The sequence below is a fragment of the Lepus europaeus genome, chromosome 1 (genome assembly GCF_033115175.1).
Source record: "Lepus europaeus isolate LE1 chromosome 1, mLepTim1.pri, whole genome shotgun sequence".
NCBI classification, from domain to species: Eukaryota; Metazoa; Chordata; class Mammalia; order Lagomorpha; family Leporidae; genus Lepus; species Lepus europaeus.
In genome coordinates this window covers 134173199-134245287 of record NC_084827.1, presented here as the reverse complement: position 1 = coordinate 134245287, position 72089 = coordinate 134173199, and the positions used below count along the sequence as shown (strand labels likewise).

The following is a 72089-nucleotide window of genomic DNA, read 5'->3' as shown; positions in this document are numbered from 1 at the left end:
GGACCTAGTACCTAAATTAATACAAGGGTGCTTCAAAAAAGTTCATGGAAATGCATGTTGTGAAAAACCATGCATGGATTTTTAAAAAATGTTGGCCCAAATAAAGTTATCTATTGATTCCAGCTTTCTATGAGCTTTCTGAAGCACCATTACATGAAGAAGAGAGAAAGTTCAGTTTCAACGATGACTCGGGCTGGTGAAGAGGGAAACGTTGGCACAAGATAGGAATAGGAGGAGTTGACCTTTGTTCTGTCTCCCCTTTCAAGCTTTCTCAGAGCACGTTTTAGTAGGAAAAAAATATCTCATTTTAGGGAAGTTTGTAATTTTAAAATGCTTGAATCAGACAACACAAGCAGGGAAAGAGAGTGAATGAAACTTTTTCCAAATTAAAAAAGTCTTCCAACCAGATAGGGAAGATAATATAAGTAGAGGTCAATTGGAATATGTAAACTGTTCAAGTCAATATTCTTTAAATATTGTCCTACATGTGTTTAGAGGGGATAAGCTAATTTTTATAAGTTTTATACCTCCCCATAAATATATTATATATCATTATTATTTGTCAACTTAAAAATCTGAGTATCTTTTCAAGTTCAAAAGCATTGATTTATTCCATGGCCTAATGTAGCATAAAAAAACTTTCCCATTTCAGCTTTTCCATCACTCATGCAACTGTGTCAAATTTTGTTTTGCTGAACCGTGTAGTATTTGCTTCCATTGGAAAAGAACACTGTTTACCATCAGCTAACTCTCAGTTACAGAATGTTAAGAGTAATTATTTGACCCGAGGGACATGAGGCTTGATCTATTTGATTTTTCTGTATCATAATCAAGAAATGAAGCATTTTGTTTAGGAAGCCCTCAGAGAAACAGGAAACATTCATCCAGGGTTGTTTATCTGTAGCCCAACTGCAAGACAGAAAATGTGGCAAGAAACACCATATTTTTCCATGGATTTTCTTCCTTTCTCTCTTTCTCTCAGTGTTATCTTCCAGTTTTCTGAAGTAGCAAACCTGGGAGTTCTATTAGGGGCAGCAAGTTTAGACAAATCGTGTGCTTCTGCTCCATGGCAGCACAGGGTAATGGGAGCTGGTTGAGCCTTCGGAAGACGGCCAGGCAGCTCCAGGTTGGGGCTCACCTTGAACTCTGGAGTGTAACGGGCTTGTCATAAGACACTCACCAGAGATTTCTGTTCCCCATTCAGGGTGTCCCCACGAACTCTCACACCCGGGGCACCCAGCAGAGTGAAAGAGTTGCTTACCCGGTAAACCAGTGCTGGGGTTCCGGCGCTGTCTTCCCTGACCTGGCTTGTGTCCAGTTCCTCTGTCATGAAATCATGTGACAATATGTGAAGCTCTGATCGCCAGCTGGGCCAGAGGGGTAGCTCTCTGCTCTGCTCTGCAGGCCCGCGCCAGCTTTATGAGGCTGCTACCAACGCCTGCTTTCTCTCCCTCAGAAGCACCGTTGCCACTCACGCAGCCTTTCACTTGCAGACAGGAGGGTTCCCCCTGAAGTGCAGAAGGCAAGAAAGTGTCTCTGGAAAATGGTGTTTTTGTTTTTTGTTTTTTGTTTTTTTAGACAGGCAGAGTGGACAGTGAGAGAGAGAGACAGAGAGAAAGGTCTTCCTTTTGCCGTTGGTTCACCCTCCAATGGCCGCAGTGCACCGCGCTGATCCAAAGCCAGGAGCCAGGTGCTTCTCCTGGTCTCCCATGGGGTGCAGAGCCCAAGCACTTAGGCCATCCTCCACTGCACTCCCGGGCCACAGCAGAGAGCTGGCCTGGAAGAGGGGCAACCGGGACAGAATCCGGAGCCCCGACAGGGACTAGAACCTGGTGTGCCGACGCCGCAAGGCGGAGGATTAGCCTGTTGAGCCACGGCGCCGGCCAGAAAATGGTGTTTTGGGGCCCTCAGTTGTTGGGCCGCCGTGCTCTGGGTGCTTCAACACCAGACACTCATTTTCTCCCGGTTCCAGAGGCTGTAAGTCCAAGGCGAGGGTTTCCGCTGAGAACCACGAGGGGAGCCTCTATTCCAGGCTCCTCTTCTCGGCCTGGAGGGGCCTCGTCACCCTGTGTGTCTGTCCACGTTGTCTCTGCTGATGAAGACACCAGTCGCATTTGATTGAGACCCACCCTAATGACTTCATCTTGAATTGACTACCTATTTATTTATTTATTTATTTGAGACAGAGAGAGGGAGAGACAGAGAGAGAGGTCTTCCATCTGCCGGCTCACTCTCCCAAATGGCCATGATGGCCAGAGCTGGGTCGATCCAAAGCCAGGAGCAAGGAGATTCCTCTGCCCACCCCACCCCCACCCCCAGGGGCAGGGGCCAAACACTTGGGCCATCTTCCACTGCTTTCCCAGGCTGTCAGCAGGGAGCAACCTGGACTCGAACCAGTGTCCACATGGGATGCTGGTGCCACAGGCGAGGCTTAAACCTACTATGCCACAGCGCTGGCCCCTTGACTACCTCTTTAAAGACCCTATCTCCAAATACAATCACACTTTGAGGAAATGTGGATTAGGACTTCAACATATAGCTGTGGGAGTGGGGGTATGGGGGAGACCCAGCTAAGCCTCAAACATCTGGAGACAAAATTACTTGGATCTTACAGATTTACCAACCATTAGTGCCTATGAGGGTTATTGTAGGGCCTCAACCTCTCAGGAAAAGCAAATCCCTTGTGTGTTCTGGAACCTCACCAGCACTGCCCCCTCCACACCCTGGCCTTCTCTTCTTTCCTCATAACTTCAGCTCTAGCTTTCCTACTCCTGCTCCTCGTGAGGCTGATGGGACAAGGTTGCTGTGGCCACCGCTGAGAGACCGCATCCAGGGGAAAGGTCTGCTCCGCAGCGGCCAGTCCTCGGAGTGTGCCCGCGGCTCCCCAGCCTCACTTTCCACTGGGGCTCCTGCAGCAGCTCTACCTGCCCTGAAAGCCTCACATAGTCCTGTGTTGAACTTGCCTGGCCCCAGCCACCAGCCCACCACTGCACAGGAGACCCCCAACCCGTCAAGCAATTTGGAAGAGAAACTGCGTTCTGTCTTGTCCAGCCTTCTCCACCCTCTATCTCAGCCCTTGTTCCTACAGAATGTCCTCTTTCTCCTCGCAGCTTCGAGACGAGGACTTTAATGATGAAAAATGGAAACAAGCCACCTCCGGTACAGGAATGAGCACTGCTGTGGTGAGGGTGGGTGGGGTGGCCAGGTGGTGCCCTGTGGTGCATGGTGGGAGGTGTGTGGTATGTAGTAGGTATTTACGTATTGGTTATTTTAGGACCAAATTTGACTTTTCAATACCAGCTCTCTGAAGCCAGCTTGTCGTCATGGCAGGGGAGTGAGGCTTCCACGAGGGCTTCTTTTCATCTGGGAGTGGGAATGACATTGACAACAGATCAACATGAAAACAGACAAGTTCATTTAATAGAAGTTGGACATGGCATGGAAATGGTCATCAAAAGATTGAGACCCTACGTGGGACATCCACGTCCTGCATCAAAGTGCTTGGCTTCTAGCCTTGGCTCCACTCCTGCTTCCAGCTTCTTGCTTATGCACACCTTGTGAGGCGTGCAGGTGGTGGCTAAATGGCTGCATCTCTGCCACCTTTGTAGGAGACCCAGATCGGATTCTTTGGTCTGTCCCATTTCTGACTGTTGTGGGCACTTGGAGTGAACCGGCTGATAGAAGATCAATCTCTCTCTCTCTTCAATTCAAATAAACAAATAAATGAAAATTAAAAAATGAAGATCCCAAAGAACCAGTTGGAGTCAGTTACTTACTGAAGTGGACAAAGAATCACTAGCTTTGAAGAAGCAACTATTAAATGGGGATGCTCAAAGATGAATTATTTTAACAAGATCTGTGCAAACTCTCAGTCTCAAGTTCTAGTCCTTGATGACAAGAATGTTGTTTATCTTTCTAGTGTGGCGAGGAGTGTCTTTCACATGAGAATTTCACCTCTTGTTTGTGAGAACAGAAAAGAGGTCAGAATAATCTTCTTGCACCTGCTGTTTTGTGTTTAGTTCAAAATCATTAATGTGCCAGAGTGGTATATTTTTAACTCCTTCACCATCTACAGATATGGTGAGATAAAGAGAATCATAGAACCTCAAAGAGCTATAAGAAACCTCAGAGATACTTGTACCAGCAATTTACTGTCTAAGTGAAGAAATGGGCACTGAGATATTGTGCCCAGGGTTATCATAGTTTATAAGGGATTCAGTTATGTGGATCTGAAAGCTAAGACGTGCGTAATGATCTGGCACTGTGAGCTGAGACTGTGCAGAGAGACCTGCAGGAGCTCCCCTGGGAGAGTCTGCTCAGTGTGTAGTGGCTGAAGTCTTCACCACCTACCTAAGTGGATGAATCTCCACTCCTGTCAATCGGACCAGAGTGGGCACATCATGCCGTCTAAGCCAATCAGAGCCACTTGCTTGGACATTTGGAATTAAACTCGGAGACAGACAGCAGCAATCTGTGCAGCTGGGCCCTGTGACAAGGTGAGATTCCTCACCCCCACCCCAGCAGTACCCAAGTATAGAGCAGTGGCATCTTTCCCCCTCTTCTGAGCTTTGGGGTCAACACCCATCCTCTCCGGTGGAAGACTTAGGAATGTGAGGCTGTGTTGTAGAGGCCAGTGCAAGGCCCACGAGGGGTGGATCCGATGGAGATCTGCCAGGTCCTGAGTCCAGGGAGCCCCCTCTGCTGGATGGGCCAAGGTGAGGGGCTGGCTGCTGGAATGGTTTTGTACAGGTAGCAAAAGCAACAAACCCAGCTCATGGCAGTTAAGTAGTACAAAGGTTTGGGGCCGAGTGGGTGCTCTCCAATGGTGATCCCCTGAATGATCCACAGGCCTGACTGGGCTCCCCTCATGGCTCCTGGAGCTGGGGAGTTAGGGGCTCCCAGCCTCCCTATCCCAACTCTGCTACAGGGCTCTCTTCCTTTATGCCTGTGAATTATTTTATCCCAGGCCGTGCAGCCCTCGCCTCCCCTAGCTGGGGAGAGGGTAGCTAGCACCCAGGTCTCCTTGCAGCTGATTTCCAATGTGTTATTAGAACATCAATCCCATGCCTGTTTCCTTCAAGGCCTTTCAGCTCTCAACATCCCCTATTTCTCTCAACAACTACTACCTAATTCAAATCACAAGCTTTGGCTTTCAGAACTGTCATTTCTTTCATAAGAGCTTATCAGGAAAAAAATCAAGGGAAATGACAAGCACTGTTTGTCCTTTATCTTGGCACATGGGCTAAGCCATCCTGATGCTGCCATGTCAGTGGGCTGGCTCCAGGTGAGCAGAAACACACACAGAGAGAGAAATCAAGCAATCACCCTGCTCGCGTCAGCCTGTGAATTCGGGAGCAGGAAAAAGCCAGCGAACAGAGATAATAACCAAGCAGACTTACACAGACCTGCAGACTCTCCTGGGGAGAGGACTCTCTGGGTTCCTGAGTTCTCGGTTTCGGCAGCAGTAGAGCTGCCCTTTTAGCCTCCTACCCTTAAACATCACTACATTCTTCAAATAAATTTGTTGTTTTTGTGCAGGGAGCTCTAGTGAGCTTGCATTTTGAGCCACCCAGACAGTCCTATCTAATGTAATTTTGTGGTTTCAAAGGTAAGCTATATGTTCCTCAACTGTCTTTAAGAAATTGTGGAGATTAACAATCAAAAGCGGTTACATGGCCCAATACCATAGGTTATGAAGGGCTGCATGTTTTGTTGCAAGTCTAGTTAGCATGGCCTTGATGAGGATTGCAGAATTCCATCTGGGAAGAGAGATTCCCCCAAGCCAACAGCCTGTCTCCGCAGCTCCCCATACTCAGCGGGAGTTGCTGGGTTATGATTATCTTTTCCAGATAAAGACTTCCTTTCTTTGTATGTTGAGAAATCCAAAGTCTGGACTTTGGAAGCAAAGCAGCCAGCCACTGTGACACTCCCAGGGACGTGGGCTCTCTTGCCCTGAACTTGAAGCTGCCACGTGCTAGGGAAGAGAGAGTCCTTTCCTTTCCAATTCTTTTCACTCTGCTGTGAGCCGTCCTTTTTTTGGCCCCCTTCTTGGGACTTTTGTTCCCATGGTTCCTGCTAGGCAGGCAGCGCTGTGACTCAGCTTCTGCCAGCTCACCTGCCTGAACGCGAAGCACTCAGATTCTCCCTGCAGGGAACGTGGAACTGGGGTTGAGAGCCTCCGGTCAGTGTTCGCCAGGGTCTGGCCGGAAAGTCACCGTGGGCCCGAGCAGCCTGAAGGAGACATTGCTGGTCAGAAAGTGGAGACAGAGTGAAGAAGGAACCACTCATTCTCTCAATGAGAGAGGGAGGAGGTCACCTTTGCTTCTCAATTTCCCAGCTATTTGGGCTCCACATAGTTCCTTCGAAGCAGGGCTGCTTCCTGTCCCTGGGTTCCTTAAGCTAGCCTTTGCACAGGTATTTTTTGTGGAAACTTCCCTTTGTGCTGAGCCAAATTTGAGTGACCAGTCAACCACACAGTCTAGCTAGAGTTCCCTACAGGGTCTGCTCGGTTTATAATTGATGGAGTGTGTAGACTGTCCCCCATTCACCCGATTCTTTTTTTTTTTTTTAAGATTTATTTATTTATTTGAAAGTCAGAGTTACACAGAGAGAGGAGAGGCAGAGAGAGAGAGAGAGAGAGAGAGAGAGAGAGAGAGAGGTCTTCCATCCGCTGGTTCACTCTACAATTGGCCGCAACGGCTGGAGCTGCGCCGACCTGAAGCCAGGAGCCAGGAGTGTCTTCCAGGTCTCCCACATGGGTGCAGGGACCCAAGGACTTGGGCCATCTTCTACTGCTTTTCCAGGTCATAGCAGAGAGCTGGATCGGAAGTGGAGCAGCCGGGTCTTGAACCGGTGCTCATATGGGATGCTGGCGCTTCAGGTCAGGGCATAACCCACTACGCCACAGTGTCGGCCCCTACCCTATTCTTAAAACAGGCGGCCGCATCAAAGAGAACACAACATCATCAAAGTTCACTTCTTCCTTTTCCTGTATTTTTTCAGAGCAGAGAAGGGGGTATTTCCATTTCTTGAATTTGCTTTTTAGTATGAACAGAGATTTAAGAATCTGTTTTTATGGAGTAGCACTGTATTTTAATTGTAGGCCTGTGCGTGAGAGCCAAAAAAATTCTCGGAGATTAAGATCCAGGATGACAGATTCCAGTTTCCATTTTAAATAAAACGGGGGCCTCGGATCGTTTTCCTCACAGATTTCGATTCTTTGTGCTTCGGACTGTGCCAGGAAGCTCCTGACGTCCCTGGGATTTGGGTTGAACTTTAATGAATAAAGGCGGGGCCTGCAAATGCACTGCCACGCTTGTCCAGAACAGATCCAGACAGCTCGGTGTCGGCTTTCCCAGATGACTAAAGCTTCATGACCAACGGGGGTGGGGCTTCTACACCTGGAGTCCAGGGAGGCTGTGAGCTCCTGAGAGTCATGCGAAAGCTGATGCTCTGAGCAATGTCATAAGCAGAGGATCCAGCCACGTCACGGGAGCACCAATAGGGCACACGCCACAGTGAGCGGCTCGTGGGAGCCCACGCCTCTTTAACATGTGAGGAAGTGGAAGCAAAAGCATAAAGGCAATTGCAGAGTCAAGGACTGGAAAACAGGGTCCAGAAACTTAACCAATGGTTTTTCCTGCATGATAGCGGGTCCTGTGTGCTCCATCAAAAGCCCCTTTAAAGTGAGAATGGTCAGAGAAAGATTGCAAACTCCAGAAATGTTTTGTGTCACTAAACACTAGCAATATCTTCAGCATGTATAAGAACAGCCTCATGGATTCTCAGGTGTATGCCAGGCAGTGTTTGCTTCTTTCAAAAGGCTGGGCCACTTTCCCCTCTTTTATGTGCCGGGATCCCAGCACAGTCATGGAATTTGGAGGCCATCGCTCATTTTTCACATCTTCCAACGAAGAGCACTGAGTCAAAAGGCTTTCATGACTTCCTCAACAGTCTCATCATCTGAAGATAAAACCAGTTATAAAGTGAAGGCTTGCTGGCCCCCAGTCCTCTGATCTGTAGCACGTAGCTTTGACCCACCGATGTGAACTTCTCTGGATAAGTGAAGTGCAACTACAGACATGGAGAGACAAAGTGATTTGGTAGCAGTCAAGTGGTAGATAAGCCAGGGCTCGAATTGCTGTTTCCTGAATTTTCTATAACAACTATCAGTACAAATATTGATGTTTTTGTCAGAGTTATTATTTTTCTATTTTGTCTTGTCAAATGGTAAAAATCTCACCCAGCAGAAAGGAAAAGTGGTGCAAAAGAACCAGCATGGGACTAAGGAGGAGACCCAGGGTCTCGCCCTGGCTGCATGGTTAGTGTAAGACCTTTTACAAAGCATTTCACGCTGGACCTGGGTTCATTTTGGGAACTGGACAGCTGATTTCAACATTCTATGCTCTTTCAGTAGATTCCTAGATTCTTCCATGTGACGATATCTAAGTCATTAGAATTCTGCTATCAAACAAGCAAAACAGACATGTTGTAAGAGATCTGAGAGTAGAGTGCATTTTATTTATTTTAAAATTATTCACTTATTTGAAAGGCAGAGATTGAGACAGACAGACCCATCCCCCAACACCAAATACACTCACACACACATACACACACTCAGCAAGAGAGAGAGAGAGAGAGAGAGAGAGAGAGTTATCTTCCACCACAGGTTCACTCTTCAAATACCCACAACAGCCAAGACTGGGCCAAATGGAAGCCATGAGCCCAAAACTCAGTTCAGGTCTCCCATGTGTGTGTCAAAAGCCCAAGTATCTGAGCCATCGCCTGTTGTCTCCCAGGATGTGCATTAGCAGGAAGCTGGATTGGAAGCAGAGCTGGGACCCAACCCAGGCACACTAAAATGGGATGTGGACATCCCAAGCAGCAGTTTAACTGCTATGCAAACCACCTGCCCCGCTAATGAATTTCGAAGGCCATTTATAATTAAGAACTACAAAGGATGAGTCCAATTAGTCTAGTTTTTTTTTTTTTTAAACTCAGAAGTCTTTATGAGTTAATGACTCTGTACTATAGCTCAAGAATATTGGATTGCAGGCTACTAAAATTTGTAAATTTTACAGGTTTTTACTCTCAGTTCTGATGTTGAGTCTGGGCAGGTCTTATCTTCCCTGAATGTGTGGTTGGGTACGTATCCTTTATAGGAACATATACATGTATATACTTTCTCTCTTTGGAATCAGGTGCTAAGAGCTGACCATAGCAAGTAGTTTACTTTCATAGAATTGAAATCATCAAAATTCACCATTTCTGTGGGATGAGAAAGAATATGTTTGGGCTGATCTACAGCTTTTAGCATAGTCTGATTATAACTCAAAGCTGCTCCTAGCATGAGAGAAACAAACACATTTTAGAAGTTTAACCATATTTCAAATGTTTCTTAAAATATTCATTGAATTGTTACTGGTGACTTCTCAAATTTCTTTTCATGCTTTACTTTTTTTAAAAGATTTAATTATTTATTTGACAGGCAGAGTTACAGAGAGGCAGAGGCAGAGAGAGAGAGAGAGAGAGAGAGAGGTCTTCCATCCACCAGTTCACTCTCCAAATGGCCACCAATGGAGGGAACCGCACCAATCCAAAGCCAGGAGGCAGGAGCTTCCTCCAGGTCTCCTATGTGGGTGCAGGAGCCCAAGCAGTTGGGCCATCTTCTACTGGGTTTTGAATTGGATCAATTAGGTCACAACTGCAATGATAGGGTTAGTTCTGCAACTTTAAGTGAAGGTGTTACTTCTAGAATTTTCCCATTCTTTGCAGGAAAGGAGAACAGACTAGAGTTCACAGTTGTAAAAATTAACTCTCCCCATTTGTAATTAATAATTTGTGGGTGAAGTTTGGAGATGCAAACGAAGTTAAATGAACCATGGTTTGAAAGTTGGCTAACCGGATTCCTTCCCTGAATCCTTCCTTCCTCCCTGTCCCTTTCATACACAACAAACACAATCACAATCCTTCAGCAGAGACTTCTTTTGTTTCTCTATGGAATATCAGTTTCTCTATAACTAACATTTTTCTTGCTGACAACTGTCTAGGAAAATGATTTCAAGTCTTCAGAAATCCTCATCTCCAGCTTGGAACATGGTCTGATAGTTCTTGCTGCCTGCAGGGCAGCCCTACTGACATACACCAACAGCCTCAAAACTGAGCGGTCTGAAACCAAATAGTATTGAACAGCAAACTCTATTTCCTTCCTCAGCTCTCCTCAGGAAAATGATTTTACTGTGCTCCTCGCCTTTCCCTCGTGTCACAACCATGGATCATTTTCATCCAGTTGCTTGTTGTGTTCCTTCTCATGAGCCTTGCACTTAATCTATCAAATCTTTCCACTTCATCAATAATCGCTGACTTCCTCTACGAGACCGTAATCATCCTTCAAGGGCAGTGGCAATGTCATATGATCTTTGCATCCCCAGTTCCTAACACCGTGCTTGGATATTTCAAAGCAAGTCTGCTGAGTGAATTACTGAACAGTGCCCATCTTTCATGTTCATTGTACTTGGGCTTCATTCTCACCGTTCAACATGCACTCAGCTTGACCATCCAAAGCCCGGACAGTGGCAACATCCTGGTCATTCTCTCCTTCCACACGTTGCAGCCAAACCAAGCCCCTTGGGGGCTTCCTGGATCACCTTATGTTCAGTTACATTTGCATTACTTTTCAGTATGTTCCACACATTCTGGCACTGTCTTACTCCCTTCTTCAAACATTTCCAGTCGCTTCCCAAATAATGCAAACTTTGTACTGCCTGCTTCAGCATGGTTCCATGTCTCCTTCCTGGAGGAGGCCTTCACTGGACTCTCTAGACACTAGCACTAATTAACCAACTTACCAACATGCAACTTATCAGTATGAGGGCTTTCCTTATGGCCCACTTGTTTCTACATGTTGGATATGTTCACGCATGGAGCAGGCTGCTCAGTTTCAAGGACATTTAACAGGATACAGTGCACACAGGCTTTGGCAAGTTCCTGCTTACTGAGTAGTAACTGTTACCTAATCTCTTGAGACATCTGTTTTCTCATCTGGATGACAGGGATGACAGTAAATACCTCCGGGAGTCTCGGAGGATTCAATGCGGCAGTTCACCCAGTGTTAGGAACTGGCGGATTTGATATATGGCACTGCTGCAATTCAGACTAGAGTAAGAAAAAAAGCCCCAGAGGTGGACATTTGGCAGTTTAGACATCACTTGGGATACCCACGTCCCGTATTCAGAGTGCCTGGGTTCAAGTCCCAGCTCTACTCCCAATTCTTGTTTCCTGCTAACTGGGAAGTCACAGTGGTGGCTCAAGTGGTTGGATTGTTGCCATCAACATGGGCAACCCAGACTGAATTTCCAGGCCTGCCCCAAGCCCTGGCTGGTGTGGGTAGTTGAGGAGCAAATCAGCAGATGGGAGACTTCTGTCAAATAAATAAATAAGTGCTATTATACTAGTTTTTTTTTAAGAATACAATTTTTTAAAAAGATTTACTTTATTTATTTGAAAGACAGAGTTTCAGAAAGAGGGTAGAGGCAGAGAAGAGGTCTTCCATCCTCTGGTTCACTCCCCAAATGGCTGCAACAGCCGGAGCTGAGCTGATCTGAAGCAGGAGCCAGGAGCTTCTCTTAGGTCTCGCACGTGAGTGCAGGGGCCCAAGCACTTGGGCCATCCTCCACAGCATTCCCACGCACATTAGCAGGGAGCTGGATAGGAAGTGGAGCAGCCGGGACTACAAATCTGTTTTAAATCATTTGCTTTATAAGGCTGAACTAGTTTCAGTCTTAATAAGAGACTACTGAAAAAAGTGACATTTCTCCTATAAACTGTCAAATCCATGCTTAAATGGGAATTTAGATCCTTCTATCTTCTCCCTATTCAACAGTGTATTACAATACATTAACACTATTTTCTGAACTCGGTAATCTGAAATTTATTTCACCTTCAAAGGTAACTTTTTTAAGGTGGAAATTGGCTTTTAAAAACCTAAGAACCGAAGTTAAGTACCTGGTTTTATCTGTGATATCCCCATCTACCTCAATATACAAGCTGTTATCTTCTCATCAGTAAAAAACAGAAAAATGTGGTCCAACTTGTTAGCTGATGCACCCAAAAGCAATTCGTACAAGCTATACATGAGCATGTTCTGGGGACAGAATAACTGGCTGCATTCCGAAGGGAAACGGGTGACCTGGCCCACCTCAACCGCTGATGGAAAGCATCTTACATTACGCTTTTAGGGACCCATGGGTGGAAAGCATATAATTGTTTTTTTGAGAAACAAAACTAAAATGATGAGACTGGACAGCCTACAGCGTGAGAAGATGCTACCAGAGGTATCGCTTTGTCTTCTGGGAAGGATCGTAACAGGGCATGGTGCTAGACCACAGATGTTCGGTTTAACAGTTCACAGTTGAGGATGGCAGGTAGTCTCAGAAAATTGAAAAATGCCTCTGCTGAGCCAGTTACTAGTAAGATTCCACCTACACATGCACTACTTAAATACCTGCCTACACAGCAGAGCCTCAGCGACCTGTGTGTGACGACCGTAAGAGAATGGCCTTGCTTGCCTAGGACTGCGTGTGGGTGTTGAACGTGGTACTTTACATATATGAGGTGCAAGCTTGTAACGCAAAGATGACTCATGGGTTTCAGAATGTGTAATTCTGGAGGACAATCTAATTTATGCCACCACGGGCACTCACAGCAAAACTAGCCTTACCGTTTACTCGATTGTTTGGCTGAACAGGAAATTCACAAATTTGCCTGGTTTAAATCCCAGCTACTCAGCTGCCCATCCAGCTTCCTGCCAATGCACCTGGGAGGCAGCAGATGATGGCCTAAGTACTTGGGCTCCTGACTTTGGCCTGGCCCAGCCCCAGCCATGAGAAGCCATTTGGGGAGCAATCCATCGGATGGAAGATCTTTCTGTCTCGCCCTTTATCACTATGAGAATTTTTTTTAAAGATTTATTTAAAAGACAGAGTTGGAGAGACAGTGACAGAGAGCTCTTCTATCCATTGGTTTGCTCCTCAAATGGCCACAGAAAACCAGGAGCCTGGAACTTCACCTGGGTCTCTCACGTGGATGGCAGGGGCCCAAGTACTTGGCCCATCTTCCACTGCTTTCCTAGGTGCGTTAGCAGGAAGCCGGATCAGAAGTGGAGCAGCCAGAACTTGAAAAAGTGTGCATACAGGATGCCAGCATTGCAGGTGCCGGCTCAGTCCATTGTACAACACCGGCCCTGAGAACAAATTCTTGATTTCGTGCTTCTTAATACTTATGGCACCACTATCTTGAGCCAGTGTTATATATTTAATCTGTATTTTGCATCACTGTCTTAATGGCAACATTCAACTGATGACATTTTTCTAAGATTAAGAAACAAGTTGATTCTTTGGGAAGGCACAATGAAAAACTTAAATAGAAGGGAACTGTAAAGTAAAAAAAAAAAATCAAATGGAGCATTCTGGAGCTTAAAACTATAAGTCAAAAGCTTTATGCACAATTAAGTTTTTAATTGTAACTTTGATACACTGATTATGAAATTTTAATTTTCGGGCAAAAAAAAAATAAGAACACCTTGAAGGTGATTTTGTTTTTTCATTTTTATAGGTCAGTAGAAACAGAAGCCTAAGATTGTAAAAGATTAACCATTGCTTACTCAGAAGGTAAGAAAACTCCTAACACCAGCACTTGGGCTTTTGATCACATCTATGCAAAACAAAAATCACCAGACAGGGTTACTTTGAAAGTCGTTAACAGCCGTTTTTGAGATGAATTCATATTTCCAATAAAAACAAATGTCAGAACATTGGATCATTCTTTTGTTAACTCTGGAGGTCCACTTGAGCAGCTCATTTATGAGAACACCCACTGATAATAACAAATCAGCTTGGATTCCTTGAACCACCACCCATGCACAGCTGGACCAGGAGGTGACTTTTAGTTAAATATCAACTACCATAATTGGTCACATCTTTCAAGCTGTTATAAACACAAAATGTTTGCTCAATTCTAACTTCAGCTATTTACTGATTGAATTCATTTTCTAAAAAGATGAAAAAAAAAAAAAAAGCCCTAAAGACCTCCTGGTTTCATTAGGTTAACACCAAGGTTAATACCTTGGGTGGTTTTCTTTTGAAGCCTCAATGCAGTGTCAAGTGCAGTCATTAAGTGAAATGGGTACGGTATCAGTAATGCTTAAATATCTGAGTGGCCAAGTGAGTGGAGCACATGTTAGGCAGTTCCCTGCATTTTTTTTAAGATTTATTTATTTGAAAGGCAGAGTTATGGGGCGGGAGTGGGGTGGGGTGGAGAATGTCTTCCTTCTATCCACTGATTCACTCCCTAGATGGCCACAATGGCCGGAACCCTGCTGATCTGAAGCCAGGAGCCTGGAGCCTCCTATGGGTCTCCCACGCAGGTGCAGGGGCCCAAGGATTTGCGCCATCTTCCACTGCTTTCCCAAGCCATAGCAGAGAGCTGGATGGGAAAAGGGGCGTCTGGGACTTGAACCGGGGCCCATATGGGATGCCAACACTGCAGGCGGCGGCCTTACCTGCTATGCCACAGCGCCAGCCCCACACTTTTATTTATTAAACCTTAAATACTAGTGGCCTACTCTTAACTGTGAAGACCCACTAGGTGCTAGTAGCCTGATGATCACCAACCCTAAAGCTTTTACTCAAGCAAGGACACAGGAAAAGGCAAACTGCTTCTCAGGGATGCATTTGTTTAAAATTATTTATTTATTTACTTGAAAGGCAGAAGCAGAACAAAGAGAGTCAGACAGAGAATCTTTTGCCTGCTGGAGGCTGGGCCAGACCAGAAGTCCAGAACTCAATCCAGTCTCCCACATGGGTGACACAGACCCAAGTACTTGTGGCCATCACCTGCTGCCTTCTAGGGTGCACATTACGAGGAAGCTGGAATCAAGAGCAGAGCAATTCCACTCTAGTCTCCCACATGCGTGCAGGGGCCCAAGCACTCAGGCCATCTTCCACTGCCTTCCCAGGAGCATTAGCAGGAAGCTGGAAGGGAAATGGAGTCACCAGGACTCAAACTGGCACTCCAATATGGGATGCTGGTGTTGCAAGCAGGCAAAGCCCTGCACCACAATGCCAGCCCCTCACATGGCATCTTACCAGCATGCTAAATGCCTACCCCAAAGGGGACATATTAAAAAAATAAAAGGACAGCTGCAGAGTGAAAGGCACCACGCTGATAGCCCTGGCTCATTTCGTTTGCATCCTACTTCCCACACATGCTTGCTTCCACCTGTGAAGTGCCCACTACTAACACCTGCATGTTACAAGAATGCACCTACACATCAGCTCCATATTCGTCCCAATTCTGTAACACACGCTTGTAGTCTGTATGAGTGGCTTCAGAAACCATCTAAACTGGGCCTTGGGCTCCTGCAGGGCACGCAGGGATCACATATTCTTCTGTGGCCTTCATCCCTACCCTGGCACCTAGCACAGCGTTTGTAGCTCTTTGCTGAAGATTAATCTACAAAACTTGGACACTAAAACTTTGTCGCAAGGTTTTGCTGGTTGTTCACCACAAGGTTAGCTCAATTTCATATAATTAGCCTTTAGTATTGAAGTCAAGCCATATTTATACATATGTGACCTACTATCAATGTTAAATACTAATGCTCCTCCTTCCATTTATTAATTTAGGTGGTCAGAAATGGTGTTTTTAAAATGTCTTAAAAACTTTCCCTGAGAACATGAATTAACCTGTTTCTCTGGCAGACCAGTGTCACTGAGCACTCGCTAGAAATGAAGGCAGCTGGCAATAACATTAGTCACCATTTAAGACTTAAGCTCCTGGCCCCTAACACCCAAGCCCAGCCAAAACGATAAGATAAGGGAGGCAGAATAGGCGAATGTCACCCACTGTGGAAAGTACTGTGCAGAAAGTGCTATCAACATAAATGTGTGAGGCACAGAAAATCTTTATTGCCACAGGAAGCAAGTGCACTCGTCCCACCTCACCAACAACTTTAAGAGTCACAAAAATGCAGACTTCACACAATAAAGTATAACACAGATCTGGGGAGAAATGGTCCCTTGGACTATATTGGCTGTAATACTGAGGTAACCAATTGACCTTGTTCAGTGAAAATACCTCTAACACAATGAAAAAAATCAACTAGTTATAACATCCAATTCATATATACAATTCAAATAAAAATATATATTATTTGCTTTAATGTATAGCAAGTTTAATACATTAGTGTTTATAAAATAAAAACTGTATTCTACTGAAATTCTTCTTGTGCTTCTTCCTTATCACTTAGCATGAAAGACGAGAAAAGTATGATACTTAAGGAAACCTATTCATGGATTTAAAGATGCAGTTTGTGGGTCCATAAAAGATGGATAAATATTAGTTGGAAGACAACTGCATCTTTAAAAATTGTTACTTATTAAAACCTACAAACTTGAACTGTAAGACACAATTAAAAAAAAACCCACAAAATTTCTCAAAATAGATTAGAATACAGGAAACGTTTCATGAAACTACTGAGATACTAACCAGTGCTATGGCTAATATTAAAAACTGAACATTCTATTTAAATCGTACTCATACTATTTCTACACACAGTGAACAATACAACCACAATAATCAACCTCAAGCTAGCAACAAAGTTGCAAGGTCCGTGAGAAGCTTCTTTAGTGGGCAGAACACTATGGTACAATAAAACATTTAGGAAGGGAAAAAGCCTTTTAATAGTATAAAAGTTGTTCACTGGTGTTTCTACTGTAAAAGCTCTCCTGCAAATCAAAAACGAAAAAGCAATTATGTATGTGACAGTGATCAGAGACTACAGTGCAGACAAGTCATCTAAAATTTGGCTGACGAATTTTAGTATAACAGATTATGACTTAATTTTTTTACACAGTTATGATCTAAAGCAGAACTGGAAACAAAACAACACATACATCATGTAAATACACTCTTCTTGGAAATCTCTGGGTTTAGGTAATCTGTAGGAAGTAAAGTAAAGCTGTCAAATGTCTTCTCTTAAATCAGCAGAAAAAATGTCTATTGGCAGATGTTGTATTTTTTTTCCCACTATGGATTCCAATGTGCAATTCTCATAAGGACACAAGTACATTATTAACATTAAGTACACCCCCACATATGCACACAGTCCATTAATTAAATAGAGGGAATTAAAACATACCTTCAAGTTAAAATGAATTTTAAGGAGAAACTGCATTCACAAATCTGAAAGGTGTATAAAAATGAAATTGTAAAATAAATAATGAGTATGTGTGTCCACTAAACCTCCATAGAAACATGTCAGCAAAGGTGGGTGCCATGACTGCCCACACTTGTGATGGCTGGAGGCGAAGATATTCCCTAGTGAGAAGCATCTAACCTCTCTGCTGAATACGGACAAGAATTCCTGGACACAGTACGGTACTTAATTTAGTACAGCCTTTGTTAACAGTCACCACATTTATCACATATAGGGTTAACCCTAGGTCTTCATCTGTTTAACACATTCTGAAACATCACTGTTTTCCAGGCTTTATAGCTCCACGTGCTTAAGTTCTCTGTCCGAGTGATAACTGCTTCCTATTTTTGTTACACCTTAGGTAGTTATTATATAAAACAATCTGGGTCAACTTAGTTAAGAGATATTTTCTTCTTCATTGCTCATCTTTCTAACTTGTCTCCATGAGTTGTGCAAATATGCACTGATTAAACCAGTGAAAATGACATTATCAAATGAATGCTACACATTTCCTATTAAATCAGATCAGTTTTATCAAATAGTAAATCCACAAAATTTTCCTTGGTTTGAATTGAGTATTTTTGCTTTCCATTTTTTCACAATCATTGCAACCTTACCAGTAACTACATCACCTAAACTTTCCTTTTTATGACTGTAAGATTCTAAACTCTGATGTGTAATAATATTTATGCTAAATACACTAAAAAGTACACAACAAGATTTCAAGTAAAATAAACTGTATCCACATCTATTGGACCAAGAAGGTCTCAACATCTAGATTTTACTTCTATAAATTACACAAATACATTGTACATTCTTAAATAATGAATGGCTACAATATTAATTTGTAAGCCTTTCCACATAAAACAACTTACACAGGAATGTGAATGAATCAATATTTCTGTTACAGATTGCGACACTCAATTCTCTCTTTTGTGGCTGTTGTTTAGTTTTCCACAACTACTGTATCACTCCTTATGCTTTGGCTATGAAATCTGTTTGAGTTGAATGAGGCAACATTGGTTATTAAGGCTTGTTTCTATGATGGAGCATTTTCCTTAAATTGATGCCGTTTCCAGTGGGAGAATCACAGCTATCTTGAATCTTCAGGCTCTGTTTTGATGACTTTCTTTTCTAAGGTAAAAGCTGAGTGAGGATAGTCTTTTAAAATCCCAAGGCTCTCTGCATAAAAATGGAAACAAAGTATATAAATCAGTGGGCTACAAAAATCAACGTTTTTATAAAACAATCTCCCAAACTCCACAGGAAGTAACAGCAACTACTCATGATTCTGCAAATTCTGTATAAAAATTTTTTATACAGTGGTGGTTAAAAACTTGGATTCTGGACTTAAATTCCAACTCTGCCGATTACTAGGATGTATATATCTCTGGGCAAGTTACACACCTTTCTAAACCTTAGAGTCTTCATCTATAAAATAGGGATAGTATGTACATAAAGAGACATAACAGTTCAATCATGGAGTGCACATAAAACACTGTGCATATAGAACACGTAGTTTTATTAAATACTTGGCCCAACATGATAAAGATATAAACTAATCACTCATCTGCAGCTGTTTTATTGGTTAAAATATTTACTATCAACAAAGAAATGAGACAGAAAAACATGTTCAATGATTTTACAAGTTGTAACCATTACATACTAAGGTAGGAGAAACAGATATAAAAGAATGATGATGCTTCTTTAACGCAAAATCATTCAATGGAGTTACATACGTGTAGTTATCTCAACCTCATCCAAACACTACAGAACCATAAAATGTTATCTTTATGTAGAGTGCTGACACTGGGAGCTAGACACACATATGCAAACAAGTATACAGATCCATGTCCACACCTTGAAAGGTAACCAAACTACTAGTTTATTAAAATGAAGTAGCTAAATTTACGAACATACCCTCTCTACACAGAAGGAGATTTTAAGATCTGCCTAAGAGTAATAAAAACAATAGTTATCACTTACTGAATTCCTGCCAGCCATACAATTCATATATATTATCTTATTTAATTTTCATAACTACTTGATGTAGTAGAAATTATTTCCATTGCCCAGATGAAGTAACTGAGGGGCAGGGCAATTATGTAACTCAGAAAGGGTTACTCAAATGTTGGTACTGAGACCTGGACCCAAGTCTGGTCTATACTGAACTGGTATTATTTCTACTACAAAACAGGAGAGAAAGAAAAAAAGGTGTTTTTTTTTTTTTTTTTAAAGATATTCCCTTATTCTGTCCTACTTAAAACCATAGCTGAACTGCAAGAGAGATGCAAAGTGTGTCCCCATGGTAAGACACAAATGACCGATATAACTGGTTTTATACATGTTTATATGCAGTCTTCAAAGGAATATAGATTTGCAGTGTCTTAACTTTGTCTTTTAAGAACTTTAAAGAATAGTTCAATTTTTCATGTTGTAAAAAATACAACACCAGGATGTGACTGTTTTATGATAATTTTAATTCCTCAATGGCTGACATTCTTAAAGTGGCTCAGTATTTCAGGCATGGAAAGCCAAGACACTGTGGCAAAAAAATGGCCTAAATGAAAGATCTCTGTGAGTGAGATCCCGGAGGAAAGAAGGGACCATCAAAGAAGGAGGTACCTTTCTCTGAAGGGAAGAGAGAACTTCCACTTTGATTATGGCCTTGTCTAAATAAGGTCAGAGTTTGTGGACTTAAGAGGCTTCTATAGCCTTAGCAGCTCATGACAAGAGCCTCAGGTGATCACTGATGTCATAAATAAGTGTGTCAATTGTTAAATCAACAACAGGAGTCACTGTGCACTTGCTCCCTATGTAGGACTTCTGTCCTTAATGACTTGTACTATGAGAATTAACAGTAAAACTTGTCTTCAAACAGTACATTATACTTTGTGTGTGTAGATGAAAACTGTTGAAATCTTTACTTAGTATAGAGTTGATCTTCTGTATATAAAAATTAAAAATGAAGCTTAATGAAGAATGGGATGGGAGAGGGAATAGGAGGTAGGACGGGAGTGGGGTGGGAGGGTGGGTATGGAGGAAGAACTGCTATACTCCAAAAGCTGTATATATGAAATTTATATTTATTGAATAAAAGCTTTCTTAAAAAAATAAAGTGGCTCAAATTAAGTATTCAATAGCACAACAGCATCACAGAACAAAGTATTTAGTACTTTGGCCTTCTGGGCATCAACTATTAGGAGTATAACTGAAATTGGAAGACATAAACTCTCTTGATAACCTTTTGCCTATAAATACGTAAGTGACAATATAAAAGTTAAACCTTTAATGCTGTAAAACTACTTTCCCACTTATAATACAAATCTAGAGTCACTAATCTGGCTTTGGTTTCCTCAACTAAAGAAAATCCAGTGATTTTGATTGATTCCTAAAGTTACTTAAATTCAAAGGCTGAATGATACTCAGTTCTTTCAAATGGTGCTCGTGTCTACTACTTTTTCTAAATCACTTGAGTTAAAAAATATGTAAATATCTATAAAGAAATGATTACCCTTCTACAGAGTTCAGTTTATTTCTGAAATAGGAGTATCATCTCCAAAGTGCATCTACATGAAGTTTAGATTTTGATCCACAAGGTTTTCCTAACAGCAGAGTAAGCAGAGTTCATCAGTTCCACACTATGTTATTCCAGGAAAGGGCAAAACAGCCAAACTCAAACCAGTCTCCTACCCAGATTAACCTTTGTATGAAAGCTACATAAAAATGTACACATAGCAGCTAGCCGTAATAGTCACAAGCATGATGAGTGTTTTCTATCATTCTTTAGAGTATCTACACTCTCAAAAAGATTGCCTGATACTATGGCAATCTATAATTTGCAAGGGGAGAAGAACTGACCAGCAGCACTCTTAGTAATGACTCTGTTGTTTTTTTCACCCGTGTGGCAGTCAAGGGGAGAACAGAATTTAAAGATGCCTGTTTTCAGGTGCTATTCTCTGATCATAAACCACATTCTCACCTGATGACTGGGACTTTGCCTCACTGGAGTAAAGTCTGCTCAGCTCCCCATCCACCACAAAAGGATGGGGTTGTCTGTTCTGTAAATTAGGCATTCGGAGATTCAAAGGTCTCTCTCCTAATGAAAAGAAAAACAATGATTAAAAACATACCACAGTGGGGCCAGTGCTGTGGCGCAGCAGGATAAAGCCCTGGCTTGAAACACTGGCATACCATATGGGCGCCAGTTCTAGCCCCGGCTGCTCCATTTCTGATCCAGCTCTCTGTTATGGCCTGGGAAAGCAGCTGAAGATGGCACAAGTCCTTGGGCCCTTGTACCGGCATGGGAGACCTGGAAGAAGCTCCTGGTTCCTGGCTTCAGATCGGCTTAACTCTGGCCGTTGTGGCCATCTGGGGAGTGAACCAGCGGATGGAAGACCTCTCTACCTCTCTCTGTAACTCTTTCAAATAAATAAAATAAATCTAAAAAAAAATTACCAGTTTTCCTTAAACATAAATTCTCAGGATAAGCATTTGGTATAGTGGTTAGGGGACCCCTGGGGGCACCTATATCTTTGGGTCCCAGCTCTGCTTCTGGTTGCAGGTTCCTGCTAACATGCACGGCGGGAGGCAGCAGGTAGTACTCATGTGGGAGACCTGCATGGAGTTTCCAGCTCCTGGCTTTGGCCTGGCTCAGACCTGGCTGTAGTGGGCATTTGTGAACTTTCTTTCTGCCTTTCAAATAAATAATAAAAATAAAGTTTAATATTACAAAAACAAAACAGTAAGTTTTTACAAGTTGCTGGAACGCTCCTTGGGAAAAGAGTGAGGAAAGTCAATGGACACTCAAGAACTAAAATAATAGTTGGAAAAATACTTAAAATAATAATTTGGGAGGAAAATGCCAAGTTATCTCATCCTAGTCCCAAGGATAAAATTTTGCAGGGGCATTTTTTTTTTAAGATTTATTTATTTATTTGAGAGGCAGCATTACAAAGAGAGGGAGAAGCAAAGTGAGGTGTTCCATCCACTCATATTTGGTGGTTCACCCCCCACCAAAAGGCTGCAACAGCTAGAGCTGGGCCCATTTGAAGACAAGAGCCAGGAGCTTCCTCTAGGTCTCCCATGTGGGTACAGGGACCCAAGCATTTGGGTCATCTTCTATTGCTTTCCCAGGCCATTAGCTAAGAGCTGGATCAGAAGTGGAGCAGTTGGGACATGAACCGATGCCCATATGGGATGTCAGCGCCACAGGCAGAGCTTTAATCTGCTACACCACAGTGCTGGCCCCTTGCCAGGACATATTTTAAGAGCTAAACATAAATAAAACTGAGGACCCCAACAAGCATGTCCATTTCAGAAAATGAACTATTTTTTAAGACATTCTTACACTAGTACAACCATTTTACCAGGAAGTCATGCAATTAACCAAAGAACTATAAATATTAAGACAGTGAAATTGGTTCAAACCAATTAGAGATGAAAAAGCATAAAAACTATACCAAAATTCATGAAAAAACAATTAATACAGAAAAAATGCTTTATACATTAAATCATATTCTATCATAACCTAAATCCATCACATTAGCAAACTGCCCCCTGTACTTCATTATCTTGGTGTCACAAATCAGAGTCATCATATCTTTCATATTTGCCTCTGCTCTGTAATCATTAAGTCTTAATAAGAACTACTGGATAAATTAAAGAAGACCTCACCTAAAATGTTTCTTTAGTATTTTTTTCTCCTACGGCACTGATTTGGTGACATTTATAATATTTGGTTCCATGGCTGCACAATGTTTCTTAAGATAGTACTCTTACTTAGAAATAAATTTTATTTTTTGGACAACAGTAATCAGTCTTTTAAAAAGTATTAATAATATTTTAAATGTACTACAAAATTACTATTTTTCTTCAAACGCTAGTATCTGAAACTAAGCAATATTTTTATGTACTTATATACTGTATAACTCCTGCCACTGGAATGTAAGCTCTCAGTGAGCAAAGACTTGTCTATTTTCTGTTGCCACTTCAATGCCTACAAATATTCAATGTTGAATTCAAATAAATTCAATGCCTAGGAAATATTAAAAAAGTTAAAATAGTGAATAATAATGATGGGATTTTTCTTCATGTGAGGACATGAAAACAAATTATATTCAGAATGGCAAACATACTCACATAGCTTTCTAAACCTAAGAGCTGTACTCTGTCATAAGACTTTTTTTTTTTTTTTAAAGATTTATTTATTTGAGAGGCAGAGTTACAGACAGAGAGGAGAGACAGAGAGAGAGGTCTTCTATCCACTGGTTCACCCCCTCAATGGCTGAAACAGCTGGAGTTGAGCCAATCTGAAGCCAGGAGCTAGGAGCTTCCTGTGGGTCCCCCATGCAGGTGCAAGGGCCCAGGCACCTGGACTATCTTCCACTACTTTCCCAGCCATCAGCAGGGAGCTGGATTGGAAGTGGAGCAGCTGGGAATGAACCAGCACCCATATGTGATGCCAGCAACATAGACAGAGGCTTAAACTACTGAGCCACAGCGCTCGTCTTAGTCATAAGACTTTACAAGCAATTACCATATTCTCTTAAGACACAAATGCTGGAAGCGCAGCATTGTGGTACAGCAGGTTAAGCTGCTGCCTGTGACATCAGAATCACATATGAACTCCAGTTCAAGTCACGGCTCCTCCACTTTGGATTCAGCTTCCTGATGATGCACCTGGTAAGGCAGCAGAAGATGGCCCAAGTGTGTGGGCCCATTCCCATGTGGGAGACCCGGATGAAGTTCTGGATTCCTGGTTTCCATCTGACCAAGCCCTGGCTGTCGCAACCACTAGGGGCATGATCGAGCAGAGGAAAGTTTTCTCTGTCTCCCTCCCTCTCAGTAATGCTGCCTCTCCAATCAATCAATCAATCAATCAATCACTTTTAAAGAAACAAATGTTGTAAGTCTTAAAAAATATCAAGTTTCGATCTTTTAAAAAGGGAGAAACATCTCTGATAGAATCTATATCTTTAGGAAGAATGATCTATATAGGAATAATAAAGTAAAAACACTCAGAAATTAAAATTTATAGGATAAATTACTTCATTCTTAGAAAGGGGGACAATTAAAAAATTAATTTTGATAGAAAATCTAGAAAATAGTCTTTACAAAATATCAAGATTTAAAATCAGCAATTTTTTTCAGTGTCTCTTTACAGTACAATGGTGGTGGCTCAAAAGATATAGGTCATTCTATTTTATGTAATGTTTGCTTATTTTCAGCTATTTAAAAGGGAGAGAGAGAGAAGTCTTATCTGCTGCCTCACTCCCCAAATACACACAATAACAGGGGGTAGGCCAGGTCAAAGTCTAGTACCCACTCCATCCAGGTCTTCCATGTGGGTGGTAGGGGACCAAGCACTTCAGGCATCATCCTATGACTTCCAAGAAGCATTAGCAGGAAGCTAGGTTGGAAGTGGAGCGACAAAATTCCATCCTAGGCACTCATATGAGAAGCAGGCATCCCAAGCAGTGGCTTAACCTGTCATGCCACAGCACCTGTCCAACATGGGCCATCCTAAAGACACACCTTGTCCATCTGAGTTATCAGAAGTCAAGCCATTTGGGCTGTGCTCTTCTGAGCTCTGCCTGTAGAGTCCTGCCGACAGTCTTCTCTCGCCATGCGGCAGTCTGTCGTAGCCAGCCTGGGTGCAAAGGAACTCCATCTGCTTTGCCATCACCTTTTCAGGCTGCTAGTAAGTAAAGCAAAAATAAAATCAGTCACTAAAATATTCTAGATTTTCTAATTGCTTAAAGATGCCAATTTCAGACTCCAGCAAATATATTTAGCATTCATTAAAATTAGTTCACACTTCATGTGGTATATACATCCCATAAATATGCATAAATGTCTATATCATCATGTTAAAACATAAAATACTGGAATCCTTTCTCAATCCTATAAAGGGAATTCTATCTCAATTCTAAAGCAAAATAACTTTAGTTTTGTTTTACAAGGTACTGGGTCCTTCAAAGGATTTTTTAAAAACAGAAACCTAAGATAAACAGCAACATCTGCCATAGACTGCTTCTAATAGGGTGAAATCTTGGCATTTTTATTTTAGGATCTGGCACTACACAGACTCTGACATGACAGTGTGTTTTGGGGAAAAAAGGTGTAAAATGGTTGTCTACAAGAACAAGACAAACACTTCTCCCACTAAAATTAAACAATGCAAATTATGCAGGAAAACGTCAATGCCAACAAGGACCTCGCCTCATCACAGGATGAAGCTGCAGGATTTCCCAACCAATCATAGAAAGACATGTTTTAAAATACACAATTAGTTAGCTGACATATAAATTTATCTCTGCATGAGTTTTGTATATTCCTTATTATGCACTGCTCCAAATTACTTGTATGTGACATTCAAAGCAGTGTATTTGAGATATTTTCCCAAGAATTTAATGCACAGATATGTGCACAGGTAAGAAGTTAATGCCACGTCACATGCGAGAGTAGTACAAGAACAGAAACTGCTACATACAATTGCTTACAAAACGTCCTGATTGATAGTGTTAAAAATCAATCAGTAAAATATGTTAATTCACAGATTAAATAGGATAAATATTTTGATGTCATTTTCCTAAATGTACATAAACCAGATCAAAAGAGATCATAACTTCATTTCATCTGAACTTGATACTAATTAAATGACAATATTTCAATATGCATTCTCGAGGAGAAATATATTTTTCATACTCTTAACATGAAAAAACAAAACTTGGTGGTCTTAAATGTGACGAAATACAAATCACTCAGAAGCAGCACTATCAATCTTATAGTGCTTCCTAAAAGATGTCTGCAGAAATGACTTTTCTAAATGTTGGTTTCCGTGCGCACACACAATCTCATCAAAAGCACCTGAAGTGGCATCCTTAACAATTTTTTCCAATATGTCTGAATTTAAATGATTTAATAATTACAATGTTGATTATTAGCATTTTATTGAAAACCAGTACAATTTTTGAAAACAATTATTGAAAACCAGTACAGTCAACACGACTGTAATGAATCAAAGTTTTTTTACCTGAGGTTTCTTGAGAATCTGTCTCATTTTCTATAAAACTAGAAAGAATAAATAAGTAGATCCCTATGAAATTCTGTTCATACACCTAAAAACAACCAAATGGTTATGATTAAGTTGTTGATATGGCTGTGGACCAGATATTTTAAAAACCAGAATAAATTCAGTCCTCAGATACCTAAAACAAGTTAAAGCAGATATTTTTAAATTTAATTTATAAATGATACTATGAAATAAGAATCTGTAGTTTGTTACCTGTGAACTAAGAGCTGCAAGTTCTTCACTCTTAGCTCTAGCCTGCTGGAAGAGTGTCTGCACAGAATCCTGAAAATCTGGAAACCCATCCTGTGGGTCAAAGAACACATTATATAGAGTTTGTAAAAATAAAATACCATATTACCCCAAACTCAGAAGATAAAGCAACAAAATCAACTCAATACCACTATCTAATCAGTTAATAGTTTAATGTACAATATTTCATTCCTGTATTTTACGGTACAAATGCCTTATTTCCCTTTTCTTCTTTTTCAATTGTTTTAGAGGCAGAGAGAGAAAGCAAGCTCCCATTTGCTGGGCAGGCCGAACCAGAGCTGAGAACTCAATCCAATTCTCCCACTTGAGTGGCAGGAACCCAACTACATGAGCCATCACCTGCTGCCTCTCCGTGTCTGCAGTAGCTGGAAGCTGGGATTGGGAGCTGGGGCTGGGACTTGAACCCACAGAGACTCAAACTCAGGTACTCCGATATGGGACTATACTTATGCTCCAATTCTACCACTTACTAGTTATATGACAACAGATGAGAAGCTACATTTTTCTGAACTCAGGATCCTCTAACAAAAGTAAGGATAGGGGCCAGTGCTATGGTATGGTGGGTAAAGCCACTGCCTGAAAAGACAGCATCCCACATGGGTGCCGATTCGTGACCCGGCTGCACCACTTCTGATCCAGTTCTCTGCTGTGGCCTGGGAGGGCAGTGGAGGATGGGCCAAGTCCTTGATCCCCTGCACCCACATGGGAGACCTGGAAGAAGCTCCTGGCTCCTGGCTTCAGATCGGCGCAGCTCCGGCCATTGCGGCCAATTCGGGAGTGAGCCAGCAGATGGAAGACCTCTCTCTTTCTGCCTCTCCTTTTCTCTGCGTAACTGACTTTCAAATAAATAAATAAATTTTTTAAAGAGAAATGATAAGAGAATCTACCTAATTAGGATTGTGGTGAGGACTGAATGAGATAAAGCTAAAGAGACAATGCCTTTTAGGATGCTGTAACTGATAAATAAATATAGCAACACATATATACTAAAATCTTATATTAAATAGGGCCTTTCTGTGGGTACTGTATTCCTGGACAACACTCAAATTATTTTTATTATTATACATTAATATATTATTTATATATTATATATTATTTATTTATATTAATATTTATATATATTTGTGCTAATCCACATAATACCTTTTGCCTATTTATTTCTCCACATGAAACTTATAACTACAAATCATCACAACAGCATGGTTTAAGTAACTCTGGTGAGAGCTATAAAAGACTCCTCAGAAAAACTGTCATTCATAAATTCACTCCAAAACATTCATTTACCCCCTTATTTGATAAGCTATGTAACTGTAGCAAAGGATGAATCATTACAAACCAAAGTTCGTACACTAATAAAGCAGAAAAAGATTCAATAACAAATATTTTACCCTATTTGAGATAGGGTAAATTGTGGCCCCCAAGTTTTTCACTATCAGGGTCTTTTAAAAAAAAAAAGTATTTCTCTACTGTAGATCCCATCCATTCAAATAGTTCATCAGCTATAATGAGCTTGTTATTTTAAAAATTCAGACACGATATAATTAAAGTCAAGTGCAAATAAATTTGACATCTTCAGATAGTCTCATGTAGCTTTCTGGTGGGTATGTAACCAGCACTGTTAAAACACTGAAAAGAGGCACCTTTTTAGATCGCAGTATTGGCTTCTAGAACACACAGAACATAATCAGGTGAGCTAGAATGAACTATCCAAATGCATACAGTCTAAGTGAAAAGTGTACTTTGTCTTTTCCATTCTATTTTTTTTCTAAGAATTTTAAACCTAAACCCAACTTTCTCTTTAGCAAGTTCTCCTTCAAGTTCTAAAGTTCTTGTGAATAAATTAGCAGCAGATTTAGAACAACATCAGTAAAAGCAGCTATCACTTTTCAGGAAACTCTAAAGTACTAGTTCAATTGTTTCTTTCTTTTTTTAAATTATTATTTGAAAAGCAGAGTCAGAGACAGAGAGTGGGATCTTCCATCCACTGGTTCATTCAAGTGGCAACAGCCAGAGCTGGGCTCATCTGGAGCCAGGAGCTTCACCTGGGTCTCTCACATTGGTGCAGGGGCCCCAGCACTTGGGCCATCTTCTTCTGCTTTCCCAGACACATTAGCTGAGAGCTGGATTGGAAGTGGAGCATTGGGGACTTGGAACCAGCACCCATATGGGATGCCAGCACTGGTACTAGCTTCTATGTTCTGCATTTTACATACCTCATCCCATTTAATCTTTCCTACGAACAACCCCAGGTTTCCCTCATTTCACAGCTACAGAAGCTGGCTTAAAAGCCTGTGCTGAATCCCTTAAATCCTAGTTATTTATGAGGCTTGTAACAATAAACAGGAGTTTCTTTCATAGCTGTTTCTCATAAGACGAACCAGCTTTAATGCTACAACATGCACTGAGCTCAAAACCCAGTTCTACTACTTACTTGCTAAGGTACTAGGCAGAGTCTGTTTCCTTATTTATAAAACGGAGATAACAATAGTACCTAGCTAACTTATGGCATCATTTTAAGGAAGCAAAAATTTCATGAGAAATACTTGGCACAGCATTTAACATACAGGAATGACGGAACAAATGGCTGTTACGGATATTCACTGAGTTTATCCACAAAAGCCACCAGATTTAATCAGAGCAAAGCAGGCAGCATGCTCTCACTTGTTCCATGGTAAAGAGGTAAAGGGCATATTGTTAGGGATATTTACACAGCATGGACATTATAGAGAATGCACAGGAACCGGACACATAACACTAAGACCAGCAAGAGAATACTGAGCATGTTAGTGGGAAGTTGTCTTTGTGGGGGAAAAAAAAAAAAAACCCTGGAAATGCAGAAACACATGCTTCTTCATCACAGAGTCACGCTGACCTAACCGGTTCACACAGTGTACCCAAGTGGGGCGAGCCAATGGCAAACATCACAGTAGTGCCTTCTGCCCTGACAACCAGTCCAGAAAGGGAGGCGGACAGGGCTCCAGGCTATAGCAGAGAGCACGATGACAGACAAGGCTTCCCAGAGGCATGATGCTCAGGCTGAGGCTTGAAGGATAAGCGAGATTTTTAGATTTTTTTGTTTATCTTAAATGCAAAGAGAGAGGTCAGTGAAGGTTTTAGGGAGGACACTGATTACATCTGTATCCAAATCTGAATGCAGTGCAGTGGGAAGGTGTGTGTGTCTGTGTGTGTGTGCAGGATGGTGGTAGGGAGACTGGTTACAGAGCTGTGGTGACGGCAGGGAATGGTGGCCTAGCTCTTGGACAATGGCAGATGCAACAGGAAATACACAAATTCTGGAGCTCGGGCAACTGGAGTTTGGTGGTGACATTCACTAATACAAGGAACTTGGAACCTGGAGGCTTAGGGAGGGATCAGAAAGTTGATAAATTCAGCTGGGGACATGTTGAGTTTCACCTGCTGATGAGACTCCAGTAAAAGCCAGGTAAGTTTAGTTCGAGGGCAAAATCCTGGCTGTGGACCCAGACTGGAAAGTCACCAGCTCATCAGTAGGCTGAGTGGAGTGTGCCCAGCCAAAATCCCCAATATCTCAATGCTGTTTTTGAAGGAACTTGCAGAAGGGGAAAGGAGTGATCTAATCTTCTTAGATTAGAAATCAAATGTGTGATCTCAGGTAAGAAAGTTAACCTCACTATTTCTAGTGTTTCCCATTTTTAAATGGGGATCACGCCACCTGTTTAGGAAATTTGTGGGGATTAAACGAAGTAATGCAAATGGTAAATCTTCCATACAAATACATGGTGGTATCACTGTCAGGATTATTTAATCATCAGATGACTGAAACGATGGAAGGGGGAACTCCAAACTCTTACATGTGAAAAGTTTTTAGAAACCGGATGCTGTTTCGTTGTTAATAAAGAGAAATGAGTCTTATAAAGTGGTAAATAACAAAATCCAAGAAATCATCAGTGATGTCTCTGCAACTGAGTATATTAGTCGCTCTGGTTTTCTCCTACAGTTTCTACAGTTCATCAGGACCAAACAGCTATTGCTGTATGAAATATAAAGTAGGTTCAAGGTATCAAAAACTAGGACTTGGCAATGAAAATGAGAACATTCCCATGAAACTGGTCTCTTTCACACTGAGTTGGTGCAGGCCTTTTATGCTAGGTCTCTAAAGCATGTTCCCCAGGCACCAGCTGTACCACGCTATGAGCAATTTATCTCCTTGTCGCACTTCTGCCTGCTGCCATTAATCACAGTGGTCCCTTGCTGATGAAACTGGGTCTGAACACCAAGAAAATAAAAGATGTAGAGCTGTTCCTGACCTAGTTATCCTCATTCCATTGGTCTCCACCCCCGTCCTCCTCACTCTTCCTGTCAAACACCAGCACGAAGCTTAAAGCCACGCTGCTTAGCTGTCTCTAAATGACTGGTCCCAGCAGATGTTCGCAACCCCACATGTGCATTTTTCCTTTTCCTACTCACACTTTCTGTATGAACAGCAGATTGTAATGCTTCTGTTTTTCTGATCCAGAGGGTCAGTCTACAAATTAGAGCAGCTTTTTTTTTTCCCCCAAGATGCTTAATAACTGTAGGTAGCCAGACGGAACCCCCTTCTCACCGCCCTCTCCTACCCCTCCCTGAACTGCTAGCAGACGTTTCCTCTAAGTCCTCCTTCTTCAGGCTCCAGCTCTCCCACTTCCTAGGCTCCATTAACAAGCTTCACTTCTCTCATCCAGCTATCTCTAACCGCTTTGTTCCTCCAGCCCCCACAGGGTCAAGAATGCTCTCACCTCCTTCCCAACCCTGCCTGGTCTCCAGCAATTTCAGTGAATGAAGAAAATGTACAGGTGAGCTACAACCAGCCCTGAGCCCAGCAGTTTTATAGATCCTTCCTCCTTTCTAAGAGGTTCCTTACAATCCTGGAGGTAACAACAGTTTGTTCACAGGACTCAGCAGGTTCTCAATGAAAGACAAAAGGACACCAACTCAACCTGCATTTAACTTAAATTTTAAAAAATGTAGAAGACTTCTTCGTCTCTTCGATTTTCACCTCCTTTAATTAAGTTGTCAAACTATCTTAAAACTGTTCTGTCATAGGTAGGGTATAAATAAATCAAGCTAATTTTTCTTGATTTGTTCCATTTACCTTCTCCCCAGCTCTACATGTACAGATCAGGGAAATATTTAGCAACAAGAGGAGAGCTTATGGAGCTTCAATACAGCATTATTTTCATTAGGGTACCCTAAGGCATGGGTAATGGTAGGTAAGAAGATGTTTTCCTTATGTGTCACGTTATTTTGATCCCATTTCTATATTATCTACTGGATATTACATTTCTTTTCTTTTCATTGTAAAAATTATCTTTTTAAGATTAAAAGAGTCCATAACTTGGCATGTATGCTTATTGGTTGTTGCAAAGGATTCTGGAAAATTAAAAACGAAAAGGGAAGAGAAAAAACTGTCCCCTTACATGAAGGATCTCTGTGAGTGAGAAGCCAGTGGAAAGAAGGGGCTATCAAAGAAGGATGTACTTTTGTCTGAAGGACAGAATTTCCACTTTGCTTATGGCCTTGTCCAAATGCTGACAGAGTTTGTGGACTCAAAAGGCTTCCAAGGCCTAGGCAGCTCATGTCCAGAGCCTCAAGTGGTCACTGATGTCATACATGAAAGTGTTAACTGAATTAACAACAGGAGTCACTGTGCAGTAAGTCCCCATGCAGGACCTGTGTCCTCAGTTAGTTGTATTATGAGAGTTAACTGTAAAACTAGTTCTCTGTGTGTGTTTATGAAAATTGTTGAAATCTTTACTTTGTAGAGTTGGTTTTCTATGTACAAAGTTAACTGAAAATGAATCTTAATGGAGAATGGGACTGGCAAGGGGAGAGGAAGGAAGAGGAGGGGTGGGAGTGTGAATGGGAGGACAGGTATGGTGGGAAGAACAACTATATTCCTATAGTTGTACTCATGACATTTGCATTCCTTAAAAAATAAATTAAAAAAAAATTGTCTCCTTAACTTGGGCCTAGTAATTAAGAATCAGTTGTACTTCACAACATTTTAAGCTTATCTTTATATTCCTTTTTAAGCAGAGAATAATAAGCTGACAATCCCAAAGGCAATACTACGAAATAAATGAAAAAGCATGCTCAAAGAATTCTAAAATCTTTCTACCTTATGAGTTCTTTTATGTGCAAACTGATCTACTTATTGTTCACTAAACATGCCTGGTATTTTCTTACCTCTGTGGTTTTCTCCATTTTTTAAAAAAGATTTATTTATTTTACTTGAAAGAGTTACACAGAGAGAGGAGAGGCAGAGAGAGAGAGAGGTCTTCCATCCAACGGTTCACTCCCCAACTGGCCGCATTGGCTGGAGCTGCGCCAATCTGAAGCCAGGAGCTTCTTCTGGATCTCCCACATGGGTGCAGGGGCCCGAGGGCTTGAGCCATCTTCTACTGCTATCCCAGGCCTTAGCAGAGAGCTGAATCAGAAGTGGAGCAGCTGGGACTCCAACTGGCGCGCGCCCATACTACTTGAGTCACCATCAGCTGCTTCCCAGCTGCACTAGAAGGGAGCTGGATCAGAAGTGGAGTAGTTGGCAGCCGGTGCCGTGGCTTAACAGGCTAATCCTCCGCCTTGTGGCGCCGGCACACCGGGTTCTAGTCCAGGTTGGGGCGCCGGATTCTATCCCAGTTGCCCCTCTTCCAGGCCAGCTCTCTGCTATGGCCCGGGAAGGCAGTGGAGGATGGCCCAAGTGCTTGGGCCCTGCACCCCATGGGAGACCAGGAGAAGCACCTGGCTCCTGGCTTTGGATCAGCGAGATGCACTGGCCGCAGCGGCCATTGGAGGGTGAACCAACGGCAAAAAGGAAGACCTTTCTTTCTGTCTCTCTCTCTCTCACTATCCACTCTGCCTGTCAAAAAAAAAAAAAAAAAAAAAAAAAAGTGGAGTAGTTGGGACTCAAACTGTAAACCGACACGACACTTGCGGTGCAGGTATCCCAAGTAAGCAGCTTAACTCACTGAGCCATCCTGTTTGCTCCCCTACCTTTCTTTTTAAAAGCCAGCTTAAATGTTAACCTTCAAAAGAGGCTCCCCTAATTCCTTCTCATGCCAGAAGGTAGAGGTAAGTAAAATACTAATGCTTGGTGAAAACCCCTAAAGGAGTAGTAACCTTACAAACCAATACTAACTACCTCAAGACCAGCTTACAGAATCAGAAGAACAGCTCTACTATATCAAATCTCACTAAGAGGATATTACAACAAATTCCAATACTGTTTATTTTTTTAAGGATTATACAACACACACACACACACACACCACGAGTCACACACATTGAAGAGATATTGAAGAATGCCATACACAGGGCTTTTAGTTTAAAAACTAAGCAAAGGAGAAGGCATTGTGGCGCCACCTGGGATGCCTGCATTCCATACTGGAGTGCCTGGAATCAAGTCCTAGCTACTTTGCTTTCCAACCAGCTTCCTGCTAATTCACGTGGGAGGCAACAGATGATGGCCCAGTAGTGGGTTCTTGTCACCCACGTGGGAGACCAGGTCGAGCCCCAGCTATTGTGAGTACTTAGGGAACTGGATCAGCAAGTGGAAGATCTCGCTCTCTCTCTCTCTGTCATTCTGCCTTTCAAGTAATAAGTAAACCTTAAACCAACTAACAAAAACCAAGAAAAACAAAATTAAAAACAAACCAGTGACAACACAGAACTGAGCCAGTGTCTGAAATTCAAAGCTAAAGCCTACTTCTGAGAAACAAAATCAACAGGTTAGTGTCTACTAACCTACTAAGTATTTAAAGCTAGAGGCTGACTAGTCACTTCTCTTATTGAGAAAGAGTTAGAACTGTTATTCACAGGAAAAGGAAACACCACTTATCTTAATTCTGAATCCAGAATTGTTCAAGTGGCTTTGGTAAACAATAAACTAACTGAAGCCAACACGGTGGCATAGTGGGTTAAGCTGCAATCCTGGCATCCCATATGGGCACTGCTTTGAGTCCCAGCTGCTCCACTTCTGACCCAGTTTCTTGCTAATGCACCCAGTAAACCAGTGGAAGATAGCACAAGCACTTCAGGTCCTGTGCCCACGTGGGAGACCTGGAAGAAGCTCCTGGCTCCTGGCTTCAGCCTGGCTCAGCCTTGGCCATTGTGGCCATTTGGAGAGTGAACCAGCAGATGGAAGATCTCTGTCTCTCTCTAACTCTTCCTTTCAAGTAAATAAAAATAAATCTTAAAAAAAATAAACAATAGGCCGGCACTGTGGCTCACTTGGCTAATCCTCCGCCTGCAGCGCCAGCACCCTGGGTTCTAGTCCTGGTTGGGGCACTGGGACTAGTCCCGGTTGCTCCTCTTCCAGTCCAGCTCTTTGCTGTGGCCCGGGAGGGCAGTGGAGGACGGCCCAAGTGCTTGGGTCCCTGCACCTGCATGGGAGACCAGGAGGAAGTACCCGGCTCCTGGCTTCGGATTGGCGCAGCGCCGGCCATGGCAGCCAATAGGGGAGTGAACCAACGGAAGGAAGACCTTTCTCTCTCTCTCTCACTGCTATAACTCTGTCTCTCTCTCACTAACTCTGCCTGTCAAAAAATAAATAAACAGACAATAAACTAACCATCTACAATTATAATTTAATGATTTCCTGTTGAATATAGGACTAGAAGGGCCATAACTAATATTATAAACCAGTGCTAGGGAAACTGTTTTCTGTCAAAGGCCATTTGAATATTTGTAACACCATTTACAGGCCATACAAAATTATCAACTTAAAAATTAACATGCTATAGATTTATTGAATTTCAATTCCCGCCTATGGTTGCCTTGGCAGGGCCACACCAAATGATTTTGTGAGCTTTATATGGCCAGTGGGCAGGTCAGTCTTCACCTGTGCACAAACCAACACTCTGGGCTTCTGATAAACTCAAAACACTACAATTGGATACAGGAAATAATCTGCTTACAATTCTGATCAAGGCCACTGAGAGGGTCTAAACAACTTATCAATACAACCTAACAAGAAACAAATGCAATTCAAACCGTCCGTGACATTCATGATCACAAATTCCAATGTTCAACAGTGATCTCTGAAGGCGGACAAGGCAGAGAAGGGCTCATACGTGAGCGTGGCCTAAATCATGGTCACGTCGAAGGCCGCTGGTGAAAATCAGACTACTTCTCCCAGCTACGGGGTAGGTTTTGCACCCACTTTCCTTTAAATCCTCCATATACACATGCTTTCTGGGCCCCTTCTAGGTTCTCCTGCTTTCCCCTTCGGTGACAGGAAGTCCCCAACAGCTCAATTTTCAGGGACCTTCTCTATGCATTACTTTATGGTGCAAGAGGGTAAAACTGTTTCACTAGGTGGACTACCTTTCAACGTAGCCTTTAGGTAACTTCAACTTCTAAGTGGTATCTGAGGATAACTCATCTTTAAACAGTACTCCAGAGTTAAAGAGTGAAGTAGATTACAATTATAAGCAACAATTTTTAAAAAGTGCCTCAGTCCAAGATGGTTACCCACAGCCCATTCATCATTCCATGACCCGTTTTATTTGAGTGCAAAACAATCTTATAAACTCTGAGTACAAAGCACTGGATACATACCAAAGAGCCCTATCTTCTTCTAATGGGACAGACTGGTCATAAATTAAAGACACATACAATTGTTCCAGAGAGTGGTGAGTGCTATCAAAACAAGGAGAAAAGGTCTGAGTGGGATTCAAGGGTGAGGGCGCCGCATTGGGAAGGGAGAAAGGGAAGTCAGTGGGAACCCAGCTGAAACCCGAAGTCAAACCCTCGGGGGGAAACGTCAGTCAGTGCCAAGGCACCAGTCAGTCTGGCACGCTCCAGGAACAGAAAGCCGGTCAGCAGCTTAAACAGTTGAGAACGCCTAAGTGTGGTAGCAAACAAGCTAAGAGATGTCAGTTGACATCAGGTCAAATAAGGTCTTAGATGTCTCAAGTAAAAGTTTGGATTTTATTCTAGGTACAGTAGAAAGCTACTAGAAAGAATTAAGGAAGAAAGGAATTTATGCTTTTACAGGATAGCTCTGGCAATGGTATGAATTAAAGTATTACTTAATTGATAGAATTAAAAAGGAGAGAACAATCCAACATGGGAAGTGGGATACACAGCAGACTCATAGAATGGCAGATGACCTAAACAGCACTCTGGCCTCAGAATCAGCCCTTAAGGCATTTGGATCAGGCTAAAAAGCCCAGGAGAGTATTTCAGGCATGGAAAGTCAAGACACTGTGGCAAAAAAAAAAAAAAACACACCTAAATGAAAGATCTCTGTGAGTGAGATCCCAGCGGAAAGAACGAGCCATCAAAGAAGGAGGTACCTTTCTCTGAAGGGAAGAGAGAACTTCCACTTTGACTATGACCTTGTCTAAATATGATCGGAGCTGGCGAACTCAAGAGGCTTCCATAGCCTTGGCAGCTCATGACAAGAGCCTAGGGTGATTACTGATGCCGTAAATAAGAGTGGCAATTGTTAAATCAGCAACAGGAGTCACTGTGCACTTACTCCCTATGTAGGATCTCTGTCCTTAATGTGTTGTACTATGTGAATTAACAGCATAACTAGTACTCAAACAGTACTTTATACTTTGTGTTTCTGTATGGGTGCAAACTGTTGAAATCTTTACTTAGTATATATATATTAGTATATATATCTTCTGTGTATAAAGATAACTGAAAATGAATCTTGATGTGAATGGGATGGGAGAGGGAGTGGGAGATGGGATGGTTGTGGGTGGAAGGGAGGTTATGGGGGGAAAAAGCCGCTATAATCCAAAAGTTGTACTTTGGAAATTTATATTAAATAAAAGTTTAAAATAATTAAAGTATTACTTCCATACACATACATTAAGTATAATTTAATAATCAAAGTTTAGTGTTGTCCAGCATAATCTGCTTTAAGTTGGAATTAAATAATGGGATGTCCAACAGAGCATTGATCCCCATCCTCTACCTAAGAGAAAAAGGAAGAAAGAAGCCTACAGAATAAAAAAGTACCCTATCTGAATTAAGGAACAGTGGTTCCAAAACTATTTTATCATTCTCAGAGCCTTAAGACAAGCACATGGGGCCAGCATTGTGGCACAGCTATAAAGCTGCTGCCTGCGACTCCAGCATCTCATATGGTGCCAGTTTGAGCCCCAGTTGCTCCACTTCCGATCCAACTCCCTGTTAATGTGCCTGAGAAAGCAACAGAAAATGGTCTAAGTGGTTGGGCCCCTGAACCCATGTGGGACACTAGGAAGAAGCTCCTGGCTCCTGGATTCAGCCTGGCCCAATCCCAGCCCCAGCCATGGCCACTGCAGCCATTTGGGGAGTGAACCAGCAAATGGAAGACCTCTCCTCTCTCTAACTCTACCTTTCAAAAAAATAAAATAAATCTTAAAAAAAAAAAAAAAAAAAAAGACAAGCACATTTTTTCTTGCTCAATCCTCACCTTACCACTTGCAAGCCTAAAATCAGAATAGCCTCAACAATGATCCTATAGTAGGGGCTGAAGTAAAGTCTCCATAATTTGTTGCTATTAAATTTTCATTTCTGGGGCCAGTGGCTTAGGTTAAACCTCTGCCTGTGGTACTGGCATCCCATATGAGCGCCAACTTGAGTCTCGGCTGCTCCACTTCCAATCCAGCTCCTTGCTGATGGCCTGGGAAAGCAGAAGAAGATGGCCCAAGTGCTTAGGCCCCTGCACCCACATGGGAGACCCAGCAGCTCCTGGCTCGTGTTTTCAACCTGGCCAAGCCCTGGGCATGGTGGCCATTTGGGGCATGAACCAGCTGATGGAAGATCACTCTCTCTTGTCTCTCCTTCTGTCTGTAACTCTGCCTCTCAAATAAATAAGTAAACGTTTAAAAACAAAAAAACAAATTGTCATTTCCCTCAGACAACTAATATAAAGAAACTAAAAGTTAGCACTTCTGAATTATTTGATAACTAACTAATAATGTAAATAAAATTCTGAAATGAAGTTTAACCAGTAAGGTTAAATTAAGATAAAGTTAAGGTTAAAGTAAGTATATCTAAATCTGTAAGAAACACCAATTTGCAAATCAATCTTTGATAAACTGACTGGACATCAACCCAGCAAACACAGTTTTAAGAATCTCATTTACGGGTCAGCATGGTGATACAGCATCCAACAACCCATAGTAGCCTGCTTATTTGCATCCCAGCTGCTCTGCTTCTGATATAGCTTCTTGCTGCTAATGAGCCTGGGAAAGCAGCAAAAAAAAAAAAAAAAAAAGGCCCAAATTCCTGAGCCTCTGCCTCCCACATGGGAGACCAGGATGGTGTTCCTTCCTAGCTCCTGGTTTTGACCTGGACCAGTTTTGGCTGTCATAGTCAAATGGAAAGTGAACCAGAGGATGAAGATCTCTGTCACTCTGTCATTCAAATAAAATACAGGAATTAAACAAAAAGGAGTCTTCTTGGTTGGCTAGTTCAAATTACTATAGACCCTTCAAAGTAACAAAATTCTTTTTTGTTTCTAAGATTCTACAGTTCATGTTTTGGGGTCTGAATTAGTAAAGGTTTTTACTTAATTTTTAATTATCTTAAAACAGAAGCAAATTTACTAGCATAAGAAAATATAATATGTAACATACCTCCACTTTAATTCTCTTTGGGGATAATTCATCTCTTTCTCCACATTTTGACCTAAGGGGCAATGGAGAGAAAAAAAAAAAAAAAAAAACTTAAGAAAGTAACAAACATTATTCCAAAGGCTTCTCAACTTATAATGTTCTACCAAAATATGTAACCCTGAAACTTCAACATGAGAAATGACATATGAACATAAAAATAATGAGAAAGATTTTTCATCATTCCCAAATTAACATTAGGGAACATGCAGACACCATGATACATTTTAAATGGCAACCCAAGACCTTCCAACACAGATAGCACTCAATTAATATTTAATGATTATCACATTACAAAAAAGAAAAACAATTAACTAGGAACAATTTAAATAAAATGACAAGAATGACCATTTAAGAAAAATGCTTAAGGTTATACGAGATTTAGTACATTTAGTTTTTCTACCTAAACTACAAATGCATTTACCCTTGACCCAGAAATCTCTGGATGGGAATCTATCCCAGAGGTATCTACATATACAAGAAAGGGCACTCCATCAATTCTGAGACACAATTATTTCATGTACCACTATGAAATATCATTGCCAATTAAACTATGACAAGTCATCAACTCTAAGTCATACTTCCATATAAAACGTGAAAATGTTAAAGTATATCCTCAAATCAACAAAATATAATGTGCATAATATTACTTATTGTGGCATCATTTATAATTACAAAAAACTAGAAACAATTGAAGTATCTATCGACAGAAGATTGGACCTACTAAGTCATGGGACAACCACCCAATTCAATATCATGCAGCTATAAAAATGAGGCAGATGAGTATATACTAGTAAAGAAAGGTCTCCAAAATGTCAAGTCAAACAAAGTAATATACAGCCACACAGATGTATGCTTCCTTTTGCTTCTTGTAAAAAGAAAATGAGAATATGTATTTGTACTCTTTTGCATGTGCATTTACAGGGGTGGGGAACCTTTTTCTGCCAAGGCCATTTGGATATTTATAACATCATCTGCAGGCCACCAAGATTATCAACTTAAAAATTAGCCTGCTCTAGATTTATTAAATTACAAGTCCCGCCTGCAGCTGCCTTGGTAGGACCAGACCACAGGATGTCTTAGGCCTTATACAGCCTGAGGGATGGACATTCCCACTGTTGGATACAGAAACACTGGAAGAATGAGAAAGAAACTATTAAAATCACCTGTATCAGGGAACAAGGTAAGAGAGACAGAGATGGAAGTGAAACTTATTACGTTCCTTTTTTCTAAAACAGAGGTTTGGCTTCTAAATTATGTGAAAACATTCATGTATTTTAAAATATACTTAACTTATAAAGAAATATAAATGTAAGTACAAGAAGAAATAACTAAAAATCATTAAAGGCAGTTGCCTCTAGAGCATGATCTGAGAAGTGAGAAGGGGATCACTGCCCTGTGTGCTATATGTCTTCTTAAATCACATACATGTATTATTTTGATTAAAAAGTTAAGTAAAATAATCAGAAAATGTACTATATAATAAAGTAAACAAAAAATCATGGAATCAACTCCTAAATAACACTAAAAAACCTGCAAATAATTCTATAATGTTGCTGTATGTCCCCACTCAGTTCATCTGGTCTATATAATTTTACTTATTGTCAGTTTGTACATAGGACTAAAGTAGGACAAAAATGAAGCTATGAATTAGGGAAAATAATGCTGTCAAAGCAAATGCCTATAGTAGTGATTTTCAAACTTGTATATGCATGAGAATCAGCACAGATGCTTATGAAAGTCCAGATTTGAAGGTTCCATTCCCGAAGAATGATTTATAAGGGCTGGGAAGGGTGCTCAGGATGCAAATTTCCAACAAATACTCAGTCCAATGGTTCTACTGAGAGAAGCAATGGCATGCACAGCAGATGGTGGGCTGGAAATCATGCTCTACACAGAATCAAGTGAACAACATCAAAATAATCCTATACCTATAGGCAACACTTAGGGTGCAAGTGAGGATAAGATGAACAATAACAATACTGTGTTGACATTAAATTTTGAAACTACTATTGCTTTTCAATATTATATTTTGCATTTCAAATTCACATTCCACAGTCCATCTGCTAGTAATAAAAGTATCTTCCAATTTTCCCTTGAAAATAGTCCTTTTACATATCCAACTAATCTCAGATTGCAAAAGGGCCACTTTGTTTCTACAGAGAGCTCAACAAGTTTGTGTAGTTTGTAGATTTATAAGTATGTAAATGCTGTCTAATCCCATATGACATCAAACTAAAACCACTACTACAGAACAATGCTCTAAGTACTAGGGAACAGAGGTAGAAGAGAATTACGCAAACTAACAAAAATCACTTTAATAATAGCATTTTAAAAAGTCACTGCATTGTTTAATTTATTTCTTAAAGAGAGGGAGTGAGATTGAGATTCCATTTGCTGGTTCACTCCCCAAATGCCCACAACAGCCAGGGTATACAGGCTGAAGCCAGGAGTCAGGAACTCCATGTTGTCTCCTATGTAGGTGGCAGGAACCCAAGTATTTGGGTTATCACCTCCTGCCTCCCAGGCACTCTGGCAGGATGGTGGACTGGATGCTCAGAGTAGCAGGGACCTGAACCAGGCAGTCCAATATGGGATGTGGGTGTCCCAAACAGCAGCTTAACCCACTGTGCCCAGTACCCAACCCTGTTTAATTGTATAGAACTACATCATACCTTTACCTTTTAGAAAATTATTTCTTTGAAAGGCAGAGACAGAGCTCCACTGGTTCATTCCACAAATGCCTACAACAGCTGGCCACAACAGGAAGCCAGAACTCAATCTAGGTCTCCCATGGGTGTGGCAGGGACCAACTACTGAACCATCACCTGCTCACTCTCAAGAGTATGCATTACAGGGAGCTAGAATCGGAGGCAGAGCTGCCACTCAAATATCGGATGTGGGCATCACCAAGAGGCTTAACTGCTACGCCAAATGCCTGCCTCAACTTGTACGTTTTCAAAAACACTCATATTCTATCAATGCATGATGTTTCAAACTTTATTTCTATCAAGCAATGCAAAACTAACACCAATTAGTTAGACACTTACTTGGTAGTTCTGTAAGTATATTTGTAGGTGACTTCTCGAGAAATCTGCCTAGCCAGGGCAAACAGTTCATCTCTTCTGGTCAGCAGAGCATTATCTTTCACACAGAGTTGAGCAGCTGCTTCGTTAACAGTAAGCTGGATATTCAAAATAAAGTTACAGAAGCTATAGACATTTTTATTTCACCAATATATAAAATGTTCCACTTAAGAATACAGAGTCACATCATTAAATATTTAAATTGCAGTTCATAAAAATCAGGATGGTATTTATTCCTAGTTGTTCCGACTGCCAAATTTCAGATGAAAATTAAATCACCACCACCCCACAAAGCCTAAACTAATCAAAGCAGTCACTTTGTTTAGACTTCTTTACTTTTTTTTTGCTTTGGATTGGATGGGAGTAACAAAGAGATGCACGTGGCACAGAGTTGCTGGGTCAGTTCTTGCTTTCCTAAGAAAGCCAAAGTGCACCCCTTCTCCCTACCCAAACCTTATAGTTTTGCCTTGGTTGTCAACCATAGAAATTCCCTTCCAATCCTAATACATATTTTCCTATATTTTAGTCTAGTTTTATCTTTTCAAGTATTTAATTCACTTAGAATGTTACAGTATATGGTGTGATAAAAAAGCTAAAATCTTCCTCAAATTTCCAATTGTAATTTTTTTAATGATCTATTTATTTATTTACTTGAGAGGCAGAGTTACAGACAGGGAGGGAGAAACACTGAGAGAGGTTTTCCATCCACTGGTCCACCCCCTACTTGGCTACAAAGGCTGGAACTGGGCCAATCTGAAGCCAGGAGCTTTTCCCAGGTCTCCCATGGGAGTGCAGAGGCCCAAGTACTTGGGCCATCTTTACTTCTTTCCCAGGTCTTTAGCAGGAAGCTGGATTGGAACTGGAGCAGCTGGGACTCAAACCAGCCTATATGGAATGCCTGCACTACAGGCGGATGCTTAACCTACTATGCCATAGCATCGGCCCCTCCAATTGTAATTTATATTAGTTTATTCTGAGACAATTAATTTGGCTACTGAGAAGCAGACTGCAATGAGCCCAGATTCCTATTTTAAACCTAGAGCTAATTAAGAAAGCATAACTGAAGAAATTTATTTTCAGCCTTCTACTCTCCTCCTAAGTAATCATCAAAGATCAATTTTCCCCACAAATGCTTTTGAAAGATACATTATTGGAGCTTAAAGTAAAATAAGGACTGGTGTTGGGAGAAGGAGGTTAAGCCACTGACTATGATGCTGGCATCCTATTTGGGTGCCAATTTGAGACTTGGTTGCTGCACTTCAGATTCAGCTCTCTGCTGATGACACCTGGGAAAGCACCTGACTTCAGCCTGGCCCAGTCCTGGCCACTGTGGCCATTTGGGAAGCGATCCAGCAAATGGAAGCTCTGTCTCTCTCTCTCTCTCTCTCTGTCTCTCTCTCTCTCTCTCTCTCTCTGTCTCCCCCCTCTCAAAAAAATAAATAATTCTTTTAAAAAAGTGAAATGAGTTTAAAGAATGATTTCTTAAATAAACAATGTGGTAGTAGCTACACCCACACTGAAGACCCTTCTCTAATCACTTTGTCTGTAGCTACTTCTGTTTTGTACTCATCAATCTAAATTACTGTGGAGAATCTCTGATTGTAAGATATTTTAATTGGCAACATTTTAGAGGTACTAGTTTATGCTCAACCACAGACAACAACTTTCCAAGATAAACTGCAAACAACCATCTAGTATTCCTTCTGTCATCTTACCAGTAACCAAGAACAACAGGCGTAACACATTCATTGCTACTGAATTCAGGCTCCAACAGTTCGAAAAAGTAGACTGAGCTTCCCAAGGCCTAAGGAGTCTTTAGGCTGGGAAAGTAACTTTAGTTCACTCACAAGTTGTAACAGGAAGTTGATTCATGAAGCCTCTCCCTCAAAAATCTGTGCTGTCATTGTTATCTAGATTTCACGCCTCCCAGTTGCTACTAATAACAAATCAGTAACTATTCTGATATACTTTAAAAAGATGACAAAAATAATCCAAGACAGTGGTGCCCTGCTGCTGCACAGTTAGCTTTCATTTATATATTTTAACTCTTAAATTTAAAAAAATTTAATTTTCAGACATAAAAATTGGATATATTTATGGTATACTATGTGATTATTTAATGTGTTAGCTCTTAAAAGATAGTAAAATTCTAATTTTGCTAAAATATAAAACTAGATGATATTCTCCCTTACTGTTTGCTTTTCTCCTACCTTCTCTCTTCTTTTTAAAATTTATTTATTTACTTTTTTGAAAGGCAAAGTTACAGAGAGTCAGAGAGAGAGAGAGCGAGCGAGAGCGCAAGAGAGCAAGTGAGCGAGCGAGAAAGTCTTCCATCCGCTGGTTCACTCCCCAAATGGCTACAACAGCTGGGGCTGGGCCAATCCGAAGCCAAGAATCTGGAGCTTCTTCTGGGTCTCCAACACAGGTGCAGGAGCCCAGAGCCTTGGTCCATCTTCTACTGCTTTCCCAGGCCATAGCAGAGAGTTGGACTGAAGTGGAGTAGCTGTGAACTGAACCGGCTGGGATCTCGTACTACAGGAGGTTTTACCCACCACTACACAGTGCCAGCCCCCTCACACCTTCTCTTCATCACCAAGAATACCAAAATTCCATTCACACCTTCATGTAAAAGATTTCTTGAAGTAAGCTTTCTATCATTCAACACTGAACTGAAAATCTGGACTTACTAGTTATCTTTATCCTTAAAAAGAATATTTAACTGAGTCTATGAAACAATTTCTTTTCCAGATGGGTCAAATTATAATACTTAACAATCAAACAATTATGATCTTCAATTAAGTATTTCTGGCATTGTTGTGTGACAGGGAGGTGATCGGAACTTTCATTTCTAGCACTCTGGAGGGCCAGGTGCCATGACTGGTCTCCTCACAAAAAACAATCACAAATAAATAAAATAGGGGAGAGGGGTTAAATTCTCTTAAGTGCTCAATGAGCTGGCAAGACACGTACATACTATCTAGGCTGAAATGAATGAACACAGCATAACACAGAAGTTAAGGTCAGTTGCTAGACTAGATGAACTTGAACTTCAATCTTCATAGCAAAGACCAGGGCACCCTACAAGTGAGTATTCTAAGACTCCTCCTCCATAAAGCTGAAATTTCAAAGCACTGCAAATCCAATGTAGGGCTAAATTAGAAATACTGCAGTCCCCAAGGAGCATGCAAGGAGAATTACTTGTCCTGGACCTTGGCACTGAGTAGGAAAGTACAGAAGATATTCTCTGGGTATTTCATAACCCCAAATCAGCCTTCACATAGATCATCAGCCTTAATCCACACTAAATGGGCTGAGAACTTATTTGCACAGGCTTCCAGAGCTGTAGGTCCCCAAATGCCTCATAGAAGTGAGAACAAATAACCTCTGGGAAAATCCACTTTGTTCCCAGATCTCAAAACATTTCCACAGTTAAAGTTCCAAGAAAAGCACAAATTCATAAAGAAAAAACATAAAACATCTAAAGAAACAAGGCATGAAAAGTGAAACTAGGAAAAAAAAAAAGCAGAATCAGATCCTCAAATACTGTATTTAAATAAGTAGATTTGAAATGACTAATAAATAGCAAAAGAGTAAAAATGACCAAGAAAAAGTTTCCATCTAGAGAGGAGAAAAGACAGAAACAATCAAAAAGTAGAAAACAAGTAAGCAAAATCACCACTATTTTTCTCTTTTTAAGTACAGTAGGCATACTGGTGACCTCAAAGACGATTTAGGGGGCAACACCGGACCCTGTTGTGATAAACATATCCTTTTTTTTTTTTTTTGGAAAATGTATTCATTTATTTATTATTTGACAGGTAGAGTTATAGACAGTGAGAGAGAGAGACAGAGAAAGAAAGGTCTTCGTTCCGTTGGTTCACCCCCCAAATGGCCGCTAAGGCTGGCACTGCGCCGATCCAAAGCCAGGAGCCAGGTGCTTTTTCCTGGTTTCCTATGCGGGTGCAGGGCCCAAGCAGTTGGGCCATCCTCCACTGCCCTCCCAGGCCACAGCAGAGAGCTGGACTAGAAGAGGAGCAACTCTGACTAGAACCTGGCGCCCATATGGGATGCCGGCGCCACAGGAGGAGGATTAACCAAGTGAGCCAACGGCGCCAGCCCCAAACATATCCTTTTTATTATTCATTGGAGAGGCACAGAGAGCGAGCTTGCTCCCATCCACGGGTTCTCTCTTCAAATGTCTGCGCTGGCCAGGACTGGGCAGAGGCTGAAGTCGAAGATGAGTACTAAATCCAGGCTTCCTACACGGTGGCAGGAAACTGATTACTTGAGCCATCATCACTGCCTTTCAGGGTCTGAGTCAGCTTCAAGCTGACCAGAAATCAAACCCAGGTATCCAATCTAGGTACACCAATATGGGACACAAGCACTTCAGCTGGTATCTTAACCACTAGGCAGTCAAGTGCCTGCCCCTAACCATTAACTCAGAAGCATAACAATGAAACAAGGACAAAAGCCAATGTAATGTGATCTTCAATTACTAATGGAAACCAATGACAAAATAAATTTAATATTCTAAATAAATAGTAAGAATCAGAAGGGCAGGTGTTTTTCCCAGCTGTTAAGACACCAGTTAAGATACCCACTTTCTGAGTACCTGAGCTCAACACCTGCTCTGACTCCTGACCCTAGCTTCCTGCTAATGCAGAAACAATTATGGCAAATTTCCCACAGAGAAGGGGAAGGATGGAAAGATTTTTTAAGTAAAACACATCAAGAATTAATAAGAATACTATACAGTTTACAATTAGCAAAGATAAAACACTCAGAGTAACACTCCTGGACAATTCTAGTGCCTTCAGGCTTTCTTCACATTATGTAATAGTTTAGAAGTATTAGTAAATGCAACAGTAATATAAAATAAATTTAAGGCAACAGTTAACAAAGATTACCACTGCTAAAGATGTTGGGACAGGGCTTCTTTTTGAATACTTTTTGAATACTCCTTTTATCAAAGAAGAAATCTGTGAAAATGTAATGTTTTCAGGCAGATCTGTGGCACAGTGGGTTAAGCCGCTGCTTGGGTGATGCCCCCATCCCACACCAGAGTGTCTGGTTGGAGAGCTATTCTGGCTTTTGATCCTACCTCCTGCTAATGCTCCTGGAAGACAGCAGATGCTGGCTCAATTCCTTGTGTCACAGCCACCCATGTGGGAGACTGGGGTGGAGTTCCTGGCTCCCAGCTTTGGATTGGTCTAACCGCAGCTATTGGGGGCATTTGGGTAGTGAACCACTGAACGGACTTTTTCTCCCTCTTCTCTGTCACTTGACCTTTCAAATAAATAAATATTTTTTTAAAAAGGATTTTAACATACAACTTTTATTTATTAATAGAGCAACCTACCAAAAACAAATAAAATGTTAATACTAAAGGCAACTTGAATAGCACACACAAAGAGAATACTATATCAACAATTGCCAAAAAAAACACTGATCATATACTGGACCATATCTAAACTCTCAATCAATTTTATTAATTTTAAAGAGCTGGTACTGTACAAACCATGTTTTCTTGACTACATGTATTTTGTTAAACATCATCAGGAAAAATTAGGGGAAAAAAAATCACTCCTATTTGGAAATGAGGAAACATTTAAAAATAAGTCATGGATCAGAAAAGAAGAAAGAACCAACAGAACTGAAAATATAATAATCTAGTGTTAAAAGTCTGGGAATGGGGTCCGACGCTGTGGCATAGAGGATAAAGCTGCTGCCTGCAATGCCGGCATCCCATGTGGGTGCCGGTTCGAGTCCCGGCTGCTCCACTTCCGATCCAGCTCTCTGCTATAGCCTGGGAAAGCAGTAGAAGACAGCCCAAGTCCTTGGGCCCCTGTACCTGTGTGGGAGACCCGAAAGAAGCTCCTGGCTCTGGACTGGCACAGCTCTGGCCATTGCAGCCAATTGGGGAGTGAACCAGTGGATGGAAGACCTCTCTCTCTGCCTTTCCTCTCTTTGTGTAACTCTGAATTTCAAATAAATATTTTTTAAAAAAAAAGTCTGGGAATAACACTAAATCAATACTGAGAACTTACAGGATTTTTAAAATTTATCAATTAATTATTTGAGGACAGAAGCTTGGAATTCAATCTGGATCACCCATGTAAACGACAGGGAACCAACTGTGAGTCACCACCTGCTGCCTCTCAGGGTGTACACGAGCAGAAAGCTCAAATCGAAGTGGAGCCAGACTCAGACCCAGGCACTCTGGTAAGGGATGCAGGTATCCCCAGCAACATCTTTAACTACTATACCAAATGCCTGCCTCTTTAGCTCTAATTAGTTATATTAGAAAAGAAAGAATAGAACTTTAATGAACAAAATCCCAACTTAAGTTACAAAAGAATAAAATGAAGTATAAGTAAGTGGAAAACACACACACACACACACACACACTCCTATAACCAAAAATATGGGCTAAGCTAAAAGCTGCTTCTTCAGAAAGATTAGGGATCTACAAACTTTTTTTGTAAAATGCCAGAGAATAAGTATTTAAGGTTTTACAGGCCTAACAGCCTATGTCACAATCACTCAACTCTGCCATTGTTGTTCTAAGACAATTGCAGACAACACATAAACATATAGGTTTTTTTTAAGATCTTATTTTTTAAAATATATACATCATACATTCATTTATTATGAGCAATGTGTATTTTTTTATTTTTTATTTTATTTTGATAGGCAGAGTTATAGACAGAAAGAGAGACAGAGAAAGGTCTTCCTTCCATTGGTTCAATCCCCAAACGGCCGCTACGGCTGGCGCTGCGCCAATCCGAAGCCAGGAGCCAGGTGCTTCTTCCTGGTCTCCCATGCAGGTGCAGGAGCCCAAGGACTTGGGCCATCCTCCACTGCCCTTCCAGGCCACAGCAGAGAGCTGGACTGGAAGAGGAGCAACCAGGACTAGAACCCAGCACCCATATGGGATGCTGGCGCCGCAGGCGGAGGATTAACCAAGCGTGCCACGGCGCCAGCCCCCAAGATCTTATTTTTTGAGAGGCAGAGTTACAGAGAGAAAGATCTTCCATCTTCTTGTTCACTCCCCAGATGGCTGCAATGGCTGGAGCTGTGCCCATCAGAAGCCAGAAGCCAGAAGCCAGGAGCTTCTTCCAGGTCTCCCATGCGGGTGCAGGGGCCCAAGTACTGCAGCCGTGTTCCACTGCTTTCCTTGGCTATTAGCACAGAGCTGGATCCAAACTGGAGCAGCTGGGACTCGAACCCACACCAATATGGGATGCTGGTACTGCAGGCAAAGGCTTAGCCTACTACACCCCAGCATATAGAAGTTTAATTATGAAAACAGGAGGCAGGCTAGATTGGGCCCACAGAACTGAGTCTGCAGATGTCAGGGAAAAAAAGAGTAAAATGGACAAACCTCAGATTATCTGGGGGAAAAAGGAGGGATAGATGGCACAAACCACATCATGTCTTAACAACTATAAACTTCAAGCCAGTAGGTTTTAAACTCTGGATGAAATGGACAAATTATTAGACAAATGTAACTTCTCAAGAAATAACTTGATTCGAGAAATAACCATTTAACTGTCCTATAATTCATTTTTAAGACTTATCAGAAGGAAATTCCCAACATTTCTCTTCAAGTATTAGATGAAATGTATGTGAAGCTGAGCGTTCAGAATAAAGTATTTTAAATTATGAATAATGTGTACAGGTCTATGGGGTTCCCAGATTCACAATTCCTCCTCTCTCAGAGCTGACACTATTGCATTTCTGACACATTCACCCTTACTTCAAAACAACCACAAGGGAAACTGACTTGAGCTTGGCATCGTTTATTCTGCAGGTCTGGGTCCTTAACTCAGTAGCCTTCTTAGCTTCCTAGTTCTTGTAGAATTTCCACTCAGCGGACTACACATGTCCCTCTTCCCAATCCATCTTCCAGCTTTAGAATTCTTTTCCTGCCTTACTATTCCCAATTTACGACCCGCCCCTCCTCCCTCACTCATTGATGCCCAGATCTGAGGCAGACTACTTGTCTAGTTTACCACCTAATGTCTTCTAACATGTGTGAGATAGATGGAACAACCTGCCTGCTAGAAGTCCCTTCTCATACCACACCTGCGTTTGTCCCTTAGCACCCACCCCATGCCACCAACACACGTGGTCCTAAGCCTCAGCCCCTACACTATCTCCAAGGTCTCTCTCCTATAATCCAGGTGCTTAGATTGTTACTGATTCTGCACTTAAAATAAGTGTTTAACAACATTCATTCCCTACTCCTTTACTGTATGGAGTACACTTGAAAATATAGAAGTATTCACATGGAAAAGAACCTTGGGTACCTGTGAAAGTTGAAAAGATTTTTCAAGTGTAGAAAATGTCCTCCTTTTCATCCTAGTGACCTATGTACAGTCCTGTAGTATCCGTAGGATTTACAAGAAGAAAACTTTCAGAACAGGGAGATTACACTAACAGTGAAGTAAGAGTAAGTCCTACATCTCCTTATTTGGAAATTCAGGACAAACTAGTAACAGTCTTTAACCTTAGGAATTTAGAAAAGCCAAAGAATTTTCTTCTGATTTTAACATCAAGTGAAAAAATGCAAAAGTCTCTTAATACCTAAAAGGTACATTCAATAATTCTTTCTTTTAGTTCCCTCAGGGTTTTGTAAGGTCTTCAATGGTTACTAGCTTGAAGAAAGCTCCCTGATACATAAACTTCTACCCCGAACTGTGATCATTAATGGACCAGACTCACATATCTGAGTTCTATTAACAATTGGACTAAGTTAAATTTCAAAAACACCATCCCCGGAGCTGGCACTGTGGCGTAGTGGGTTAATGCCCTGGCCTGAAGCACTGGCATCCCATAAGGGTTCCGGTTCAAGACCCAGCTGCTCTACTTCCGAACCAGCTCCCTGCTATGGCCTGGGAAAGCAGTACAAGATGGCCCAAGTCTTTGGGCCCCTGCATCTGTGTGGGAGACCCGGAAGCTCCCTGTTGAGCATTGCATAAAATAGTCCCTAACAACATGGCGCCTGGCGGATGATCAGGGGGCGTGTCTACGGCCGCTGCAGCTTTTGGGGCTATTTAAGGAGTGAACCAAAGGATAGGGATATCTCTTTCTCTGTCTCTCCCTTTCTGTCACAAAGTTTAAAAAAAAAGAAAGTTTCTTTTTTTTTGACAGGCAGAGTGGATAGTGAGAGCGAGAGAGAGAGACAGAGAGAAAGGTCTTCCTTTTTTTTTTTTTTTTTTTTTTTGACAGGCAGAGTGGATAGTGAGAGAGAGAGAGACAAAGGTCTTCCTTTTGCCATTGGTTCACCCTCCAATGGCCGCCGTGGCTGGCGCATCGCGCTGATCCGAAGCCAGGAGCCAGGTGCTTCTCCTGGTCTCCCATGCGGGTGCAGGGCCCAAGTACTTGGGCCATCCTCCACTGCCTTCCCGGGCCAAAGCAGAGAGCTGGCCTGGAAGAGGAGCAACCGGGACAGAATCCGGCGCCCCAACCGGGACTAGAAACCCAGTGTGCCAGCGCCGCAAGGCGGAGGATTAGCCTGTTAAGCCACGGCGCCAGCCCAGAAAGTTTCTTTTAAAAAGCATCAGAGGTCCCTTGTCATGGCAAGAACTGGGCCCCATTTCCAGTTACTCTAGAGGTAACAATGTGCAATCTTCGCCAGGGCGTAGGTGCAGGGCCACATATATGACACAAGAGATCTAACCACAGATCATTTCCAACCGTCAAAAATAAATACTGCGACACCCTGGACACAGGCAAGCCCAGGCAGGCCATGCCTCTGTGCAGATCGGACCACCTGCAGGGATAGGTCCAATTTAGTTCCGGACATGTGGACAGTGCGTGATCCCTATACCTCGCTTAAGGTGCCCCTGTGCATGGTCCACCCATGCCTGCGTGACCTTTTTGCTGATTGGCTCCCCTACTGCGCATGTCCTTCATAAGCTTTATAAGCCTGTAACGCTTCCTCAATAAAGTGGTTCCTGCTAGACAGAACTCACGGGTGCCTGCTGTGGTGTGCTTGACCCATTGACCTTACCTCTCCCGTTCGCCTTGTCGGGGAGTGCTTGTACTGCCCCCTGCTGGTCAGGGGCAGTCTCAGGCTTAAGACCCCAACAGCTCCTGGCTCCTGGCTTCAGATCAGCACAGCTCCAGCCATTGAGGCCAACTGGGGAGTGACATCGAATGGAAGATCTCTTTCTCTTTCTCTCTCTCTCTGCCTTTCCTCTCTGTGTAACTGTGACTTTCAAATAAAAAAAAAAAAAACACCATCCCCACTTTCCAAGACCCTCACTTCACACCTTGGCCTAATAGCATTAATTGTGAGCTCTTATTTTGAGAATTCTACAACTGTTTCAAGTACTTAAATACGATCTGCACCTATTTATCTAAAGAAGCAAAGAGCTTCTTAGCAAAAGCCAAGTGCAAATTCTCTCTGGATTTTTTATAAAGTAGAGTAAGATTTAAAATAGTTAGAAGAGTGAAGTTGATTGGGTTTACTAAGTAATCTTAAAATACTTTTATTTAGATAAAAAATACAAGTCTTTTGATTCAACTGTGTTTCATCTGCTGTATTTATAACTTATGGGGAAACTAAGTTAAAGCATCAAAGGAAAATTGTAAACATGTTTTGTCTTTTGTTTTCTATTAATGACATCCATGTAGCTTTTTAAGTGGACTTCTCCAGTGGTCAAAGGCAATATAAAATCTTCTAAGTGTATGTGGATTTTAATGCTAAGTATGCTTTCTGGATCGACTCATAAGCTCCTGTAAGGCAGTTATTATACGGCAATGATAATTCACAACTGCCAAAGGGTAGATCCAAAATAGATCAAATCACAGATCTCCTGTAAGTTAAGTCTTTCTGCTAACCAATTACCTGATCTGAAGCGCCAGTATTCACATCTAAAATCATTTAAAAAAATCAGATGGTAGGACTGCTGAAAACAAGACTAATATACAAAAACCAGCCAGTGATAGCCACTGAAAAATCAGAGGAAAAAAATCTAATTAACAATTATATATTTTTTGTATCTTATGTACTCGGTATATCCTACTTAAATAAATTCTAGAATACATGTAATATAGACATGTAACATACACAGTATTTGACATAACAAGAAATGTGCAAAACCTATGTGAGTAAAACACAGCGGTTGAGACACCAGTTAAAATGTCCAAGTTCCATTCTGGCGTGGCTACATTTGATTCCCAGCTCCCCCTCTTGATTCCAGCTTCCTGCCAATGGTGACCCTGGGAGGTAGCAGGTGATGGTGTACATGGTTTGGTCTCTGCTGCCCACATGGGAGCCTAGGACCAGGTGTGCAGTTACAGCTTTGGGAGGGAATCAGCAGATGAGAGCTCTATCTCTTTTCTCTGTCTCTCTCAAACAATAATAAAAATTATACAATTACTGACCAATATAAAAGGCCTAAATAAGTAAATACATGCAGGAAGTCTCATATTTTAAATATATCTTTTCAAATTGACATATTTAAGGCATTTCTAGGCAAAAAACAACAAATGTGGGAAGAATCTTATCAATTTTATTTTATTCAAGTGCACAGTATAAATTTACATAATTAAAAGAAAAACTACATCAAAATTCTTTGCAAAGTTAAGATACTCCAAAGTATAGTTATATAATTTCAAAATTATATCTTATTCATTGTTAGAACTGTTTTTTAAGATTCTATTTATTTGAAAGTCAGAGTTACAGGGAGAGAGGGAGAGATGGGGAGAGGGAGTGTGAAAGAGAGGGAAAGACAGAGAGAGATATTCCATCCACTGGTTCATGCCTCAGATGACCGCAACAGCCAGGGCTGGGCCAAGCCGAAGCCAAGAGCTAGGAGCTTCCCCCAGGTCTCCCACGTGGGTAGCTGGGCCTAAGGACTTGGGCCATTTTCCACTGCTTTTTCCCAGGCCATTAGCAGGGGGCTGGATCAGAAATGGAGCAGCCAGGACACAAGCTAGCACCCGGATGGGATGCTGGCGTTGCAGGCAGAGGCTCTATCCGCAACACAACTACCTGCAATGCCACAACGCTGACACCTTGCCTGTTTATTCTTTGTAGAATATATTTCAATAGCTCCCACTTACAAATTTTGTTTTTATTAATTAAACTTTCTAAAAGCTTCAAAAGCTGAAGTTTTATATACTCCATTTGATTATTTGAATAAAGATGCCTAATTGATTTTAAACAGAATATAACCCTAATAATTAGAGATTTATTTCCCAAAAGATCTAATACCATGGTAGAATATTAGGTTGACTTAAAAATTAATTATTTAAAGGAACACTTTAGGGGCCAGCACTGTGGTGCAGAGGGTAAAGCCGCCGCCTGTAGTGCCGGCATCCCATAGGGGCGCTGATTCGAGTCCCAGCTGCTCCACTTCCAATCCAGCTCTCTGCTATGGCCTGGGAAAGCAGAAGATGGCCCAAGTTCTTGGGCCCCTGCACATGGGTGGGAAACCCAGAAGTTCCTGGGTCCTGGCTTCAGATCAGCCCAGCTCTGACCATTCTGACCATTTGGGGCATGAACCTGCAGATGAAAGATCTTTCGTTCTGTTTGTCCCTCTGTCTAAAACTCTATGTCTCAAATAAATAAATTTTTTTAAAAAAAAGAAATACAGTGCAATCTATAAAAGAATAAGGTAACTCTGTGTACTGACTTCAAAAGATACCTATTGGTGTATTACACTATGTGCACTGTTCCATTTAAACAAGGAAAGAAAAATAATTAGAACAGTATGTTTATATATGTAAAGAAAATATCTGACAGCTTATAGATTCAGAGTTACAGAAAGAGGAAGAGACAGAGAGAGAGAGGTCTTTCATCCGCTGGTTCATTCCTCCAAATGGCTGCAAGGCCTGAGCTGAGCTGACCCGGAGCGAGGAGCTAGGAGCTTTTTCGGGATGTCCCATGTAGTTACAGGGGCCCAAGGACTTGGGCCATCTTCTATTGCTTTCCCAGGTGCATTAGCAGGGAGCTGGATCGGAAGTGGAGCAGCTAGGACTTGGATCGGTGCCCATTTGCGATGCTGCCACTGCACCACAGTGCCTTTAGTAAGTATTTTTTCATGTTAAAGTAGAAGTCTGGGGGTTGGGGAGATCTGATGCTAAACATGAAATACTGCACTCGACCTGAACAGTTTTTCAGAGAATTTCCTTTCTTCTAAAGGATTTATGGCTATTTAAAAAGTCAGCTGTATCAGTCTTTTCAACATTTGAAAATACACTTATTTTTCAAGCATTTATTGGATACATTAGACTCCAGCGATATAAAGAAGAATGAGGCATTGTCTCTGCCTTAAAGAAACTCCAAGTTTATTGCAAGAGATAGACCAGTATACATATAAGCACAATCAAGTGTTGAAGTTAAATGTAACACTAGTGTTGCAGAGATCTAAATAAAAAGTACAGGTCATTCTACCCGGAAGACAACATTAGCAGAAAAGACCGTAAGTCATGTTTCAGGTGAAATCCATCCCCCAAGAGAGAAACAGACAGAACTCTCATACATAGTTCACTTCCCAAATGCCTACCATGGCCAGGGCTGAATCAAGACAGAAGCTGGAGCCCAGAACTCAAACTGGGTCTCCCACAGGGGTGGCAGAACCCAACCACTTGAGCCATCACAGCTGCCTCTTGGGGTCTGCACTGTCAGGAAGCTACAACTGGGAGCCAGAGGCGGGAATTGAACCCAGGCATTCTAATGTGGGACAAAGGTATCCTCACTGGAGATTTAACTGATAAACAAAACTCCTACTCTTTGAGCGGCAGAATTTTAAAGATGACATACTGCTCGTCAATAGGAGAAAAGGAGTAAGTACAAAAGTGTATATACACATATATATATGCACACATATATACATACACACATACTTATTTTTATATACATGGACACATACTTGCAGAGTGCCTCTAAATAAGAGTGCTATAAAGATAAAAGAATGAGAATTTTTAAAAAATGTATTGAGTTACAGGAGAGAGGGAGTCAGAGAGAGAGAGAGAGAGAGAGAGATTCAGAGACAGAGAGAAAGAGAGAATCTTCCCTCTGCTGGTTCACTCCCCAAAAGGCTGCAACAGCTAGGGCTGTGCCAGACCAAAACCAGCAGCCTGGAACTCTGTCTGGGTCTCCCATGTGGTGGCGAGTCCAAGGATTTGAGCCATCATATGCTGCTTTCCCAGGTGCATTAGCAGGGAGCTGGATTGGCAGTGGAACAGCTAGGACATGAACTAGCAACCATGTGGGATTCCAGCATTGCAGGTGGTAGCTTAACCTGCTACGCCACAACAATGGCCCATGGGAACTTTTACCACCAATCATCGAACAAAACAATGTTAAAAGCTATTATTCAAAGCTAAACATTGATTTATATTATTTTGTTTTCTATGCCAGCTAAGTTTTGGTTATTTTTACAAAATGTTTTTTCTAAAACAGAAGTTTGCAAAAATGTTTTTGAAATGTATGGTTAATTTATAAATTGAAAAACTGCCTTACAAACACAAAGATTATGTTCTCTCTGATCCAATTCTGACATATTCCTAAAAGTCACCTTGCCTTGTAGTTCCAAAGCACAAATGTTTGAGTTAAACACAAATATAACCCCAACACAATAAATAGGGTCTGTTTTCGTAGAGGTTGCATTTTGCTAATGCTTACATGTTTTTAGTCCTGCTTTCAGACAGTGTAACTCTGTGGCTGCAAATTATTAGCAAACTTACATCTAAGAGCGCACACTGTGTAAAGAAAAAATTCATGGGCTTCCTACCTCATGAAGTGTGAGATGCTTTCCATCCTTTCTCTTTGAGTCGAATCTGCCATATATTGCACTGTATTTTCGAATTTCCTCCTCTTTGTGTGGATCGTCATCACTCATCTCAAAGATGTGACCAATCATTTTGGCCAACTTCTTGTTGGTTTTCAGCAGCTCTTTTACTTCATTCAAGTCACTTTTTGGCAGCGTGGGGGCCATTCGCTCCACACACTCAGCCACAGAGAGTGCGGCAGCAGCATCTAGGGCCTCGCTGCTCTCCTTTGGGGAAGCTGGGGAGCCAAGGTCAGCTGGGGACAGGCTGTGCTCACTTTCGGTAGCATGGTGGCCCTGCCAGAGTCTGGACTCTCCAACGCTCTGCAGTGCCAGGCTCCCCACATCTGACTTCCCCTGCCCCAAGCTCTGCACACAGGTCGTGGCAGCACATTTGGGGATTTTTAAGTGAGGTTCCCGGGTATTGCTGTTCCTTTCGTAACTACTGCAGGATATTCCCAGCCACGTCGGTGATCCCTCTGGTAACTTATAAATGGGTATGCTACTGACAGGAAGGGAAGTCAGTGGCTGATTGAAAAGGCCAGGGTTCGTAACCCAGTCTCTCAGAGCCTTCTGCAGCCTTCTAACATGAAGGGGCTTGCTAGCCATGCCCACGAGTGCCATAATCTCCAAAAACTCCTCTTCTCCAGCTTCACAGAGCTGCTGCACATCATCACCACCTTGTTGGATAAAAGCATCGAAATAAGAAAGAAGATTGGCTTTCTGTAATATTCTATACAGCTGTAACTCCCCCAGGGTCCTGGGTAAAGCCGCGGCCATTACTGTGGATGGGTTAAACCTGCAAAAAGAAGAGAGAAAAAATTCAAACTCCTTAAATCGAATAGGCTGGGCACTATAGGATTTAAGAATGTAATACAGAAGAACAAAAACAACGAGCATTTGCATTGCAACTGTCAAGGGAGCGCCATTCTTTCTATGTAAGTACTTTATCTCATTTTGCACTCCAACAACCCTAAAGGCCAGACCTTCCTGAAGAATAACTAGCAAGCAGAAGTCTGGAGACCCAAAGACTCACGAGGCTCCACAACTCACAGTTTGGGCAGACTTGGCTATTTCCATGGTGTGGACACAGATGTAGAGTGAAAATAATCAAATTTAGCAGGAGGAGAGAAGCACTACAGTATGCCACCATTTGTTGAATACTGACTTTGTGCCAAGAAGTATCATGGACACTTCACATGTCTAATCCTCAGAACAGCCTTGTGAAGTAGGTATAGTTATTTTCATTTCATAAAGAGAAATTAGCAGAATTAGTCTGGCAGGTGAAGGAAGATAAGATTTCAGTAAGACCTGGAGGTGACAATATAGAAGATGGCATATTTAGGAACCAAGAAAGAGGCAGCAAAAATTCAAACAAATAAATGACAAGACTTGGTCATTTCTTAGGCATAAACATGAAAAAGGAGAGGAAACAGTTACTAACAGTTACAGTTAGTTACAGTTCTAGGAAGAGAAGAGTTATAGGTGACAATGGGATTATATAACAGAGAAAAATCGGGACGATGGGATTCCCTCTGACATGCATGGCACTTGAACATGGCACAGGGCAAGATGCTAACCTACAACTACTCTGCACGCAAACATAAAGACTGGTGTCTACACATGTATCAAGGACACAGATGCAGAATGTAATCAGGTGAGGCCATCAGAGCTGCAGCAGAGGTCAAGGTCAAGGAAGAAACATACTTTTAGAGCCCAAGCAACATAGAGAAGCCTGTTGTTAAAAAGACAGAACAAGAGCTAGTAAAGCACTTCTTGACCTCTTAGCAGCCTTGAAAAGTTGTTCAGTTGCCTGGAGACCTCCCACATACAAAGAGGAGTTGGCTGAGTACTTCCATTTAAGAGAAACAAACTTGTTGTAATCAATGTACCCTTAGAATCAAAAGGACCCTGTAGCCCTCTATGGAAAAAATTACAGAAGGCTTAAAAAATGCACACATCAGAGGAAAGTACAAGACCTGCTCTCAACTCAAACAGTTCGGAGCAACACTTGAATGGGAGATATTGCAATCAGAGAAATATATCTCTGAAAGCCAAAAAGTCAAATGTGGACTTTTGTTGTCAAATGCCGTCAGCCAGAAAGTTAGACAAAATGTTAGTTCCAGTCACATCAACCTGGAGAATGGGTCTCCCTCTAAGGGCTGTGACTGGAAGCTCTGCATCCTCCATAATCTGTTTTGATCAACCAGTGACCTCCTTGTATTTTATGGCTCTTTATTTATGAAGGGCTAGAATGGACATAGCCAGGTGACCCGATGACCTACTTCCCAAGAGACAAAACAGATGTAATCCGGACCCAGCAGCTTCTGCTAACCCCCAGGAAATCATATAGGGTGCTTTTGAAAACATAGCTTCCCAGGTCCCTGGCTGCATTCAGGTGACTGCCCATGATTTGCCAAAGAGGGCAAACTGCAGAGAAAATCCCTATTTAGTTTGCCCTCTGGAGCACCACAAACTCCCACAAGTCCCATAGGAGCACCCAGGTTCCTTAGGTCCACCTTCATGTTCAGGCTGCCCCAGCTCTCTGGATAAAAACAAACATTTTGCATCTTCTCACTGCAGGGACAGTCCATCATCTAGGTGGACACTAACCCAGAAAACACAGCTCTTGGGAGTTACAGACTCAAATTTAGGTCTATATTAAATAGTAACATACCAAATGAAGGGCTTCCTGAAAATGTTGAGATTGGAGGAGAAAACAGTCAACTTCCCATCATTCTCCTAATGCAAGTCTTCTGCAGGCAGTTAATTCAAGAGTATTAAAAAAAAATACATATCCACACACATAAATATATGTGTACACACAAGATTTTTCATACGTGGACTTTAACTCTGTAGGGTTTGTGGAGTGGTCAGTTATTCACCCGATGTACTCCCCAGACCATGGAACAGAGGAAAGAGCATATCAGAAAACCCAGAACAAAGCTTTTATAAATCTTTTTATGAAGTCAGGAAAAAAATGGTAGTCAAATATAAAAGATAAATTTAAGAAAAGTAAAACAAAAAGACCTAGACTTTTTTCCTCCTGAATAAAGGCAATGATTTTAGTAAATAAGAATTATCAAGTTTTATCCTTTCTCATCTTTACACAGAAAAAGGAACACTCTAGTTCCTAAGACGCTGGCGAGAAAGCAGTTATGAATATATTATCTGCATAAGGACTGACAGGGCCAGATGCACATTTCCAAAGTCAAGACAACAGATGAAGATAAACAAGTAAACCAGGAGGCCTTCAGAGGCCCACAAGCACCCCACTGGGACAGAAGTTTCTAAGCTTTTGCTTTAAGACAGTGTTTCGGTTTCTCTCCAAAGCCTGCTGTGATCATTTAAACATCCACTACTTCATGCATTCAACTGATTCGATTTCAAAGAAAACTTCTTTTGGAGATTTTCACAAAATCTAATAATCATTTATGCTTAAACTTGAAGGTCAAATAAGTTGAAAGTAAGGTTTCTACCTGTATCACGACACTTATTCAGGTAGCTCCTAGTACGGTGAATCTATGAATCTGTAGACCAGTACCTGGCCTTTCCAAGACATCCCGGAACACCCATGCTGAGCCTAACCTTTCTATAAATTCCACAGTTAAAAGAAACCGGTTGCTCACTTTTACTGTATTCAAAAGCTAAACCTGAGGCCTGGCTGCCCGGGCACAGCAAACTTCCACTTAAACCAGTTTAAAGGTTCCTCACCCCAGTACAATAAAAAGAACCCCAGGACTAGGGAAGACGAATTAAACAACAATAGCCTAAAACCTACTTGTTTTCATTCACTGATTCTTCAAAAAAAATCACCCTTTAACTCCTTAGGGCAGCGCCAGTCATGACAGATTCAAACTGTGCTAGATGAACTCCGAAGCTAGACTGGCCCACAAGGTTTGACTAGTCAATTCCTGCCTCACTACAGAAAACAAAACCTCTCTGATACTCTCCAAGCTGGGATGTGAGATCACAGTGTGGCAGAAGAACCATTCCTTCAAACCTGCCTCCGTCCAGCCTACTTTTTGGCCCTGTCACTCTATCAAACTCCTCAGCGACTACTACTGACTACCTAATTATCACCAGGACCTGTCTCTCATTAACCTCTCCACTGTGTTGTATCGCTCCTTGAAAGGCTCTTCACCTCACTTTGGTAAGTGCTGTCACTATTTCATTTCCCTACCTTCCATTGGTATATCCTAAGTTCAAGAATTCACCAAAGTTTGGGCACACACGAGTGAAGTGGGTTAAACCACTGCTTAGGATATCAGCATCCCATATCAAGGTACCAGTTCAAGTCCTGGCTACTCCACTTCTGATCCAGCTCCCTGCAAATATGCCTGGAGCAGTAGATGGCTCAAGTACTTCATTCCTGCCATCCACGTGGGAGGCCAGGATGGAGGTCCTGCCTCTTGGCTCCAGCCTGGCTCAACCTCAGCTGTTGAAGCCATCTGGGGGAGTGAAACAGCAGATGGAAGATCATCAATCTCTGTCTCTCCCTCTCTCTCTCATACACACTGCATTTCAAATAAGTATATCTTAAAACACAACTCTGGTTTTATATTAGATCTTTTTTCTGTCAGTCCAGATTCTTACTTGATGATCTCACTCACTCCCAGACTTCAATTATCACTATAGACAGATAACCTCCAACTCAGCTTTAGCTTCAATCAATGGTTCCTGGGCCGAGGGCTCCAGAGTTACTGCAGGGTTCTCAAATGGAAATGCACAGGGGTGGGCATGTAGCACAGCAGTTAAGACACCCGCTTGGGATGGCCACATCCCATGTCAGAGTGGCTAAACTCAGGTCCCAGCTCTGATTCTAATTCAGTTTCCTGTGAGTGCACATCCTAGGGGACAGCAGGTGATAGCTCAAGTACTTGGGTCCCTGCCATCCACATAGGAGACCCGCATGGAGTTCTGGGCTCCTGGTCCAACGCCCCATTGCAGGCATTTGGGAAATGAATTAGGGGTTGTGAGATCTCTGTCACTCGGCCTTTCCAATAACACTAAAGAAGACTTTTAAAAAATGCAAGCACTGGGGGCCAGTGCTATGCTGCCTGTAGCACTGGCATCCCATTATGGGCGCAGGTCTGAATCCAGGCTGCTCCGCTTCTGACCAAGCTCTCTGCTATGGCCTGGGAAGGCAGTGGAAGATGGCCCAAGTCCTTGGGCCCCGGCACCTGCGTGGGAGACCCAAAGAGGCTCCTGGCTTCAGATCAGCTCAGTTCTGGCCGCTGCGGTCATATAGGGAGTGAACCAGCAGATGGAAGACCTCTTTCTCTCTCTCTGTAACTCTTTCAAATAGATAAAATAAATTTTAAAAAAAGGAAAAGGAAAAGAAATGCAAGCACTGATGACTGAATGAGAAAGATGCCTTTCACACAAATCTTTTTTGTAAGTTAAGGTAAATAAGTACTTCTATGGCTTAAAAAAATATAAATTTACTTAAAAGTATAACTTAATTTGTCTTTGCCATTGTATATAATCTCAATAAATACTCCAAGTAAAATTATCTTGAGTATTTTTAGTATTTATATATATGTGTGTGTATATATATATATATATATATATTTTTTTTTTTTTAAATTAGGGATTCTCATACATGGACAGTTTGAGAATCATCAGCCCAAACTATTCTTCTGAACCAGAATTTGGCATTCCACCTGGGGACTATCGAAACCTCAAGTCTCCTGTGTCCAAAAGCAAGTACATTATCTCATTTTCCTCTCATCTTCCCAATTTCCAAACACGCTCTTCCCAACTCTCCAGCTCTTTCAGTTGCACCACCACCATTCCAGTTTCCTAAATGAAAAGTGTGGATTTCATCTTTGCTGCTGCTTCCTTCCTCAAATCTACATCTCCTTAGACCACACCACCATCCTTTTCCTTTCTCTGCCTCAAAAATACTTACTTCTAGTTTTCATCACTTCTTGTCTCCACTTTGAAAACAGCATCCTAACCATCAGAATAGCTCACACCGCCCTCCCAACTTGACCTCCCTACAGGACAGGTGTGGGTGTGGCTTTTTCCTCACCTGTGCAAATTTCCCCACTGCTTAGAGAAAGAAATCCAAACTATTCACATAGGCAACCCACGCCTGAACCTACCCTTCCTCTGATCCTTAACATGCCCTTCTATTCATGCCAGACAGACTCTGGGCATCCTCCACCCTCCAACCTCCATTCCTCTTCCATAAAGTCTTTATCCAACTGCAGGTATCCTCTCCCTTCTCCAATGTTACTTAGAGAACGCACTCCAGTTTCACTGCATGTAACTTCCCCCAAAATACATGATCTTTTGCCTTCTGTGTAGTTCTACTGTGCTGCCACTGGTGAAACCAGATGCCAAAGTCAGTGTACTTCACTCCTGTACACAACAAGTCAACTCATGGGAAGTCTCTAGGAACATAATAACTTAAGGAAAGATTCGGGGTTCTAAAAACAGCATCACATTATTAAAGACTAAGGTTTCAGTTTCTTTCTTTCTCTATCATGCCTCATCCTCTCATTTTTTGCACTTATCAAAGCACGCCTGGCACTGGTAGTTCTGAGGATACAGAGGAAAGATGGTCCTTCATGAAAAATCAGTTCAGAGGGAAGAGATGGACAAAAACAGCCCCAAACACGATAAATGTTAAGCAACGTGGGGGATGGCACTGTGGCGCAACAAATAAAGCTGCCACATGCAACACTGGCACCCCAAATGGGCGCTGGTCCAAGTCTCAGCTGCACTATTTTTGATCCAGTTTCCTGCTAATGAGCCTGGGAAAGCAGTGGAAGATGGTCCACATGGGAGACCCAGATGGAGTTCCAGGCTCCTGGCCCTGGCCTTGCCCAACCCCAGCCTCAGCCATTGCGCCCATTTGGGGAGTGAACCGATGAATGAAAAATCAATCAATTTCTCTTTCATTCTGCTTTTTAAATATATAAATTTAACTTTTGAAAAATGCTATACAGCGTGTTTGTGTTTTATACACAAGAGCCGCAGTACAGTTACTGTGAGGTTATAAGCACCCTGAAGTTAAGAATTCGGGTCACATTAATCCTTTACTCCCCTTTATTCCTAGAGAAGTGTTTTATGTAGAATAAGATCTCTATGAAGGTTTCTGGTGAATTAAACCCAATGTTTGAGTCAGAATCTGATCAGCAACCTCCCTTCACATTCCAGAAGAGATGCATTCTACGTAAATTGAAGTGTCCCAATGAATTGCCAATCTGGTACCTACAATCCTTTCCACTCTCATGTCCAACACTTTCTTAGAAAGCTGCATGGTGGACTTTCATAACATGGCTATTTTTCCAAGCGACCAAAAGATACTATCCCAAATAGAGAAACTACATGCAATTAGTGTTAAAACATACACATTCTGTGTTGAATCCAGCCCAGACTAGCATTTTAAGAATTCAAATTCATGTAAGCATCACCTAGTTTTAGACTTCCAAAAAAAGAAAGGGAATGGGAAGGGGAAGGAAACGAATTCAAATTTGGGGCAGGTGTTGTGGCATAATGGGTTAAGCCACGGCCTGCAATGCCAGCATCCCATATGGGTGCCGGTTTGAGTCCCAGCTGCTCCTCTTCCAATCCAGCTCCCTGCTAATGTGCCTGGAAAAGCAGTGGAAGATGGCCCAAGTGCTTGGGTCCCTGCTACCCATTGGGAGATCTGGAAGAAGCTCTGGCTCCTGGCTTTGGCTTGGCTCAGCCTAGCTGCTAATGGCCATTTGGGAAGTGAACCATCAGATGGAAGCCTCCAATCTAACCCCCCAATAACTCTTTTAAATAAATAAAATAAATATTTTTTAAAAATTCTAAGAATTCAACATCAGTCATGAGAAATCCTAGGTCCTTTTAAAAATCTGTTTCTATAAATTAAATACAGTATAAATTATCTCCAAATAACTAATTCATAATCACATTGGATCTTCTGTAGGAATCAGTGACACAGACTGACACACACGCACACACACAAAGCATCACACATATGCAACATACTTTTATGACATTTATGGCATTTCAAGCAAGAGAAACTTCAGGAGTAGGGAGAAACCAAGGGCAAGATCCAGTAAGGCCTGAGGAATTATGCAGAGGTCTATACATTTCCTCCAGACACAGCTTAAATTTTTCCTTTAAAATTATCTAAGTTAATAACAACTTCTTACAGATTTAACAAAACAACGTGAAAAGCCTTGGTTAAGAGCTCATGAGTCATTTGCAGATTAAGGTGAATTAGTTCCACGACACTGCTTTCCTCGTAACATCGAGATGAGATCTGCTGTACACTAAGGGAATGAAAAGCCGAGATGGAAACGAGGACAAAGGAATAGGAAATGTGAAGACATACAGCACAACGCAACGCCTCTGAAGTGCTGCCAAGTTCAGGAGAGTATAGCTTGAAGGTACAGGGCCTGGGACAAAGAAGGGCGCAATGGGTACAATGAGGGGTGAGACTCAAAAAGCCTAACAAGTCAGAACTGGGCTTAGGAAAGGATGAGCCTCCAGAAAATGAAATTTTTTCACCTTTATGCTACTTCTAGAACCTAAAACTCAAGCAAAAATGATTACACAAAGTCACTTAATAATGCAAGGCTGGCATTTAGTACCCAGTTACTAAATTTCTTCAAGTGCCAAAAGATTTATGAGGCACACTTCTTCTTTAGCGTCCAGTGACAGATCTTAAAGCATTTTTGGATCTTATCACTGTCATAGTTATGAATTAAACACATATCTACTAATGAATTAACTGTAATTTGGGAAATTTTAAATGTCCTCCCCTACTGACTCTTTTCTGAACAGGGAAAACAACTTTGCAGAAACCCCTTAAAATTTCAACAAAAACATTCAATTGTGTAAGTTTAAACTTATTTACCAAAATAAGAAAAAAAAAATTACATGAAATTTATTTTGCTATGAAACAGTAACTATGCATTAACTTAAGTACAATACCAAGAGGCAAATACTAGCCTCTCATATTGGCTGGTGGCAAATTCTTCAATTGACCAAGAGGTCATTCAAGGAGCGCTCAGTGCCCTCTGAACAGAGTATAAAGGCAATATATAAACAGAGATTGTGCCACCCTTCAGAAGTTTGTAAAAATTATTAAATTTACATACCATGTAAATTTATGTGCAGGCCCTTAAGACAATGTACTGAGAAATGACAAACTACCGGCAAGCTTCACAGTATGTTTTCACAGTAAGAATTCTCTCAAGATGAGGATTACAATTTTTCCCCAGCATCTGCTTCTCTGATTCCCCACCTGTCCCATTATTAAGTTTAAGGAAGCATAGTCAACTGCTGCATGAGTTATTGAACATGTCAGATCAGAAAGAAAATTTGCATTTACTATAATAACTGCACTATTCTTTCTTCTGCCACTCAAAAGATTCAAAGAAGCAGGTTAGATAAAAATAAGTCCAAAGCAAAGGAATTAGAATCCTTATATTATGTTCACTGGGGAATTAATTATTTTCTAACATACTTTTTAAGTTTCACAATGAAATACGTACAGACAAGTTGATTATACATTAGTATGATGTTCAACTATTCAAAAATATCATAAAATGGTCACTTCCATGAAAGTAACATAAATGTTTTGTGGTTCTATGGTATCTAGAACACAGTTTTCACATCTAAACATGAATTTTACAGAGCGTTCATTTCCAAAACTGCACATGAATAGCACCCACAGAAAACAACTACACTCAGTGTCACAGAACAGAGGCAGCCTAAGTGTTAGGACAGAGTCTCAACCAACAAACGCAAAAACCTGACACACTTCTATTTCCATCCAACCATCTTTTAGTTTAAATAGTTAAGGTTCATGCAGCAAATTTCAAACACCTCCCCCCACTTTATAGATTATTCTATGCATTCTACAATGCAAATTTCCAAAATCTTTAATACTAAATAAACCATTATGTTATTAAGGTATGACTAAAAGAAAATGTCTAATGCTTTAACTAAATAACATGGAGAATGAAAAATCTATTAATTTCCCTATAGGACAATGCAAGTTATTTACTAGTCACAAAAAAGGGAGCATTTTAAATTATTTTAGCTGAGATTGTCTGAGTCTATTGATAAAGACATATATCTCACTAAATTTCCTGTATCAGCTACAGTACTCCTAAAGATACTTGTCATTTGAATTACATCCACAACCAGCAAGCAGAATAAAGACAAAACCTTCAGTGCATGCATATTTTTATTGTTGTTGTCCTTGGTACATTCACCTAAAACAGGAGCCCACCACAGCCAGGAGACCCAAAATATTTTCAGCACTGGATGGCAAATTAGCTTTAGTGAAAGATGGTAAAAATAGTAACATTAAGACCCAAAATAAAAAAAAAGCCTTCCAGAGGTTCCTGGGAATGATTCTCTTTCAAGACCTAACATTCCCACAACTAACAGTCAAAAGGGGGATAAAGAAGATGGCCCTTGCCGGCTAGCTGTAAATTCTCCAGGGAATCTTGCATGTTAATACCAGGACCAAAAAAAAAAAAAAAAAAACCAGTCCTTTAAACGTAATGGAAGAACAGTATTAAATGTCTCGTGTGATAAAAATATGGAGGGAAAAAAGATCCCCTTGCATCTGAGAGCCACTTCTACTGACACAGTAGGAACAGCTCTTTAAGGTCTCCAAGGAAGACATTAGTCTCCACCCCAGACAGCGAAGCAGATCCTATGCAGCCTGTCTTCCCACATTTTTCCTTAAAACCCATACATAAATTAGGAAATGTCTCAGCGGGTATCTAGTTCAGGGGGAAAAAATTCGAAAACAGTGAATATTCTAAAAAGGTAATTCACGGCGCGCACTTTTCCAACAAAACAGTGAAGCATTTCCGACGTGACTAATCTGTTTTAAATTCGGCTGTTCTGTTCCTATGCCATCTAATATTATCAATTGAAACTGCCAAAATATTTCTAAACAAGATCTGGGAATCTCGCTCTCAGCTTCTGATCTTTGCGCTCCTGAAGTTGGGAGACACGTCACTGGCAAACCAAACTGGTAGTGACAAGTTACTCCAGCTCCACTCTTTGGGGTGAGATTTTTAAATTAAACAGCCACCCCCCCCCCCCAAAAAAAAAAAATGTTCCATGCCCGCGGAATCTCTGGGAGCGAGGTTTAGGTGCACGCCTAGTCTAGGGTTCCTCCCGATCACCTGCCACAAAACTTGGGGCTGCAGAACCCAGACACGCATGTCCCAACTCTGCCATCCTTCCCACCTACCCACCCCTCCCCAAGATCCTACAACAGCTGGGCTTGTCAGAAGCGTCGCTTCCCGTCGCCAGCCTGGTGCGCCCCGAGCCTGCAGCCCACATATCCTTGACGGCACGTTCAGTGGTTCTCCCCGACCAGCAGGTCGTGCGCGTCTGCAGCCAAGGCTCGCGTGTCCCCCACACGCGTCTGCACATTCCTCACTCGGCCTCGGAGGCGCGACGCGGCTGCCGCTTCCCTGCGCTTCGACGCCAAGTTTCTGCAAGCCACTTCCAAGCTCACACTCTCCTTCCGCTTCTTCAAAAATGAAAAAAAAAAAAAAAAAAAAAAACCAGACTCGGATGGGGAGGATCCCAGGAAAGCAAAGGGAGACCGTGAGTGCAGCACTTTCATAAAAGTAAACACAAAGACTCTGCCTCCCGCTTTAAACTCGGGGGCCGGCGCCCCGCGCGACGACCCCGGCCCCGGGAGGACAATGCCCTCGGCACGCCCGGCTCTCTCCCGAAGCGAAGGGCGCAAGTCGGGGCTCCCGCCGCGCTCCCCCGCTCCCTGCGGGGCCGCTGCGCACCCCCACTTCTCCGGGCATCGCCCACGCCAGCCCCGCCGCCGCCCTCTCCTTCCGGCGGCGGCCGCGTGGGGCCCGCGCGGCGCGGCCACTCGGCCGCCTCAAGTTCCCGCGGCGAACGCGCTCCCGCGTCCCGCCGCCCCGGAGTTGCGGACGTCCGCCTGGGTACGTACTGGGCCGGCGGCTGCAGCGGCGGTCTCGGCGCACTCTCCCCCGAGGACGGCTCAGCCCCAACTCCGAAGTGACGGCCCCCGGCTCTCCCTCCTCAGGCGGCTGCGGCGGCCGGGACGCCCCCGCTCCCATGGAGGGGGGAAGGGAAGGTGGTGGGCGCGCTCTCCCTGCTCCCCCCCGCCCGCCCGCCCGCCCCGACGGCGCTCGCTCGGCCGCGGCGGCGGCGGCGGCGGCGGCTCCTCCGGGCTCCGGCGCGCGGGCGGCGGCGGCGGCGCCTCCTCCTCCTCCCCCGCCGCGCCCTCCCTTCCCCCGCCGCGGCCCTCCCCGCGCGCGCTGCACCCTCCCCTCCCCCTCCCCCGCCCGCCTCCGCCGCCTCCACCCCCCGCGCGCTGTCACATTGGGAGATTCCGCTCTTGCTACATTCGCCGCTCCGGCTCCCGCCCACGCGCGGCCAAGTGACGCAGATCCCGGCGTGGGCCGCCGCGGGGCGGGGGCGGCGGCGGCCGCGGGGCCGGGGCTGGGGCTCGGCCTCTTCCCACCGCCCCCTCCGTGGAACCCGGAGGGCGGCCCATTCACACGGCAGCTGGGAGGAACCAAGTGTGGGCGCCCGGGAGGGGGCGGCTCCCGCGAGTCCCGCTCCCGGCGGTGGGAGGGGGCGGCGGGAGGAAGCGGGGGCGGCGGCAGGCGGGGAGGGGACGCCGCCTCGGGCCTGCTCTCCAGCTGCGGAGCGAGCCGGAAAGGTTTGCAATATTAAAAAAAAAAAATTAATGTTTGAGGTTCCCAGTATAGTATTTCAAAGAGCACACCCCCACCATATCCAACATCCCGGGGGAGGCTGACAAAAAAAAAAAAGAGAGAGAGACAGAGCGCGCTAGGCGCGCCCCCGCGGGCTCGGGGCGGAGGTGGGCCGGGCAGGTGGGCCAGGTGCGCAGCCTGCGCTGGGGTCCGGGCCGTCCGGCGGGAAGTTGGCGGCCGCGGCGCGTGGAGGAGGGGCGGCAGGTGCGCAGCGCGGGCAGTTCGCGCGGCCCGCAGAGGGGGTCTCTGTGTCGCCCTGCTGGCCCCTCTCCCACCAACGGGCCAGGCGTGGGGGCTGGGGGCTGCGGTGAGAAGCAGTGAACCCGAGCGCGGCTTTGAGGATTGTGTCGCTTTGCTAGGTAGCTGCTTTCCGATTTTCTCAGTCTATTAACTTTATTGGTTAGTGTTCTCTTCTTTCCATGGTGCCCAGAAACCACGGCCCTAGAGTGTTTGCAGGTTGAATTCCCAAGGCGCAATATAGAACGTTTAAGCTTGGTTTGCATAAACTTCTGCCACGAAAAGTATTAAAGCACCTCCAAGAAATGTACTTAAACTATTGCCAGGAAAATTGAAAGTCAGTTTTTAAATCTATTTTTCCTGCCTTTGCAAAGAAAAAAAAAAAAACCGGAAAAGAATTCCTTAGGTTGTAGCCTTGTGATCTTCAGGGGTAGAGGACATTAGTTAATGTAAAACCATTTCGACGACAGGTAGGATCCCATGTGAACGTCCATTTGCAAACCCAAGGTTCCAGGAGGCCGGCCCCACTTCCTGGCTGGCCTCCCAGTGTGCCTACTTTGCTGGTGGGGATACAAGGCATTCTTTGAGATGAGAAATTCTTCAAGCCACATCTTTATGTTGTTGCAGTGGATTGGGATGACAATTAGAAAGAAAAAGACCTTGTTAAAGCACTGAACTGTTTTATTTTTTCTTTTTGCAAAAGCGTGTTACAAGAATGAGTAATGCCACATGGGAATGTATATAATTAAAGTTAGACTTCCTCAGGGTGGTGACAGGTTCTGTCTGGGGTAGCTGAGTTGCTACTGAGACATGCTTACATCTGTCCACGTCTTCCACTGAAGAAATCACTGCTGGAAGTTTCTTTCAGCGTCTGTCATGTCATGACTTTTGCAGCTGTGCACCCTGTTGTACTAAGAAGCTACCTTAGGTGGTTGTCGTAAAAGAGCCTGTGTGTAGGCAGTTTCTCAGCTGCTTGGAAGAGGTAGAGGTTAATGAACGTGCAGGCAGTGGAATCTGCAAGATGCTTCTCCTTCCTCCGGAATCCTCGTGTTCTACAAACAGTACTGGTGGTGAACAGTCAGAGGAAAAAAGGTGTGCAGGCAGTGAGTGAGTCCGGAGTCAGGAGGAGGGGGCTCACCTGGCCCGGGAGCCTTCTAGTAGAACTGTTTCCAGAGCAAGAAAGAACCGAAACAAACAAACGAAAAACCTCCTCTTCCCAGGTTTGCACGTGCCGGGCTGAACCTGATGCTTCAGAGGAAGTGTGTCAGGGCAGATACCCCTCCTGCTCACTTCTAACTGCTTTCCTTCCACAGTTGAACGCTGAAGTCTCTCCCGGTTTGTTTTCTGGGCACATTTAGATGGTGTATTCTTCCCACATTAAGAATGGCATTTTTGGCCCACTCTGCTTTGCTTCAATGCCCAGTGCTGCTGGGGGAGGTGGTGGGAGGAAGGGAAACGATGAGAAGATAACGTTTTAAGCTTTCAGGCATCCAATTTTGTAGGTCTGTGTGACAACATTGTAGTCCATAGGATTGCTCAGGGAGAGGAAATGCATTCACCTGTATCAGAGAACTCAGGAGTAGGGTGATTCTTTTTCTAAGATTTAATTTACTTACTTACTTATTTATTTGACAGGTTGGTTGGGATACAGACAGAGAGGGAGAGACAGAGAGAAAGGTCTTCCATCTGCTGGTTCACTCCCCAGATGGCCACAACCACCAAAGCTGGGCTGATCCGAAGCCAGGAGCCAGGTGCTTCTCCTGGTCTCCCATGCGGGTGCAGGGCCCAAAGACTTGGGCCATCCTCCACTGCACTCCCGGGCCACAGCAGAGAGCTGGACTGGAAGAGGAGCAACCAGGACAGAATCTGGTGCCCCAACCGGAACTAGAACCCAGGGAGGATTAGCCAAGTGAGCCATGGTGCCTGCCCTGATATCCTTTTTTTTTAAATGGTTTATTTATTTGAAAGAGAGAAGTCACATCTGCTGGTT

General features: G+C 42.5%; 1 protein-coding gene across 3 annotated transcripts; it reads right to left on the bottom strand.

The window, feature by feature from the left end:
- Positions 1 to 15943: 15943 nt before the first annotated feature.
- On the bottom strand, positions 15944 to 69234 carry NAB1 (NGFI-A binding protein 1). Of its 3 annotated transcripts, none has more exons than XM_062189327.1 (8): positions 69070 to 69234; positions 57078 to 57912; positions 42286 to 42419; positions 39200 to 39251; positions 26544 to 26633; positions 24791 to 24950; positions 21237 to 21353; positions 15944 to 18436 (listed from the first exon to the last, which is right to left on the bottom strand). In XM_062189327.1, exons 2-8 carry the CDS (start codon positions 57891 to 57893, stop codon positions 18348 to 18350), a joined length of 1458 nt encoding a protein of 485 aa, XP_062045311.1. In that variant the 5' UTR covers positions 57894 to 57912; positions 69070 to 69234; the 3' UTR covers positions 15944 to 18347. The 3 variants fall into 3 exon arrangements, with proteins under 3 accessions (XP_062045311.1, XP_062045291.1, XP_062045300.1); XM_062189307.1 differs by having other exon boundaries at positions 24791 to 24953; positions 69070 to 69233; XM_062189316.1 differs by lacking the exon at positions 69070 to 69234 and adding an exon at positions 59791 to 59939 and having other exon boundaries at positions 24791 to 24953.
- Positions 69235 to 72089: the final 2855 nt, after the last annotated feature.

Excerpts from the sequence above, each read along its gene's own strand:
- NAB1 (XM_062189307.1), bottom strand. The coding sequence starts at position 57,893 with ATGGCCGCGGCTTTACCCAGGACCCTGGGGGAGTTACAGCTGTATAGA. Across the intron at positions 24,954-26,543 it reads TTGCAGCTCTTAGTTCACAG|CAGCCTGAAAAGGTGATGGC; the intron begins GTAACAAACTAC and ends TTTACTTACTAG. Across the intron at positions 18,437-21,236 it reads GGCAAAGTCCCAGTCATCAG|AGAGCCTTGGGATTTTAAAA; the intron begins GTGAGAATGTGG and ends ATTTTTATGCAG.